This window comes from Dermacentor albipictus, chromosome 10 (assembly GCF_038994185.2).
Source record: "Dermacentor albipictus isolate Rhodes 1998 colony chromosome 10, USDA_Dalb.pri_finalv2, whole genome shotgun sequence".
NCBI lineage: Eukaryota > Metazoa > Arthropoda > Arachnida > Ixodida > Ixodidae > Dermacentor > Dermacentor albipictus.
This window is the reverse complement of record NC_091830.1, coordinates 92,474,825-92,546,913: the sequence shown is the minus strand read 5'-3', so window position 1 is coordinate 92,546,913 and position 72,089 is coordinate 92,474,825. Positions and strand designations below refer to the sequence as shown.

Genomic DNA, 72,089 nt, shown 5'->3' with positions numbered 1-72,089 from the left:
GCGTAATTATCGCGTGCAGGTCTGATTTCTTGCTTTAGTTTCCTAACAGTTTGTTTAACGCGGTATTTTTGAACGGCTTAACACAGAAGCCTAAATAACACACATTTTAGTCGTTGTCTATTACTCCGTTTTTATTATATCAAAAAGCATGCAGGACCTTGACTGGAGCCACCAAGGTATGCGTAAACATAGCCCAAAATTTCATCTGGGCAGCGATGAAATTTGAAGTTGGCACGCCTCCAAAGATCAGTTAGGCCACCCCTAAAATTCATTTGGCACGCGCCCAAATTTCGAGGTGGCTCTCACTGAAATTTGATTTGGCCCACCACGAAATTCTAACTGGCTCACCCTCGAACTTCAAGGTTGCCTACCTCCAAATTTAAGTAGGCCCAACCCCAAATTTCAAATTCAGCCTCCCCTACTATTCGTTTTGCGGAAACAATGGGCGCAGAAATATACATTAGAGTGACTAGCAAAAAAAATATTTGCACAGTTTAAGTGGTCAAGTAAGGAAGAAAAGAAACGCAAAGCTCTCGTAAACATTTAAAAACCTCTAAGCCACTGTTAACCTATAGTATGGCACTGTAGACTCCCATGAACTTTAGGCCACAGAACAGCAGCCTATAGAACATGCAAAGTACATGATATGAAATACTCGGAAATCTCATTACAGAAGCAATAAACCAGTCTACAAAGAAACATATCAAAAACATAAGATAAATATTTCAATTCGATGTAACAATATCTTGATAGTTAACAGCCTGCGTGTGTCTAAGAGCAGCAACTGTTTCGCATTTGTCTCCCATTTCTCGAGAGGCAAGCACGCTATCTCCATAATGAAATTTGCCAGGTCATCTAAAAGAGCACCTATGAGCAATTTTAACCAGTTTCTTCCACGACGTGTTCTGGAAAGGGGAGTCAGCCAAGTGCTTCTATTTCTAAGTACATATGAAATGTTGGATTATTGTGTTAAGACAAATAATGTAATGTAGCCTTTTTTCCTCTTCCTTAACACTCTTCGTGTATTTCATTAGCTCGCTGATGTAATATATATTGTAGAAGGAAGTATGTCATATTCTTAAAATAGCTCTTTCTTCACGCATCGGGTTTTACATTCGCTATGTGACGAAGTGTCATTTTCTGTAAAATATTCTGAACGTTCCTGAATTTTTTGAAATGTTCCTTCAGGAAACAGTCCGCAACACAAGAGTACAGTATCTAACACCAGGTGCACACAGCGCTTTATAAAGCAATTATTTATATTTGTCCGTTAAAATATGACGAAGCCAAAAAGGCGCACGAAGCTCTCGTTATCAATCATAGTGCTCATGCAAGAACTTTCTCCGTGCTCAAGATTTCTTTGGCCGCATTCACGAAAAATACGCTTCTGATTCAAGTGTAGAATGGTTACGTGGTTTCATGAAACCCGTTATATCTTAAGAAAAGTTTAAATTTAAGCTCACAAAGTAACTTAAACCACAGAATGCCGCACAGAAGAGTACGATAAACAGTACGGCAGACAAATTCATCAGATGTATGGCGAGCTGCTACGAATTTTTGTTGATTTAGTTTCACGGTGAGTTTTTTTTTTCATTGAAGTGAATATTAGTAGAGGTTGGCGCCTTTATGGTGGCACCGGCTACTCCTTGTCACTTGGCAAAGGAAACAAATTTCCGTAAGACGGGAGAATAGCTACACGAAATATGGCACTCAGTAGAACACTGGATGAATAAAAATTATAGAGTCCAACAGTACATCAGTCGTAACGTTCTCTGCATTAGTTCAGTCCACGTACGCATACATAAAGTCAGATATTTTCCACAGCCAAAACACACAACACATGTAATGCACTGCAAGTGCAGAACAGAATTATCCATATTGCGTAAAAATTGCGATCACCACATAAACCAATTATGAACCATGGACAACGCTTGTGTTACTCATTTAGCGTATTCAGACCATCTGATACCTAATATTTTCCCAAAATGCTGGTTTCCTCTAAAAACTTTTTCAGTGCAAGAAGCGCTCTTTTTTGAAGGCCCGCAGTTGACCATGGGTCAAGTATCTTTTTTAAAGTGAATGGTCTTCTGTCTAACATCAACAAATTTGCTTGCAGTACCCTTCTTTGTGGATCGTATTTCTTGCACTAGAGAAGAAGATGATTCACATCTTCGTCTGGATGGCCACAAGAACACTGTAGGCTAGAGAAACATTTTATGCTGTACAAGAAGTGTTTTGTAAATGCAGTACCAAGACGCAGGCGGTATACCCATGTCTCAAATTTTCTGTTGTCTCTTAAATTTTCCGGCATAGGTAACTTTGTACATGGGTCTATAAAGTATACTTCAATAAAACTTTGTGCTGGGCTAGTTGGTGATGCATTCTTTAAAACTGATGGTAGCGCTAAAAAGGAACGGACACACGAAGAAAAGACGACACGACGACGAAGAAACATGATCGCAAAGAAATATGATCGCAAGAACTCACCATTGAATGCTTCAATTCTATCTGAGAGCTGCAGCATGTCTCTGCGTGAAGTCATCCGAGAGATTGTACGAGAGGAGATCCGGCAGCTCGGGATTTCTCCTATAACAACAGCGGTAGCTTCTGTCGCTGATATCGTTCGGGAGGAAGTTCGACAGGCAGGCGGTGCCACGACGATTAACCTACGCGGAAGCTGTCTGTCGTCCACCTCCCGCCACTTCAATGCTGCTGACACCGTCAACCACTACGACTCAGCCATCACCGCCAGCCCCGACGCCCTATTTTCGACAGTCATGGCCGCCGCCAGCTATGCCGTATCGCCGCCAGCCGATAACTGCGCCTCTGTCTTACGGCGAATCCCCTGCCGGCTACCCGCTTCGAAAGACCGATTTGTGGCGCACCGCTGACCTCAGGCTGCTATGCTATAATTGCGGCGATGCAGGACATGTTTACCGCACGTGCTACTACCGCGCAGCTGGGTATCCAAGGTTTCCCAACTGCAATTACCCTGTGTTTGATGCTGCACGTACCTGCGACGAAAATATTACAAACTTTCGGCTGGAAGGTTCAGCAACGCCTCGATCGCCTTCCCCTTTTCCGGCTCGTTACACCCCACTGACCCGTCGCGATTTTCCTGTAGCCTCTAGGGGCAGGTCCCCTAGAGGCATCCCCTAGTTACCTCGCCGGGGTAACTAGAAGCAGCGACTTCCGGGGGTGAGGTTGCAAACCATCTAACTTTGCAAGAGCCCCCATCAGCGACGACCCACGACTCTAAAACTCCGACGACTTCAACCACACCCCCTGTAACCGACGCCATCAGCGCCGATCTTATCGTTTGCATTGACGACCACCAAGTGGCCGCTCTCGTCGATACTGGCTCCCATTTTTCGATAATAGGTCAAAAGCTGGCCGACAGACTGAGAAAAGTGAAGACGCCGTGGACTGGACCCAACATCAAAACTGCAGGCGGCCAGTTGATGACGCCTATTGGAAAATGCACTGCCAGAATAGTTATCGCCGGTGGAAACTTCGTCGCCACCGTCGTCATTCTCTTTGAGTGCTGCAAGGAACTTATATTGGGGATGGATTTCTTGAGGTAGTAGGGTGCAGTGATTAAAGCCCGTGACCTCGTCGTCACATTTGCTACGAGCTCAGACGAAGTCGACCCCGCGGAGCACCAGCGACCCCGCTTACGTATCGCCGACGACGACGTCATGCTTCCGCCGCGAAGCTGTTCCCTCGTAGCTGTTATCTGCTACAACTTGAACACCTGGACTGGCGTCGCCGAAAACATCGACGCACTAGTACTGTGTCAAGGCGTTTCCATCGCCAGCACCGTAATTAACGTACACGACGGACGTGCTGAACTCCTACTGACGAGTTTTACCAAGGAACGTCGACACAGTGTTAAAGGCATGGCTGTTGCTTACTTCGACAAATTTGTCTCAGTACAAGACTGCCTCTCAGTGGAGCACGCGACGTCCTCTGTGGCTTTGCCTGCCCCTGTGGCTGACATCAGTCCCACCTTGTCGCGCGTCGAACGCGACAGCCTTCTTGAACTCATCGATGAGATTAAGAGCTGCTTCTCATCAACGTCACGAGTCAGCCAGACGCCGCTCACTAAGCACCGAATTGTCACCGATATCGACGCCAGACAAATTCGGCAGAATCCTTATCGTCTTAACACCGAAAGAGCGCGAGGCAGTACAAACCCAAGTGAAGACGATGCTTTAGGGCGGGGTTATTCGGCCATCTAAAACTCCTTGGGCATCGCCTGTCGTAGTGGCGAAAAATAAGGACGGTAGCCTGCGCTTCTGCGTCGGCTATCGAAAATTCAACCACATCACAAAGAAAGACGTTTATCCGCTACCGCGTATAGACGATTCACTGGACAGGCTACGAAACTTCGTTACTTTCGTTGACTTGAAAAGCGGCTACTGGCAAACAGAAGTTGATGAGAGAGACCATGAGAAGCCCGCTTTTGTGACGCCCGACGGACTTTATGAATTTCAGGTGCTCCCCTTCGGTTTGTGTTCTGCGCCAACAACGTTTCAACGACTAATGGACACGGTACTCTCAGGCCTCAAATGGCAAACCTGTCTGGTGTATCTCGACGACGTGATTATTTTCCCCGTCACATTCGAGGAACACTTACGGAGACTAATGACGGTCTTTGCAGCAATACGCTCAGCTGGTCTAACTTTAAAACCTGAAAAGTGCCATTTTGGCTTTGAAGAACTTCAATTTCACGGTCACGTCGTTAGTCGTGAAGGTGTCCGACCTGACCCTGATAAAATCTCTGCTGTTACTAATTTCCCAAGGCCATGAGATAAACTGGCCATGCGACGTTTTCTGGGCCTTTGCGCCTACTACCGACGCTTCATTGCGGAATTTTCGCGCATCGCATGACCATTAACACATCTCACCAGAGAAGATGTCGCCTTCGTGTGTTGTGAAGACCAGCAACGGGCATTTCACGACCTACGGCAACGGCTGCAGGCGCCTCCCGTGCTCGCACACTTTGACGACGACGCTCCTACGGTTCTTCATACCGACGCTAGTGATGTCGGCCTTGGCGCAGTGCTTGTACAGCGGCAGGAGGGCACCGAAAGAGTGATTGCTTACGCCAGCGGGACGCTATCAAGGAAGGAGGCTAACTATTCGACTACAGAAAAAGAATGCCTCGCACTGGTGTGGGCCGTCCTGAAATTTCAGCCATATTTGTATGGTCGGTGTTTTATCGTTGTCAGTGATCATCATGCACTTTGCTGGCTGGCTAATTTAAAAGATCCAGCTGGTCGGCTTGCTCGCTGGAGTCTTCGGCTCCAAGAGTTCGACTTCACGGTTTTCTACAAATCAGGGAAACGACACACCGACACCGACTGCCATTCTCGGTCTCCTGTTGAGACTGCAGTGCACGACGATGATGACGCGGCTTTTCTAGGTGTGGTGGATACTGTCGACGTTTCACGCCCCCAACGCGTGGACGCAGAACTGGTTCCTCTTTTCGATTACTTGGAGGGAAAAATAAGCAGCGTGCTGAGGTTATTCGCGAGAGGGCTGCCTTCGTTTTGCTTGCGCCACGACGTTCTCTTTAAAAAGAACTTTTCATCTAGTGGCAGCAGCTACTTACTCGTTATTCCCGCATCTCTTCGCGATGAAGTCCTACATGCCTGCCACAACGAGCCGACCACTGGTCACTTGGGTTACACCCGCAGATTGGCAAAAATTAGGCTAAAGTACTATTGGCCAAGGCTTGCGTCGATCGTGAAACGTTACATACAGACATGTCTGGATGCCAGCGCCGCAAAGCCCTACCCGACAAGCCAGCTGGACTGCTGCATCCTGTCCAGATACCGCAAGCGCCATTCGAACAAATTGGCATGGACCTTTTAGGTCCGTTTCCACTGTCTGCTGCCGGAAATAGATGGATAATCGTCGTCACAGATTACCTTACTCGATACGCCGAAGCAGGTGCTATCCAACGTGGAACAGCAGCCGAAGCAGCGCGATTTTTCATCGAAGCCGTCGTTCTAAGGCATGGCGCTCCCGCAGTGGTCATAACAGACAGAGGATCTGCGTTCACGGCTGTGCTTCTGGACACCGTTTTGCGGCTAAGTGGTACCACTCACCGAAAGGCCATGGCTTGTCATCCCCAAATCAAAGGGCTCTCAGAACGTTTGAATAAGACTCTGCCAGACATGATGAGTATGTACATCGAAGTCGACCACAAGAACTTGACGATATCTTACCATACGTTACATTTGCGTATAATACGGCGCGCCAAGAGACAAGACGCGTGACGCCTTTCAACCTCGCTTACGGCTGGCAAGTGACAACAATGTTGGACGCAATGCTGCCACACGAGTGCGGTGACGACGAGACTAGTGCCGAGGAGTTTACGCAACGCGCAAAGGAAGCCAGGCACCTTGCGTGTTTCCGAATCCAAGAACAACCGCAATACGATGCACGACACTACAACATTCGGTACAGACCCGTCACGTCGGTGACCAGGTGTGGGTCCGGACTCTTCGTTGGTCTGGATACTTCGGCCCGTATACAGTTCTGCGCCGCATCAGCGATGTGAATTATGAAGCTGTCCCCCACAGCAATAACTGTTCCAACGCCGGCGGCATCAGTCCGAGGTTGTGCACCTGCTTCGTATGAAGCCATACTTTTCCTCATGACCTCAACTTTGCACCGTCTGTGCACAGCCCTTGGACGTTGGTGCATCGGGACGATGCCTGCTTTTCAAAAGAGGAGCAAATGCCACCTCCTCTATGGTCGCCGCGGGTATGTGCCAGGCTGTGAAAATGACGCTGAAGTAGGGCGCGAGTAGAAAAATGGAGACGACAACGACGTCCTCGGCACCGGCTTACCCTGCTGTGACATACTAGGCTGTGACAATATAGAACTACAGACCTAGTGTGACAATAAAGTCATGACGACAACGGTATAGCGATTTTCAAATTATGACGATGCAATAACGACATCATCACGATGACGGCTTGAGAACAATAGGAACGCGACGAGTGTATGACATTTCTTGACGACGACGGCATGATGACTGTATGAGATGGATGCAAGACAGTGACTCTATGACAATGACTTAATGACAATGATGGCATTACAACAGGGACGTTATGACGATTGAACGATGACAACATAATTATCGTAGAGTGACATGGTAATGGTAGTAAAAAGGCAGCGTGACAATGACGTCGTGACGGCAATCACATGGCAACGGCTTTGTGATGACGATGATGCAACGATGGTGGCATGAAGTTAGATGAATATTTACGCATTTTATTGGCGCAAGTGGGAGGTATTGCCAAGAGCTTCATGCAAAGGACAATGAATGGACCTTCGATGGTGAAACATGGCAAATGTCGGTGCGGTGAATCGGGATAGCAAATGGCAGACGCAACTTGCCTGTACAGAGGCTTAAATATGAGTAGCTGTAAAGTAAGTCAAATATGCAGGGGTTACACTAATGACGACTAGTGATACGCACTATGAGCATCAACGTTCTAATTCGAAGGGATGATGAATCAAACATGGGAGTAACAGCAGCACTCGTACATCACGAGTGCGCCCTTGAGCACGATGACTGGGAGGCACGTATGTTACAGAAATGCAATGGCAACGACAGCCTGAAATAAGAGGATGTGCTACATGTACTTTGGGCTTATAGCATACAACGTACCAATGTCTAGTAAAATATTTAAAACTAACTTATTGTCAATGAGTGATTCAATGCCGAGAAGCATTAACTGTTGGAGGGAACGTGTTTTCTATGTGCTAGGGCAGAGTACATTTTTTGTTCGAGCCTCTACTTCCCGACACTAACAAAACGTGGACGACTGCTAGTGTTTCGCTAAAGTTATCGCAGACAGGAACATCACCAATGGTCACTAGGTAGGAGTGAGTGTGGCCTATCCTGAGACGTCAGAAAATTCAAGTTTTTCCCGTTTGCGTTATTTGCGGCCGCTTTCCGACACTTCGCTTAATAAGGTAGTATTTATTAAATTCCTCATTGTCCCACATAGTTTGCCAATAGCCCCTCTGTTTCTTTCGAAAAAAAGCACTTTAAATCTATGACAGTACACATATGGAAGAATTAGTTTATTTTATGTTTACTGATGCGGCTATACATTCAGCAAGCATACTACCCTCGATGCCTATGTGGCCAAGTTGGCAGCATATTGGCGATCTTGTTGAGATGCCTACAATGCGCAGGGCATTGAATAAAGTTCTGTAATGACAGAAGTTTTATTCTTTACAAAAATTCAGCTTCTGTCTGTGCTTAATGAACGTATACATATGGTTCCTTTCTGTAATGTTGTTTTCCTTCACATGCCTAACCGCCTACGATTGCGTGTAGGTTTCCGTCATAAAGATGCTCGTTTCCGGTTGCGAGCAGCCGGTTTCCGATAAGGATGCGCCATCGTCAGTATAAGAAACGCCGGCATGCGATCTTGAAGCATGAGTGCAAAATTCTGGGCATGAGTACATTGACTGAAGTTCTAGGAAGTGCATTTTTTCGCGTATTTCTTGAGGGGTTCTTTGTAAATTTTACAGAATTCCCGTCACAATTAACTTAAAATACTCAATTTACTCAAAATAGTCAAAAGCTTTGGGCCACTCTTTTGGTATAGTGAGCCATTGTCGACTACCATTAACTTTAGGCCACATAACAGCAGCCTAGAGAAAACGCAAAGTACATAATAACAAATACTCAGAAACCTCATTACAGAAGCAATAAATGAGTCAACACAGAAACATATCAAAAGCATTACACAAATATTTCAATTCGATGTAGTAATCCCTTCATAGTAAACAGCCTGTGTGCGTCTAAAAGCAGCAAATCTTCTGCTAGTGTCTGCCACTTGTCACGGGATAAGCATTTTATGTCTGTATTCTCATTTTCGAGGTCGTGTAAAAGAGTAGATATGCGCAATTGTAAACTGTTTCAACGACGATGTCTTCTGGAAAGGGGTCAGCAAGTGCTTCTATTTCCGAGTGTATATGAAATGTTGGATGGTTGTGTTTAGACACATAATCTTATGTGGCACTTTTTTCTTGTTCCTTAACAGTCCACATGTATTTTATTAGTACATTCAAATCATATAATGTCCTAAACTAAATATGCCATATTTTGAAAATAGGTCTTATTTGCGCATCGTGTTTTACTTTCGTTATATGAGGCAGCGTCATTTTTTGCAGAATTTTGTGAATGTTCCAAGTTCTTTTGTAATTTTCCTACCTGAAAGTTCTCCATGTAAGATTACAGCATTTAACGATAATTTCAAACAGAGCTTTATAAAACAGTGATTCATTCTTGTTCGTAAAAAAATACCGACGATTACGTTACTTCCTAATGCGAAATTTGAGCGCAGCAAATAAGCTGTTTCACCTTTTCGATAGATTGAGGCAAAGAAATCGAGCAACACATGTATGCGCTATCACAGATTTTTTTTTTTATTTTTCACACGTATTCCTTTAACAAAGACTCCACTAAGAGTTCTTGACAGTCATGAAGGAAGCTTTGTGGTCGGAGAAATAGACTGATATATGTTCGACTTGGTACACCAATGCTTGATTCTCAAAGACGAGATCTATACAAGTGCCTCGCGAGGTTGCCACAGCCGTGGGACGCGTTACGAGCGAGAGGAACGGGATGTTCTCCCGCATAAGTGTTAGGAAATTGCTGTTTGTCTTTATGTCAACATTAAAGTCCCCCACTACTAACATCGGTGTGGATCGATGGACGGTTAATGCGAGTTGCAGGAAGTGCACGACGTCTTTCGTGAGTGCAGTAGCGGACTCACGAAAGCGGTATCAGTCGATCGCTGCTAGCGCTGGGGGGATGAAAGGGGGGCGGAGCTGGTTACGAGGCCGACGACAACGCCGACGACGACGCGAAACCCAGGAACGGACGCCAAAGAGCCATTTGTGTAGCCAGCCCTCCTCCACAGTCTCTCCTCCTCCCTTCCATCATCCTCCCTCGCCCGGAGAGCCGACAGCGCGCATGCGCGGCGGCGGAGCAGATTCGTCGGCGAGCTGGTTACGAGGCCGACGACAACGCCGACGACAACGCCGACGACGACGCGAAACCCAGGAACGGACGCCAAAGAGCTGCGCTCTAAAACACGACGAAGCCAAAAAAGGCACACGACACGCTCGTGATAGATCAAGGTGCTCCTACTTTGTGCGTTATCAAGATTTCTTTGGCCGCATTCACGAGAAATACGTATGCGTTTCAAAAGGAGAACAGTTACATGGTTTCATGGAACCGGTTAAATCTGAAAGAAAGGTTACACTGAAGCTAACAAAGTTCTCGAAAATCACTGGGTGCGGCGCTCAAGAGCACGAAAAACATTACGGCATGGAAATTCATTAGGTCAATGACAAGCTGCTCCGAGATTTCGTTGATTTCGTTTCACAGCGAGCGTAATTTCTTCTGCAAAGTTATTCTGCCTCTACGTCCAATTGCGAGCCCGTGAAGGTTGTGTGCTTCGTGGGTTGGAAAACGTGGACTGTGGCGGAGCAGATTGCACCTGACGGCAACAGCTTCACGACAGCAAAGTACTGACTATGCATTTTTATGCTTCGCGCGGTTGAATCTAAAAATGGCGATTGTCCTCATGTCCAACAGTGGATGTGGTCAACAAGGGCCTGTTTTATGACATATATGAAAGTCAACGGCCTCATATGCGAATAACGAGAGGACAGGTGTCAGGAACGGAGTAGACAGGATGTCATTTGGCGATGTAATAGAAACATGCATGTCTATTTAGCTGTAGCGGCAGTGACCTGAGGCATGCATTACTACACCGTACTGCTGCGAACACGGTGCAAAGTTAGGCTTAAACTCATTTGCTATCAGGTTCGACTGAGTAAACATCAATCCCTTCTACTGAATGAACTACCTATAAGAATTTCATTAGATTACAATGGGGTACCAGTGTGTTTCTTTAGGTCACGCCTATTTGAATGAATAGTGGTACTCCCGAAATGTGTAAGACTTCCGTTGCTTCAGCTACATGTGACGCATATTAGATATTCCGAGGCTTCCGCTGCCCTGGTAACATGTAAAGGACACGGCCAGCGGTATCGGCCCGCTTTGATGTCGCAGTCACTTTGTAAGGTCACACATGAGCATGAATACAATACATTCACTAATATAGAACTACAAACGGAGTGTGACAATAAAGGCATGGCCACAATGGCATAGCGATGTTCAAATTATGACGATGCTATAACAAGATCATGACAATGACGTCTTTAGAACAGTGGGATCGCGACCAGTGTGTGACAATTCACGACGATGACGGCATCATGACTGTATCAGATAGATGGAGGACACGTACTTTATGACAACGACTCAATGACAATGATGGCAAGACAACAGCGGCATAATAAGGCTGGAATGACGACAACATAAGTGTGATAGAGTCATGAAGAAGTAACGTAATCGACGGAATGAAAAACTCGTTATGATGATGAAGGAATTATGATGACTTTAGGCTGACGTTTCTGATATCGTAATGATGGTAAAAAAACAGCGTGACACTGACGCCGTGGCGACAATCACATGGCAAGGGCTATGTGATGACGATGATGTGAGAACGACGGCACGAAGTTAGATGAATATTTACGTATCTTATTGGTGGAAGTGGGAGGTATGGCCCCAGAGTGCCGCGAAAAAGACCATACATGAATTCTCAATGGTAAAACGTGACAATCGTACGCACTGTGAATCCTAATAGATTATGGCACATGCAACTTCGCTGTAGACAGGCTTAAAAATTAGTCACTGTAAAGTACCCAAAATATACAGCTGGTGAAATAATGAGGACTAGTGATATGCACTATGAGCATATTATTTCTACTACGGAGGGATGATGAATCATACGTTTCAATAACAGTAGCACTCGTACCTCACCAGTGGCTCTTGAGCACAAAGAGTGGGACGCACGTGCCTTATAGAAATGCGATGGCAATAACAGCCTCAAATCAGAGGATGTGCTACATATACTTTGGCCTGATAACACGCAATGTACCAATGTCTCGTAAAATCATTGCAACTAACTTATTGTCAAAGGGTGACTCAATGCCGAGAAACATTAGGAGGAGGTGGGGCACGTGTTTTGTATATGCCACGGCACAGTACCATTTTCTTTGAGTTTCTTCTTCCCGACACTCTAACAAAACGTGAAGGACTGTTAGTGCGTCGCCACATTTGCCGCGGACAGGAGGATCGTCACCGGCCACTAGGCAGTAGTGAGTGTCGCAGCTGTGGCCTATCCCAAGACGGCAGAAAATAACCAAGTTTCTCCAATTTTACCGTGATCGCGTTAAGAAACTCGTGTCGCAGAAAAGCTGGTGTCGGCGGCGTTGGCCGTGAGCGAAATATCCCGCAAAGCAATTCATAAATAAATATCACTTGCAAGATAGACCGGGTGGGAATCGAACCAGGGTCTACGGAGTGTGAGACGCAGACACTACCACTCAGCCATGAGTTCGATAGTCCAAAGCGGGACACAAGTGCCTTTAGTGAATGCTGTGTTACCTTAGAAACGCGCCGTAGAAAATTATACCGCGGTGCATATCGGTAATTATGAGCATGTAAATTACAAAAGTCGCAGTTGAACGCGTAGCGAAGTGCGTTTCCGCTACATTTCTTCTGCGCTTACCGCACACGCAGAGCCCTTTTGCTGCAAACACAGAAGACCCTTTCCTCGCAATGTACGGCGCTGCCCCGACAGGTGGCGCGCCACCCGCCCGCTTCTCGCGGCCGTGCGGGGACCGGTGCGGAGGCGCGTCGCGGCCCGGCTGTCCGTGACGATCATGACGTTTGGCTCGCGTAGATCATTTCTCCCTCCGAGACACCGAGTTCTTTGGTTCGTTCCGCTTGCTCAGGCACACGTGTCGTTGTCGCGCCGAACGCTGCGTTGCTCGGCGCTCACCGCGTAATTGCTGGGTGCAAAGTCCGATGCAGGGCGCCTCGTAAGTGATCGCTGCGCCATAGCGCATTGTCTTACTCCCCTTGGCGGGTCAACCGGAACGCTATTGCGTTCCACTCTTAAATCGAAGCTTTAGCGTCCCCCAGTCTTTTCTTATCGGTAACACTTTTCGACGCATGGTCTAATAACGTAGAATCTATCAAATTCCTCCATGTCCCACGCACGTTTCCAATAGTACCTCTGTTTCTTGCGAAGGAAGGGTTTTCAATTCATGACAGAACACTTCCGGAACAATTAGTTTCATTTGCGTTTACTGATGCGGCTATACATTCAGCAAACGTATTACCCGCGATGACTCTGTATCCTGCTATGCAGCTTATTATTATGTTGGTCAGATACCTACAAAGCGCAGAGCATTGACTAAGATTCAGTAACGACGGAATTTTTATTCTTTTTAGAAATTCAGCTTCGGGCTGTGCTTAATAAATGTTTATTTCCTTCATGTGCCTAACCACCGACAAATACGTGTAGGCTACTGGCATCAAAGTGCTCGTTTCCGGATGAGAGCAACCGGATTCCGAGAAGGATAGGTCGTCTGTATAAGAAACGCCGGAATGCGATCTTGAAGTACATTTACTCGTGCCGAGTAAATGTACTCGGCACGAGTACATTTACTGAAACTGTCTATTTACAGAAACTGTCTATTGAAATGTCTATTTCTGGAGCCGTTCGTTGTAAATTTTACGAAAGACGCTGATGGTACCTCACTTGGCTGAAAGTACAGAAAATCACTGCAAGGCAAGAGGAAGACAAAAGGAATAACAAAACAACATATTGTGCCTTTTGTGCACGTTCTCCAACCTATTGCGTGGGTTTTATGGTGTATTTTTAGGAAAACTTGAACCGGTTTTTAATGCTTACATCTGAACTACATTTCCCCTAGCTCATTTATATTTTCATAATTTATTTATGTGGTTAACGCAATTTTTAACGGTTGCTTCTTTAGAACAAATGAAGCAGATCTCACGCGCTGTCGGAATCGAGGCTATCCGAGGAATTTTGCTGCGAGCTTGCAATCCAGCACTGTTTCATCATCATCGTAATCCACTTTCATGTATACTGCAGGATGAAGGCCTCTCCCTACGATCTCCAATTACCCCTGGGCTGCGCCTACTGATTCTAGCTTGCGCCTGCAAATTTGTTAATTTCATATCCCCACCTAGTTTTCTTGTCCTCGACTGGGATTTCCTTCTCTTGGTACCCATTCTGTAGCTATAACGGCCCACCGATTATCTATTGTATGCAATACATGGCCTGCCTAGCTAAATTTTTTCCCTTAATGTAGAATAAAACATCGGCTATCCCGTTTACTCTCCGACCCTAAGCGCTTTCTTGCTGTCGCTTAACGTTACGCCTAACATTATTCGTTCCATCGATCTTTACGCGGCCCTTATCCCAAGTGTTGCTCGACAGGACAATCTCATCAGCAAACCGAAACTTGCTGAGGTATTCACCGTTTATCCTCACTCCTAACCCTTCCCAGCTTAATACCTTGAATACTTCTTCCAAGCAAGCCATGAATAGCATTTGAGAGATTGCTTCTCCTTCCCCGACCCCTTTCTTTATACGGATCTTTCTACTTTACTTGTGGATAATCAGGGTAGCTGTGGAATCTTTGTGGATATTTTCCAAGATATTCGCGTATGCCTACTGTACTCCTTGTTTACGTAATGCCGATATGACTGCTCGTATCTCTGCTGAATCAAATACTCTTTTTAGCAATCCATGAAAGTCATATAGAGAGAATGATTGAATTCTGCATATTTCCCGATTACCTGAATTATGACATAGATGTGATCTATGGTAGATTATCCCTTCGTGAAGTCAGCCTCTTCTCTTAATGGACTCAAGTCAATAGTTGCCTTATTTTTTTGTTTTTGAATTTATCTTCGTGAATATTTTATAGAATACTGAAAGTAAGCAAATGGGCCCATAATTTTTCAATTCTTTAATGTCTACCTTTTTGACGATTAGTATAACGTTGAATTTTTCCTGCTCTCTGGAACCCTTGAAGGCGTGAGATATCTTGTAAAAAGGGCCACAAACTTTTTGAGGCTGATATATTGTCCATTTTTGAATAAGTCTGCTTTTATTCCATCTTCTCCCGTCGCTGTTCCCCGGTTCACGTGTAGCAAGGCCCTTCTAACTTCATTGCTAGTAATAGAAGGAGTCCGTGTGTCCTGTTCATTACTACTTCGAATGGAGGTAGCATTGCTGCTCTGGGTACTGTACATGTCTCTCCAGAATTCGTCCGCTGCTTCTACGATATCTTCAAAATGGCTGATAATATTACACTTCTTATCTTCCCGTGCATACATCTTCACTTGTCCTGTGCCAAGTTTTCTTCTCACTCATTTCATGCTGCGTCCATTGTTCACTGCTCTCTCAGTTTTTTGCTCAAGCGATAATTTTGAATATGTTTTACTTTATCCTTGTTGATCAGTCTTGACAGTTCCTTGAATTCTTCAGTTGGATACTTCCATTCTTTGTCGTTTCTTTATTAGGTCCTTCGTTAATTTGGACAGCTTAGCTACTTGTTGCCTTGATGCCTTATAGTTCTGAGGCCAGCATAGTTACGATTTCATTCCTTACGTTTAAGTTATCATCAACTCTATTATCTAAGGCTGCGTATTTGTTTGCAATTACCACCGGAATTGGTCTATTTTTGCCCTAATGCGTCTAGGTGGGCCTGTTTCTTTTTGACCAACATTACTGTTTCTATCTCGAATTGGGGTAAATACTAGACCTCACTGAGTTATAATCACTGGACTTTACCCTATCTAACACTTCTACACTCTGCGCTATACAGGGATCGGCAGAAAGTAGGAAACCTATTTCATTTCTTGTTTCGCCATCAGGCCTTCTCCAGGACGACTTTCCGTTGCTATGCTTTCTTCATTACTCGAAGATTATTCCTTTCTGTGAATTGTACGAACATCTCTCCTCTACTGTCCCTGGAATTGATGCCGTTGTTGCCAAATGCTTGTTCACCAGCCTGCATTTTTCCAACTTTCCCATTGATTTTGCCCATGGCTACAGCATACTAAGTTTGCACATTTGTCATCGCTTATACAACATCTTCGTGAAACTGTTCGTTTTCTTCATCACCATGACAGAAGGTTGGATCGTTGGCTTGTACTACCTTTATTCTCTACCTCCTATTTCGCATTATTACAAGTACTTCTACCGTCGTATTAATGCTGTAGAATTCGTAGAAATCCTACCTCGTATAGCTTCTTATCTGGAAGTCCTCTATAACGGAGGACGTGGCCGTAAGTCAGCACTGTATATGCCTCACCAGTTCTATCCTCAATAAAGCCGATAATATCCCACACACTGCCTGATAGTTCCTCAACAGTCCTGTCAAGCTAGCTTCTCTCGAGAAAGTTCGTATGTTGAACGTTGCCAGGCCCAGTTTCCAGCATCCTTTGGAATTGCGCAAAATATTACCAGGTCGAACTGCGTGTTTGCGTAAGACGATATGTCAGATGCGAGCGTGTGCTTGACGAGAGCTGCAAGGCGACAGTGACGAGGATCGTGGCAAGCCCACGGAAAGAATACTCCTCCGGCCGTTCGGCACCAGCTTACGGCGCACCGATTCTTCTGTTCTACATAGGTACTCGACGAGGGCGTAGGGGACAGAAACGTGGTTGCGACGTCATGAGCGTCTACGTGTTATAACATAGTATGTACCTATGAGTATGTCATGTGGCGTATGTTAAAACGACTAACGCCTTTGAATTCCACCGATGAAGTGCCAAAGCCTGTTTGACCAGGGCCAATCATGACGGTGGCGCAGAATGGCGACCTTTCTACGTGGCGTAAGCTGCTTTGAGCAAAGCACTCGGCTATTAAGGACGATCGCCGAGGCGGGGGGTACACTCGAACATAGCGAATCAAAGCACGCGCTGTTTCGAGGGAACAGACAGACAGACAAAGAACTTTAATGAGGTCCTGAGAAACGCCGCACTTAGAGCAGCACCGCGGTGCGCTCCCACGTCGGGACGAGGAGGCCTAGCCTCACCGCGGCATTATGGACTCTCTGGATAGCCCGGAGTTGAGGGAGAAGCTCGGAACTCTTGATGGCAAAGCTCCACTTTTCCTCGGTGGCTTGATTGGGTCCCCGCCATGAAGCGAATCACCGGAGGATATGTTCTAAGCTGCTAACCGACCAGCAGTCTGCCGCGTAGGCTCGAAGGTGACCGGGGCGATAGGGCTGAGGAAAGCTAAATTGGGATATCATCAAGTATGCAACATTCTAGTGTGATTGCCTGAGACCTGTAGAGTTAATTTGCGGAGGCTGAAATGCACGCATGCCCATTTGATAGTGCTTGGTGACTTCTTTGAAGGTGGACAAAATGTCTTTAAATTCCCCATGCCCTTTCTGCAGATATGCGTCCTCCCCGGCGCGGGGGGTTAGAGCGCGTGCCCGAGAGTGAGCAGTATCGTTGAGGTTGATGAGGGATTCTAGCTGAGAACCGAGACGTGCGGGAAACCAAGTAATGGTGTGTGGGGATATAATTTCATTGCCGAGAATCTTAGATGCTTCGACAGAGATGGAGCCAGAAGCCAAGGCCCTAGCTACCGATCTAGAGTCTGTATAGATTTGCCATCTACTATCATCCAGGAAGGCGAGAGCTATGGCCACCTGCTAGGCCCTCGAGGGAGTGGAGCCTTTGACAGATGCGGAATTGGAGATCGAACCCTTGTGACCGATGACAATGGCAGCGAACCAGGTGGAGCAGCCATACTGGACGGCATCTACGAAGCAAGTCGACCAAGGTTCGTCCTTAACATGGCTGAGAAGCGCGACAGCCCTGGCCCTGCTCCTTCCGCCGTTGTGCTGTGGATGAACGTTTGCGTGGAAAAGGAGACGCGTGAATGCTTGCTCTTTGGGCGTCATAAATCTAATGGCGCCACTCCACAACGAGCGTGGGGTTGAGACCCAGCACGGCCATCTTCCTCCCTGCCGGCGTAGACGACAGTCGAGTTACCTGGGCAGATTCCTGTGTGTCGACTATCTCTTTCAAGGTGTTGTGAACTCCTAGCTGCATAAATTGCTCGGTGCTCGCTTGAATGGGAATGCCCAGCACCCTCTTTATGCTCTTTTGAATTACTATGCCACAGCTTCTTCTTCTCGTGCCATTGCCTCCAGTGCACGGCCGCCGTGTAGGTGATTTGGCTCATAAGGAAGGCGTGAGAGAGCCTCAGAAGATTGTCCTCTCTGAGACGTGCCTGTCTGTTGGAGACTCCGTTGATTAGCATGATCATGTTCTCCGTATTCGTAGGGATTCTGTAGATCGTTCGGCCGTTACAGCCATTCGACTCTATCAGCATGTCGAGAACTCAATGGACGTCTAACCCGGAGAATGACATTACCAGTACTCGTGCGCAGTTTTATGTTGACCGCCGAGAGCGGCATCCAGCCCTTAGGTTTGGGCGTCCTCCTGACGGGCCTGTATAGGAGGAGCTCCCACTTGCTCGAAGACCACTTAAGGCCCGTGTTGGTCAGAAAACGTTCTGTTTGGTCAATGGCTTCTTGAAACGCAGTTTTGACCTCGCCCTCGCTGCAGACGGCACACAAGATGGTGATGTCGTCGGGATAGAGAGTGTGGTTGATGCCTTTGACTCTGGAGAATGATTTGGATAGCTTGGACATGGCAATATTGAATAAAAGGGGGGATTGTGCCACACCCTGCGGCGTACCTTTCGGGCCCAGATGCACGGGTTCTTTCCTCGAGACATGGTCTCTACGATCCAGGAAAGCGACGTCCAGGAAAGCCGCGTCTCGAGAACATCAGACGTCGGAAACACATCGGCTGCGCCCATGTGTTTCTGCGCACTTGGGGTCTGCCTCCAGGCACTACCGTTTAAACTCGGCATCTCTGGATCACAGCTCGGGCTTGGCCCTACAAACGGGCCCGTAGATGACCCCATTCTCGCTGACGCTGGCGGTAGGCAGCTTCTTCCTAGTAGTACGCGCTACTCGTTGTCTTCCTATAGTTGAGGCGTAATTAGCAGCATCCTCCCGGCATTGCCATTTGCGATTCAACAAAATTAAATTACTTCTAATTAAATCTGTCCATCAGGTAAGTCAATGGATGGCTCATACCCCCCTAACCGCAGCTCCCCTATTACGAGGACATAACTGAAATTCGACGCTGGAATGAGGCGCGGCAACAGAGCCTGCTGGGGAAGAAGACCACGACGATCAAGAGAGGAGTGGCGCGAGCGCGTTCGCACGGTAGTGCCGACGGGCGCCAAGGAGCCAGATGTAGAAAAAGACGACGACGCTCGAGGCACTGCTGATGATGATAGTTTTAGCAAAGTCTGACATTGACAGCTCAGGGTGCGCAAAACATCGCTGTAAAACTGGCAGGTGACGCAGGCACCAAACGTCGTGAAGAGCTGGTTGCATTTGGAACGAAACGAGTGTGCGTGGCCTAATGTCTAGAGCAACGGACTGCTGAGCCTGAAAGCAGAGGTTTGAGTAACGAGTACGGCTAAAGATTAAAAACTGAAGGCGGAGCGCAGCGGGGCTGAAATGCGGTGAGAGCGAAAAGAGCGTGAGGGGTAAAGTGGGAGAGGTAGGTGCAGGGGAAGCATGAGCACGAAAGCGCAGGAAGCCACCTTGAAGCACCTTCAGTTGATACTCATGTACGCGCATGGGCCGCAGCGGCGCTACCGGCCATGCGGAGTAGATAAAAAAAAACAGAAAGCTCGTCTATGTGCACCATTCGACTACGGCAAGGCGAGAAATTTTATTTGACAATCTGCGACGGATTTCAAGCTAATTTAGGCTTACGGCACAAAACCAGGACCAGTGTCGCAGTTAGCGAAAGACAGCTCGCCCGTTCTGGGGCAGTTAACTTGAATTAATGGCTCGTACTGGAAAATGGTTGCAACACTTCCTATGAGCCCCAACATTAGTGTAACTTGTTTCGGTAGTTTTTGGTCACGCTTCCCACACGCGGCTTTGTGACGCAGTTAGCAAAAGGAAGCTCGACCGTGATGACGGTTTCGCGTGTACTGAATCTTATTGGGACAAATTTGTGACGCTTTCCCTGACCGCCACATTATTGTATCTCGCTACTCCTTGGGATACCTCTGAGCTACGCGCGCGGCGCCTGGCGTTGTGCCGCAGTTAGCGAATAGCAGCTCGGCTGTGTGCCGCAGTTTCGCGTGTATGGAATCTGAAATCAGACTCGAAACTCTCAGTAATATCTATGGAATCCTTAGTCTCGTCGTTCAACTCGTACTTCTGTATGATTGGTCACGCAATATCTAATAGTGTACCTCTTCTTTCGTCCATTACTTATCCAGAAAAGACGACAAACTCATTTCGTTTTGTGGACATTACAGCGGAGGAGACAGTGTCCGTAGTTAACGGCATGCCATTCAGACATTCTACTGGTCACGATGGAATATCCGCAGTGGCCTTAAAGCATTGTAGTGATATACTGTGCGCGCCCTTAGAAAAAAATATTCAATCTCTCTTTCTATACGGCTACCTATCCAGACTTACTAAATATCGGTAAGGTTATTCCAATTTGCGAGAATGGGGACCATAACTTATTAGAAAACAACCGTCCTATATCTGTCTTAGTTTGCATGAACATCGTCTTTGAAAAACTTCGCCCAGCGAATCACTTCATTTCTTGAACGTGAATCCATTTTGTCTTACTGCCAGCATGCTTTTCGAGCTAAAAGATCGACAAGCACAGCAGTGTTAGCTTTGTGTGACTACACAAATTCCAACTTGAACAACCACAAAATTGTCCATGGCATATTTCTAGATGTGAGAAAAGCGTTTGACACGGTGGATCATGACATACTGCTAAATAAGTTGGAATGCTATGGTTTTCGAGGTCTAATTCTACAATTTTTTCCGCAGCTATCTCAATAACAGAAAACAACTAGTTTCCATTGCAGATACCAAATCAGACTTTCCGACGTTGTTACAGGGGTACCACAAGGCTCAGTAATGGGGCCAATATGTTTTTCTTTATGTATAAACGATCTTCCTGATGTCTTAGAAAACTTCTCTGCTGTTATGTATGCAGACGACACTGTTCTACTTTGTGCGCTAGACTCCTTGGACAAAACATTTCAAGTGGCTAATAATTAACTTCGAAGTGTTAACCAGTGGTTCCCGTCAAATAAACAAACTCTGAATATCAAGAAAACTAAATATATTCTCTTTACTTCTTCGTGGAAAGCACCATTAAGAGATTGTCGTTCGCTTTCTCTGAACCATAATATACTTGAGCGGGTGAATTCAATTCTGTACTTGGGCGTTACACTAGACGAGCATCTTCATTGGAAGCCTCACATTGCATTGTTGTGTAAAAAGTTGAGCAAGGCTTATTTTAGGCTGTACAAATGCCGTTAATACTTGGACACTGCCATTCTGAGAACAAGTTACTTTAGCATATTCCATAGCCATCTCTCTTACTGTATTGCATCTTGGGGTAACACGTACGCTTAATATGGAGAACCTATGGTACTTCTTCAGAAAAGGGACTTGCGATTTATTACTTTTTCGGAATACAATGTTAAAACAATGCCGCTGTTTCAAAGTTTAAATATACTGCAAATACTATGTATGCTGCAAATATACTTAATTTATTACTGAATCTTAAAACTATATTGCATACTCGTAATAGCATAATCACTAACTGTCCTTTGAGTGTATCATTTTTTTTTTTTGCAATCCAGAAGCAATACACGCAGCGCACTTAAGGGAAATTTTCTCTTGCCAAAAATGCATAATGTAGATGGAAGGCGAAGGTTAAACAACAATGGAGCACTCCTATGGAACAGCTTACCATCAGAAGTAAAAGAAGCAAAATGTTTTTCAATATCAGTGAAATCCCATTATCACTCACTACTATTATCTGCATAGAGTTTTCATCTCGATGGTGTACATATGTTTACCTTTTACACTTGCAGTGTATAAATTACGAAATACGAATTCCTTTCTGTGGGTTTCTCGTAGCTATTACACGTACCCTGCCTTGTGTTTGTGAATGAATGTTTATCTATATAAGATTTATTGACACTTTTTCGTATTGCTGTTAAGATTGTAAATTTTAACTTGTATTGATCCCAACTAGCCTTGAGCTAGGGATTCAGATGTCCTGTTCAACGTTTCCTGTGTACGTTCATATTTTGAATACACATTTTTGACTGGGACAAGGTCGTGACGCATTCCCTGGCCTCCAACCTTATTGTAATTCGTAACTTTTGGGATATTTTTGAGGCATGCTCGCCGCGGCTGTGGTTAATCAGTTGGCAAAAAAGCAGGCCGGCCGCGTTGCCAGTTAGTTTGGCGTGTAGAGAATTTTAGAAGCGAGTTTGTTGTGTCGCTTTTTTTATGGCCCAGCAACAACAAATACCTTCTTTCGGTACTCACGCTTGTTGAAAACGGGACGAGCGATATCCAAGAGTGATAACACGGGAGTGTCTTGCTTGCGCAGGCAGGACGGGCAAGAGATAACGCCAAGGAGCTCAAAAACACAGAACTTCAAAATTCTGTCTTCTGAGCGACTGAAAACAGGCTTGGCACCCACAGATTTGTCTTGAGTGCGAGAGGAAGGTACTCTGCCAGCGTGTAACATGGCTGGGAGCCTCTGATGTAGCCACCTCTGTGTACTTGGGCCTATAATCGCATTGACTGATGCCAAGTTGTTTTAGAAACGCACAGTCATACGTGTATTTGTGAGCTTAAAATACAGGAAATAGCGCCAGGGAGGGGAGGAATGCATGAAAATGAGATGTTTTCTTCATACTTTATTGCATTGTTTGGGAGGAATCTATTTGCTTCGAAATTTATATAAAAGTCAATTTATTTTTAACTATGCCCATTCACAACATAAGCACCTTTCTCCTCTAGACGTGTTATTCTTCTTAGGTCTATATACCAAAATGATACATTTTTGTAATTTGCTTTTTTTAGCTGATGGTGTCCAATGGAGCTTCGTACAGCAACTACTCTCACTTGCCTGGTGCCACAGCTTTGAATTAATGCACGAAAATCCCAGAACAAGCATTTATATAGAGCAAAATAAGCATTTCATCATTTCAGAAGACGTCTTCCGTTTACTTTATGAAATTGCATGTGGCATAGATTCGGTTGTGGCTTGCAAAGATCTTTCGCAATAATTTTTAATAAATAATAACACCATTCCGCGCCAAGGCCGCACGTGGTTCAGCAGTTGATATGAAAAAAAAAATGCCGCGGCGATTAGCGGAGCTGGCGTGGCATGTACCACCTCGCGTTCAAAACGCTCGTGCCCAAAACCCAAACCCGAAGGTGTGAAACCCATCCGCTTGGTGCGCTACAGTAATTTCGGCCGCTGGGCTCTGTGGGAGTGTCCGCTCTTGTTGAAATTACTTTCTCTATGCATTCGAGCCACTACAAAAGCACCGCAGGCGAAAGCGTTCTTCTGTGCACCTCTGTCTGATTGTTGCACTTGTGCCTATCGCCAACAAAACAACAAAGCGAAATTTCACCTATGCGGACACAAACGCGATTTCACAGCCCATGTTGACCGACTTCACGCTGGCTAGGCTTGATAGAGTACGGGGAGCCGTAAAATGCACTGATTGAAGTACGTTCCAGCACTTTTATTCCGTCCTGCAAGCGGGAAAGGTCGGAGTCTCCGAGTGCTCAACGTTTCGCTGACGCACGCGTCACGTGATGCGCTATCGCCTGCACAAATCCCTGCTCCTTCCCGTCATGTGAATCCGCTTTTAAAGAGCCCCTCTCCAGTTCTGGCAATCTGGACAGACAAGCGCCGTGCTTAGAATCCGCGCTAACAATCGTGTCAGCTAAGCATCACTTCGCTACACGCAACTGGAAGAGCAAAAATTTCAAACCAAACGCCGTTTGCGCTTCTCCTCGAAGGCGCCGCGCTCATAGCCGAAGAGGTGACGTATATGCGCAAGTGCGTCCACGTATACGTCAGTGCTGTGACGTCGCTTGTAGCGACACGTCACTTCAAGAATTATTCAAGGCAACATGAGTTGCTTAATTCTGTTGCTCCAAGAGACGTATGAAAGTTCAGAGAAATAATAACAGATACAAACTGAATGTCTGTGTGTATTTGCTTTACTTTATACCGTAGCAAGAGAGAAGCGCTTCCGTTTCGTCTGCTTGGCCCCACACCCGCCGTGGTTGCTGTGTTGCGCTGTGTTGCGCTGCGAACTGGTGTTGCGCTGCTAAGCGTGAGGTCGCGGGATCGAGTCCCGGCCATGGTGGCCGAATTTCGATTAGGGCGAAAACACCAGTGTACTTAGGTTTAGGTGCACTTAAAAGAACCCCAGATGGCTCAAATTTTCTGGTTACGCTGCCCACACCTAGGAACATGTTCAATAAAGGCGCATTCACGCCGGCAGCTGACAGCGGTCGCGTTACCAAGAGGCCGCGAACCGGTTAGTCGCAAAGGGCCGCACACACTCGCTTTCCTCAAAAAGTTACTGTTCTGGGTCAGTCTCTCGCTGACTGATTTTTCAAATTCTTCAGTCGCGTGACCCTGGTCGAAACACTGCTGAAGCAATCAGCGGCACGCCAAAAGTTATGTTAGGAAGTGTTTTATTCGGCGTCCTACCGCGTCGCACCAAATACAAACTCCGCGCCACCATGGCAGTTTACAGGAATGCAATTGGTGTCTTTCCTCGTAGTGCTGGGGCGTAGCATTTCGAGCAACGTTTCAAGTGTACGCGATAGCCCTCGAAGGAAACTGAGCAGCAGCAAAGGAAAGCTCAAATATTATGCTTTGACTCCCACGCAATGGGAACTAGAAATTACTGCTTATTTTAGATATTACTCCTGAGGACATCGCGCGCGCGAAGTTCGGGCAGGAGGCTGCATGCATGGTCGGCCACCCATAGCGAACGGAGGCGCGGGCGCGCACACACTGGTGTCGCTTTCGCGTCGGAGACTTCCGCGCTGCCAGCACGCACGGCAGAGCACATCAGCACGGTGACGAAGTCTTATTCCTCGCTCGAATGAATATCTGTGGCTGTTGCCTGAACGCGAAAGCAGCGAACTGCGTAGAGCCCTAGAGTTTTCGCTTAGAACGATAAGCTGCGGGATTGCAACTTGCAGGTCGCGCTCGTCCATGCTTGCCGGTGGGAGCATTCGTCGACATTCCTTTCTCTATGATTGGTCGCCTTCAGTCGCTTTTCGCAAACGGTCGCAAATCGTTGCGCGACCTCTTGAAGTCACCTGTGTGACTCAGCCTTTACGAACTCGTCCATCTTGTGCAAGGCTAGAAGGGGCAGGTGACGTGTGTCTGTAATGGCGCCGAAACTCGGCTCCCGAAATCATGGGTTCGCGGCAACGAAATATCTGTATCTCAATATTATTTACCAATCTGAGCAATTCTTGCGGTAGAACACTCCCTAAAGGGCATCTAACTTATTCCTGCCTAAAATTGAAATTTCCTATGTGGCGTGCTGAGGAAACCTTTGAGGGGTGTTCACATCGGCTAGAAATCCCGCCTTTCGCACGGCAGCTGCGCGTTACGTTACATCGACGTCACAGTTTTAGGATATGGCGGGCCGCCGCTGCGTATCCCCGGGGAGAGGAGAACTCCTGTCCGGACGGAACGAACGATCCGCGCTTGGCGGGGGAGGAAGCGGAATTTTGTGCTGTTGTCACAAGACAGTGACTAATGTGGCTGCACAATAGGGTGGAAACGGTATCACAAATTCTTCCTTAATGAGGTCGTTGGTCCCCTCACAATTGCAAAGGTTCCACGTGTGTCAGGAGGACAATTAAGGTAAGTGACGACGCCCTTCATATATTCTTTCTTGGGGGGGGGGGGGGGGAGGGCGGCTGGTTAAACATTTTCCGTCCCTTGGGGACACTGCATATGAAGCGTGCAACAAAGTTTACATGAAGAAAGGAAGAGTGCTGTCGAGAGAAGAAGCCGCCATAGTAGTCTGCCAACACTGATCTGTCTGCTCGGTAGACTCGCCCGTGTGAGCGGGGCACGTCTGCGGGGAATTCGTCGCGCCGGCTGACGTCACTCGATTCCACCCACATCACGCTCAAAATTGTCCCTCTTGTGTATACTCCTTTGTAGACTCTGTTCCGTTTTGGTGTGATGAAGGGAATTCCTCCGTCACGTAGGTGCTTTTACTTTTGCAGAATGGCAGAAGAAAAAGTTAAGAACAAGTCATGCCGACGGCTGTAATCTGCTTTAAGACAAATGTTCTCACACAGACTACGGCAAAATCAATGTTTTTATTCGAGCCAAATCCCCAGCTTGCCTTCTTGAATACAAACGAGCACTTGCGAAGTTCTGAAATCAAATTATCATTTGACGACGTAGACGTAGCGCCGCTTAGTTGCTTGGTTACTGGACGTATGCGAGGGCAATTTCCTTTAGGTTGTTCCATATGCCAAGATGGAAGAACATACAGATAGTGCGAAGATAGTTCTGCCCCAAGAGCCAGACTCCTTCTTGTCCTACAGCGAAGCCACTGTAGCACACAGTGCCAACCTGCGAGAACCATGTAAAGTTGTAAGGCAGACACATCGATTAGTGCTCTCGTGTTATGTGTTACATGTACTATAGATGATTCTTGGAACTTTCTCTACCCCTGCTCTTCAATATGTACTATAGCAAACTCTGACTGGTCGCAAATTGACACAGAATTATGCGAAGCCATCATATAGGAAACATAATGGGAAGTGTTTTTCAACGAGCACGGAGCGTTCTTCCTTTTTCTTTTTCTCACGCTTTTTTGTCAGTAAAAGTAGTGTGACTACCAAAGTAAGAGGAATACGCTCTATGCCACTGTGCTTTTAGGTCTGTTTGTTCCTTCCGTCTTTGTATTTTAGCCAAATGTAACGTGTTGATCTGCACCAACTTCAGTTGATTTAATTACTTTCAGTGCTGCTCAGGCGTTTCAAAAAGGTGCGGATGACATCAATAATTGATCAAGTCAGAGGGGAAGAAGGCATCCTGTTATTCAATCTGGGTGGATACAAATGAATGGACAAACTGCGCAGAAGTGTGCCGCCCTTATCTACAGTCCGCCAAGGTTGTCTACAGAAAAAATCATATATAACATTTACAAAAGTTGTCGGCAACGTTCTTGTCATTGAACACTCGCACCTCTCCTTTTAATTATCAGTACGATCAACGAGAAGAAATGAAACCGAGGGCTCAATTTTCGCATTACTCATATCACAATTAGCCAACAACTAAAGACACCAGGGACAGCATCTGGGAAATTACACGTACTTAGTATTTGAATTAAAGAAATTATTAACGAATGGAAATGAGAAAGCAACTGGCCGCTGATGGGGCATAAACCCATGTGCTCGTCATACGCGTGCGATGCTCTTACAAACTGAGCAACCGCGGAGCCGTTTTCCCAATACGATGCACTCGCAAAACAATAGCATGTCATTCAATGCATTACTGGATCCGATAAAAGAAACTTGCATGACGGTGCATTTGGCCATGCCACGATTCATTGTACATGCTGAGATCTCATGGTGTAGTTAACCCCCTTACCCAGATGCGTCGCACGTTCCAAATCAGGTACGCCGTGACAAAATAAAGTGGACACCATAGACATTTAACGAAAGGCAACGGCGCAATGTGCTGGGTGTACTCGCTTCCTTAACAAGAACACGTCTATATATCCATGCACGACGCTTGTGGAGCTTGTATTTCTAGAGGGACACTTTGTGTCCGCATAATATGTGTACACTTTTCATTAAAATAATTTCTTTTTTTATCATGCGTTTAGATTGCCAAATGAAAATGGTGTGTAAAGATCTCTAAACTGGGAGTTGCACAGAGCGTACTAATCACGCTCGTTTCTTTCTTTATGGGTGTAAAATAAAATGAAACAGCTCGACTTGCAACGGGGTGGGGGGCGCATATTCACCAGTTCTAGTTTATGGGTGTTTCAAGAAATAAACAGACAACAAAAGTTACAGTTACAACAACAATCCCTAAGCCAACGAATTAACTATTTATTACCTTAACGATGTAGTCCTCGGGACGCAGGAGCATTCCAGCACCGGCAGCAAGTACGATAATAGGCAGCTCTGGAACTCTTTCGCAGTCTACTGTGTACTGTAATGAAAAACAAGAAAAATTAAAAAGAAGTCGAACAACATTGTCGCAGCGCTGCAAACAGCAAGCTAACATCGTTTGTTGTTCATCTTAATCCATACCGCGGTTCGTGAAGGCGATTAGATCCCATTATTAATAAACTCCCTAGAATATCTGCATTCTTCTGAGTAGCGAAATCTACCTCCTCTCCCGACCCCCTCTCACTCGCAGCCGGCGTAGTGCGCCATGTCCTTCCCGACCTCCTGAAGCGGAGTCTACGCCGCTTCTAGGGACACGCTGCAGTCGCGGCCCGAGTGGCACACGCGCATTATAGGAACATGAGAGGAAGCTCTAGCTCGGGTCCAACTCCGACGCTGCCTATTAAAAAAAATGAAAAACGCAAAGACGTTTTTCTGAGATAACCCCTGGAACGATTTTAATGATGTTTGCTCTATTTGAGAGAGAAGGTTAAATTCTAGTGACTGTTGGAAGCGGAATTTCAATTTGGGGGCCTGACTTTGTTAAAAATATTTTCAAGTATTCGGAAGTTTGAAAAAAATAGAAACACGAAGTTTATAAATTAATAGCTCTGCATCAAGCACAGATATTGCGGTTCTGTAAACATTATCCATTAGATCATTGAAAGCGGACAAATTCGATTTGTCACCTGATATATTACGTGAAGTTCTTACGTTGTGTATAAGAGTTCTGCAAAAACTTTATCTTTATATTAATAAATTTTCTTATCTTCCTGTGTGAGATATCAATTTTGACCCCGTTAGATGTGCTATTAGAATGAATTCACAGAATTGTGATATCTTTTTACTTGCTGAAAAACAGGGTTGTAAACATGATAGTTTCGTTTCCTGAAATTTTCTGATTTTTGCCAAATTTTGTTAAAATTGGCGTCATAATATTAAATTCAAAACAAGCCGTCACTAGATTTTAAGCTTTTTTTTTTAAATGCAACACACTTCGTCAAATTCGGTGCAGTGGTTGCCGACATGAATTCTCCTTTTACATGTATTTACATAGAAGCACCCGAGCTAAAGCTTTTTCTTAAGAAGCTATGTGCTGAATGGGGAAACTACGCTTCACGTCAATAAAACGTGCTAAAAGGCGGCTGCGGGAGATGTACGCAGTCAGGGGCGCTATAAGTTAAAGCTATTCCAAACTTTTCTGTTCCATTTCTGCAATCATCGCTCCACCATTGGCCAATAACTTTTTTTGACAATTCCCTCTTCGCCTGTCTATCACGCGACGTCACGAAAACCACGGTAACACCGCGGTTTTTTTTTCCATCTTATACGATGTGAACCCACTGATTATGCATGACTGCAGAGAACAAAAGGCAAATTGTTATTTCGGATTCGAGGCCTTTTTGCCATTCGACCTCGGCTATTGTTCAAAAGTTTTCGGGCTGCACCGACTTTACCTGCCTGTTACGCTACGTCAAAAAACCGCGAAAACTCATCGCGTCAAAGTGACGTGTACGCGTTAAAGATGCATTAATATGCCGAACAAAACTCAATTTTTCTCTGAATAGCCGTAGGCTGTCCTGTTCCGTGAGGAATAAAAGATGGCTGCCGCCGATCGCTCAGGCAGTGACTATCGGACCTGCCAGAGAGCATGGCTTTATTTGCGTACAATAGTACTTTTTTGCCTGGTTGCGTAACGTTGTCGAGCAGTTTAGGCATTTTTACGACCTCACTCAGTCAACTTTTCTTTGATGATGATCCTTTTTAGCGGCATTCTTAACCTTCCGTTGCATGCCGCCGTGATTTTCGACCAGCCACCGCAACCTAAATAGGGAAAGCGGACCAATCGCAGACGCCGCACCACACTCTTCATCCGGTTATAAATTTTCAGTGCACTGGCTCGGCCCCTTCGAAACCCTCTCCACTTGAGCCGTGCTCTTCGCCACTTATCAGCCAATTAGATAAGACAAGCCGCTAAGTGTAGGCAATGTTATTCGTTTTTAGAGCAAACAAAAGTGACCTCGTATAAGCGAGGAAATCATTTGATTGGTCCCTTTAAACAACCCTGCGTGTCACCGCCCGATGGTTGCGTCAGCGGTTACGCAACTTTGACGTCAGGAGATTGTAATAAAAACATATTGGAATAGTTTTTTGTTATAGGGGCCAGGAGTCCTAAATGTGTAAGAACTGAGACGCTTAATAGGAAGTGCATGTGGCCTGAAACGCCAAACGCTGTCCCACGTCTGCCCACGTTCCACGTGCGACGCGGGGTTTTCGAGAATGGTCGTGCCAACCGCAGAATATCTTTCGGCAACGGAAAAACACTGCAAGATAAACGTGCACAGAAAGACTGCTCACTATAAATGCTCACTAATGGCGAACTACAGGGCTGGCTCTCCAGCCAGCCCTGTAGTTCGCTCTCAGCAGCTTTAGCAAGTGACTGCGGGGAGGGGAACTGCGTTACGAAGAACATGGCTGTCGGAAATGAACGTCGCCCAATAAGCTTTGTCGGCGGCGCTTCAGAGCTTGTCGCTACAGTAAGAAAGCAAAAATATCTAGGGACTATAATTTTAGGCGGAGATCATGACCTCCTTCATGTGGTTTCATAGACGGGAAGCCGTGCTAGCTAATTACCTGATTTAGTCAATAAGAACCGCTGAAGGCTTAAAATCGACAATGGTCTAGCCATCGTTAACGACTCAACGAGCAATGCACGTTTCTTTAGAGTTCTTTTTATACCTGTCTGCCAGATTGTTTTCCTGATGGCTGTGTTTCCTTCTGACTTTTTGGCGCGGCAATGAACGCGATCTTATGTGTGTGGCCAGCCCAATATTTGTTGCCCAGTAAGGTGAGAGGCAATGGTTATTTAGCTAAGAGAATCGAGAGACAGAAATTTAAGCCCTCACAGCTAAACACTGAGGAGCGACAAAATGTACATTGCGTAGTTTAGTTCCTTTTCCTAGCTTCCGTTACTGTTCCAGGCTTTTCTATGCAGCCATGACAGAGCGTGGTACTACGGTTCACTACCGATTCGCATACCTTCGTCAAGCATGCAAATATGCTTTCGCAACAGATCTTTTCAGAGTTTCATACCGCAGAAAAACAAGCTTGTGTCATTAACCAAATAGAATAAACATACCTTGCTGTAGCACGTAAGACAAATAAGTAAAGCACATTCGTAGAAATTATCAGGTATCATGCGCCCAATCAACGTGTCCGCGTGGATACGTAATCATTCCTTTATTTACATATTTGTTTTTAGTGTAGTGTTTCCTATATATATATTACTTGATTGTTGTCTCGAGTCATTCAGGCTGAAATATATGTATTACGAATTTATACTTGGATGATATCTTTCCTTCTCGATCCGCTCGCAGCTCGCGTTATTTTAAGGTTGGACTATGCACTGTTATCTCATTATTGTGTTTTCTTCTTTGTATAGTTATCTGCATCTATTAGCCCCTCCCTTCTGTAATGCTTCATGTAAGCCTTGAGGGTACTTTAAATAAAAAAACAAGTAGGACTTTGGAAGGATCGGTATTTTCTCTCCATTATAATAGATGCAATTACGTATATTCTTCGGCGCTATCAAATACGATATTCTGCATGTTTCATTCCACTTCGTGTTTTCAGCTGGTTGAATTTTGATGCAGTGATTATTTACGATATACTACGCTGCTTGTTCATAGTCAAGTCAAGCAAATGCCTTTAGGTATATTTAATGCACTGGCAGTGACACGAAACCTAATACTAATTGCTTATTTACTGCCAGTTTTACGGTGAAGCTAATAAGTACATTGCATGAGATACGCACCTCGCCTTGACCGCTTCGTGTTGCTCCAAGTGCCTGGTGGATTTTGTTAATGTACCTCTCTGGCCCGTAGATGAATGGCAGTGCGGAAGCAGGCTTGGCAGTGAATCGCTCCCAGAAAGTCTCATTTCCGATTGTTATGCTGAGTATGAGATGCAAGACAAACGTGATTCAGAAAGTGATTCCTTAGGTGATACCTGAGGGATATCCATGATTAAAGCACTGGACTTCACCTTTAATGATAATGATTAAGATCAGTGATATCTATTGCGCATCCTAGACGCCTAATACCTTTACCTCCCTTTATTTATACACAGTCTATTTGCTTAAGGTGGGATGCTGTTCATCTACTACGATCTCATGCAGAACCTTAAGTGCAATAACTTAATATATTTCGCGCAGGCATTCTTTGGCTCAAGCACGAAGGAAATTGCTAGTAATTGGTATAGCAATACATGTCTCTGGTAGGGCAATTTTGGAAATGACATACCTTACATAGAGTACGATACCATGCGAGTACTTACTAGGACATGGTAAAGGACCAGTCTTGTCCAGGAAGACGCAGGAAACGTCTATGTCCTTGATAATGATCTCTGTCATAGTCCCCAAACTGAATCTCTCCATCTGTGCCGTCAAGTGTTTTATGAAGGTAAAAGGAGAATACAGTAATGTACAGCAGGCGTTGCTGCTTCATCGTATCGAATACGGACCAGTGCTCAGGAAGCTCCGGCTCGGTTCCAAGCCCTACGACACCATCGAAGGGTAGACCGTTGTAAATCTGTAATATGGATTTAGAAGAGCAATAAAAAATTTGCAGCCTTCCGCCTATTGTGCGTCTGCGAACTCTAGTACTGCGATGCCGGATACTGCCCCGACTCCCGCCAGTGCTCACGAGTGTTTTTATAAATAACGCATTTAAAACCACAGAAACTCCTCAACTTTTATCACACAAAGTTAGAAGGCGCCCTAGATGACGACGGGCAGTACGCACATGAGCACACGGCTGATGACAGCTGCAATACAATGAGAACGCAACGTAGGAAATCACAGCGAAACGCCCATATACCGAAACAAAATCTGTCGCGAGCTCGTAACTGCTTCTTCTATTATTGTCGTTTGTTATTTCACGAGAACTTGAGAAAACAGACAACGGCCGCATATGCCGAATATCTAAGATAAACCCACGGACTTATAAATATAAATTTAAAGAAGGCAGATGTCGCTGCAAATCGTTTATTGAAGTATCCGTTACTTTCACTACGCACGGAATCTTTGTAGATATTTCCGAATATATTGATGTATGTCTTTTGTACTCCTTCATTACGCAATGCCTCTATGACTGCTGATATCTCTACAAAATAATATCACTTTCCGTAATCTATGAAAGTAATATAGAAAAGTTTATTGTACTGCACAGACTCCTCGTTTACCTGATTGGTGGCATGGATGCGATCTATTGTAGAATATCCCTTCCGTAATCTGAGGCCAGTCCGTTGTCTTGGTGGATTGAATTCAAGTGTTGCCTTTATGATATTGGGGATTACATTGGTGAATATGTTACACACAACTGAGAATAAGAGAGTGGGCGTATAATTCTACAACTGTCTGACCTCTCCATTCTCATGGTTTCGTTTCATGTGGGCATTCTTCCAGCTCGCTAGTACAGTTGAAATCGAGAGGCATTGCGCATAAGGGTCGCAAGCTTTTCAGGCAATACATCTCATCCACCTTCGATTAAATAGGCTGTTATTGAACTTTCTGCTGCCACTTTTCCTCTAGTCATGTCTTGCAAGCCGCTTACACCTTCATCGCTAGTTATAGAAATACTCTCAGTATCCTGTTCATCACTCCTTTGATTGAAGGTAGCAGGGCTACTCTACAGGTGTACAGGGACTGGTCAGTACTGAATTCTTCTGTTGCTTTTATTATATCATTGAAAATGCTGATGACATCATCCTGCTTATTGTTCGGGGCTTACATTTTGCTTTGTCCTATGCCAAGTTTTCTTCTCACTGATTTCACGCTGCTGCCACTTTTGACTGCTTCCTCAAATGTTCCCACGTTATAAGTTTGAATATTCCGTACTTTCTTCTCGTTGACCAGTTTTGACAGTTTATCGAACTCTAACGAATCCCATGAGGTGGTCAATGTTATGCTTTGTCATTGCATTATTACGTCCTTCGTTACTTGGTAGAGTATACCTACTGGTCGCCTTGGTGTCTTTCCTTCCACCTCAATTGCTCTTTATGAAATCAGTCACTATATGGTTTCATTCATTACCTCTATATTGTCTTCATCACCCTATTCTAAAGCTGCACATTTGTTACGAAAACTAGCCTGAAGTCATCTCCTTTTGCCCTTACTGCGTTTAGGTAGGTCCTCTCGACTAAATTTGCTGTTTATCTCTTCATACTGAGAGACATCCAAGTCCCGACTAACCTATGGTAACTGCTTTTTTCCCCATTAGGGCTTGCCCAGGTCCAATTAGTTTAATGCGCTTTCTGAAGAAGGCATTCATTATTCACAGCCTATTACTTTCTCGGAATTCTACCAACCTCTCACACTAGTGTACGTAGAATATATGACGTATTTGCCAGTGCTTGTTTCCCAGCTTGGTTTTTCATCACTTTTTCACTGAAGTCGCCCATCACTACAGTATACTAATCTTCTACGTTTTTTCCATGCTAATTCAAGGTCTTCATAAAACTTCCAGTTCTTCATCATGACTGTGCAGCGTACGCTCCTTGCAATACCTTTACTCTGTCCCTGCTACTCAGCTTTATAACTATGGCTGCTACGCTGTATTTATTGCTGTATAATTATTCAATATTGCCCGGTATGTTCTTATGGATTATAATCCCTAACAAATAATCTCTCTTAACTGGAAAATTTCTGTTGCAGAGGACGTGGCTGTTAGTCACTACTGTATAAGCCTCACCAGCTCTAACTTCACTAAGGCCGATAATATCCCAAGCACTGCCTGATAATTCTTCAACGAGCCCTGCTAAGTCAGCCTCACGTGAGGGGGTTTACATGGTAAACGTTCCCATGATTTCCAGTGGCGGTCTGTCTAGATACAGAGATTCGTAGCACCCCCTACCGCACCGCAGGTCTGACCACCTCCTTGGTCAGGTGCTCAGCAGCTGCTAGGGACTGACGGCCGTGGGTTAATTGGTTGAGTCATGAGGGAGGCAGTGGCAGAATACTGCACCAGGGCGGCCAATTCTTGTTCGGGAAAGGGAGTTCCTATGTTGAACATAAACTGAAGCTAATTTGGTTGCGCCTGGTCTAGTATAGCTCCACTGGCTCTCGATAATTTTCTTGCCGGTGTCAGGCACTTCTCCAAGCTTGAAAATATGATGGACTGGAGGAAAATTCAAACTTATGACCTTCAGATTAGAAGCACGTTGTTCTACGTGTCTTCCCCGCTACCGCTTATACCATGCATGTCAAAATTTTACCAAAAGGAGGGTTCCGCTTCTAGGACCTTGTGATAATGCTTGAAAAGCATCACACCTGCAGACGATATAACACCAGGTCAAAGAAAAGACTGCTGCGATTCTCGTCGGCTCTCTCGAAGGTCGTTAAGTGAGGCATACAAATTGCAGCCCTAAATAATGCCTTAGTGCCTCCACGCCTGCATCATATACAACGCCAGTTTGATTCAAGCACGATTTGCAGAGGCTTTCCTTGGCAACCTAGCAGAAGTGTAGAGGCGCACATTGACAGACGAAAAGAAGCCCGCTGTTTGGATTCCGTGTGCGCACAACGTGTCCTTCAAGCTTAAAAGGACGGCGTGCCGCGCAGGGGTGCATGCGGTCTATTCCACACCGCACAAAAAAAAATTGCACAGAAAAGTAAATTCGGATGCCTCAAAAGCCCCATTATGCATCGAAAAATATGCCGTAACGTGTGCGCCGCCTGCTGTACAGGAGTCGTCTACGACATCCCTTTATCGTGTGGCCAGTTACACATTGCACAACATCGGGTGATGCACCGAGAGGCTGCGGCAGCATAAAAATTCTTTAATATCGTGGACCAGTGGCAACCGCTCCAATCATTGGTAAAAAATGTGGATGCCTTCCTGGTTTGAGTACGCATTGCAACACTGCAAAAGTACACATTTAAACGGACAAAGTAAATCTGTGAAGCCTGCAGGATCGCAGCAAAAGGCGCAGACTGTGTAAGCACCAACTCAATTAGGTTGTTAGATAAAGAGATTGAACTCATTGATGGCTGCCTACTTGTGAAGGCGAACCCAGGCAAACCGCAGGATGTATCTTGCAATGCGTCGTAACACTCTCCTCCTGCTAGGGCATAACTTCTTAAGACACGTGGTGGGCGAATTGGTTAGAATCCATGATAGAGTGTATAAGCGCGACTGAACGAGGACGTAGCAAGGAACAGATACACAGAGACAGCGCTTCTTTGAAACATGAAGTCCCCATAGGCAATTTCGTAAGGTGTTTCGACTTGGGATTGCACTTTTTCCCAAAAACGACCTGCTGGAGTTATCAGCCGAGAGGCAATAAGACAGTCCAACCATTTCATTCTGTTCATTCAGCACTCGTAAAACGCGCAGTGGTAACATCGTGCTTCAATAATTATATGACAATATCATGTGACCACAAAGTGGAAGCCAGTTTTAGAGATCAGGCCAAGCTCCTGGCAGGTTCCGGTTACCCGATGCGTATGCTCACCTCTGTCACGGAAGGCTTCAGCTGGAAATGTAAAAACGCATCGAGTGGAAGGCGTGCCACTGCTAGGACAAAGAAAGCTGCTGTGGAAGCATACATTCATTGCATTTCCCATAATCTCTGAAGAATAGCGTCAAAATCTGAAGTGGACGTGGTTTTCTCTGCCCCTGAACGTCTACAGAAGCTGTGCAAACAGGTTAATACAGAAATTAACAAAAGGCACGCATGTTCTACTCAGCATCGAAAACATTTTGTAACCTGCACTCATAACGTTTTCTATGGCATTCCATTTTCGTGCCGAAGAACGTATGTTGGCCAAACCGGCATATGCATCAATGAGAGATTAAAAGAGCATCGATATAACGTCACTAGGGCAATCTTCGTACGTTTGTGTATTGATTGCTGAGATTGTTCCTGCAAACCCATGTTTGAAATTACATCCATTCTGTATAGGGCTCAAAGAAGGATGACAAGGGAGATAGTGGAAGCCTACGAAATAGCAAAATTACAGAAAAAGTGCGTGAACAAGCCTTCAGTGTCGCTATCTGAAAATGAGATACGGTTCCTCAGTTTATCTTTGTAACCAGTGCAGTATATGTTTTCACCATGCCTTGCACACGGGTACGGTTTGCCGATACGCACCAGTGAATGTTGCTTATTTTTTTCCCTGTCACGCTTGTTTCCCCTCGTACGGTATATATACATCGATGCATGAGAAAATAAAATCTATAGTTGAAAGTCAAGCGCTGTCTCTGTGCATCTGTTTCTTGCTACGTCCTCGTTCAGTCACGCTTATAGACTCCATCATGGACAACTTATTAGCGCGAATGAAGCTATAACTATTGGCGGAAGTGATCACTGTAAAGTTTTTGCTTCTCGTTTTTCCCTTTGCACTGTTTGAGACTACTACAACATTTCAGGTACTCTGAGCAACAATCTTAGTTCTACTTGACTCTAGCCACTTAGTTTCTGTAGCCACTAAATAGGCAGTTTTACGCACCTTCGCGTGGAAAAGGGGTTACCTTAAAATAAGTCTTGAGCTCAGGAAACAATTTCGCTAGGTCAGTGCTAAAGTAAGATGACCCTCCGTGGAATGGAATGATGTAATGTTGGCCCCAAATACTTGGCAGCATATACATGTAAAAACTCCAGATGCTAAAAAATCAATCTGGAGTTCCGCACTATGGGGTGCCTGATAGTCATATCATCTGTTTGGCACGTAAACCTATAAAAAATGAAGTGAATCATTATTCCTACACATTGCCTCAAATATTTTTCAATCGTTTTCTGCCGTGAGAGGTGATTAATATCTATTTCTGCCCAGACTGCCGAAGTGGCTGACCCAGAAAGAAATAGTTCATTCCAAAAGAATAGCAAACCTTAGGATCGATGACGGTTGCTTCAACAAAAAGCTGGTCCGTGAGCTTGATACCACCTATGTCAATGGTCTCACGTGCCGCAGTTCCTTTGATGCCGTTCCCAGCAAAGGACGGGACGTCGACCCATATACCGTAGTGAGAGTACGAAGAGGACTTGCGGTTGTCGTACAGCTTGCGATCGCCTAAATTTGGGGATAAGGTAAGCTCAGTTGAAAACTTGTATGAAGGGGTGTTTATAAAAAAATGTTATGAACACATTTTAATACTGCTGCATCACAACATCTTCTAACGTGAACGTCAAAATGCAGTATCAAAACTGTTAATGACGAAACAAACTTTTCTTACGGAAACTTGTGCTCACAAAAGCAGGGGACACTCAAAGCACCACGACAGCGGCGACCGTCAGAATCAGATCAACGGGTGAAACCCGACGGCTTTTAACGCGACAGCGTTAAGGAGCTCGTGTCGCAGAAAAGCCGGTGTCGTCGGCGTCGGGTGTCGGCGTCGGCGGCGTTGACCGTGAGCGATAAATCACGGCAGGCTCTTCATAAATAAAAAGCAACTTCCAAGATTGGCCCGGTGGGAATCGAACCCGGGTCTCCGGAGTGTGAGACAGAGACGCTACCACTCAGCCACGAGTTCGATGCTTCCAAGCGGTGCAAACGCGCCTCTAGTGAATGCGGTGTTGCCTTCGAAACCAGCCGTGGAAAGTTATACTGCGGTGTATATCGGTAATTATGAACATGTAACGTACAGAAGTCACAATTACACGAGTTGCGAAGTGCGTTTCCGCTGCATTTCTTTTGCGCTTTCCGCACACGCAGAGCCATCTTGCGGCAAACACAGAAGACCCCCTCCTCTCAATGTACGGCGCTGCCCCGACAGGAGGCGCGCCGCGCGCGCATTGGGACCGCTGCCAGGCGCGTCGCGGGACTCCCTCTCCCCTGACGACGCTTCGCCGTGCTTCCGGTTTAGATTACTATCTATCTCTCTGCCCGTGCCGATCACGACGTTTGGCTGGCGTAGATCGTTTTCCCTCCGAGACACCGAGTTCTTTGGTTCGTTTCGTTCGCTCAGGCGCACGTTTCGTTGTCGCGCCGAACGCTGCGTTGCTCGACGTTCACCGCGCGATAGGTGGGCGCTAAGTCCGATGCGGGGCGCATCGTAAGTGATTGCTGTGCCGTAGCGCATTGTCTTATACCCCTTGGCGGGTCGACGGGAACGCTGTCGCGTCCCACTCTTGAAGGCGAAGCTTAAGCGTCCTCCAATTTTTATACATCACTCATCGAATGTTCGGGAGTAATCACTGCTGCCCGCATGTCTTCCAAAATGTCTACACAATTCGCGTCACACATACATGCAATTGGATTACACAAGGTCGGCAACGACAGAAAGCCGTAGAACCACTGATAACATTCGTGAAATTCGTATGCATGTACGCGCGTACTGCGCTGAGCGATAAAATTTGTTAAACGGTGAACCGTGGTCACCCGATGAAGAAGTACACGTGTCAGTACCCCTTCTTATGGAACATCGGACCGGTGCTACAAAGAAACACAAATGTGAAAACAAAACCGCCCATAACAAAAAGGACAGATTATGACAAAATAACAAAGAAATTAAGTCCCTACGTTCTTCAGCGGGCGTATAAAGGCTTAAAAACATTACGTGCATGACTTCAGGTCATGCGCAGCACCGCTGCGTTTGCGAAATGCCGTCTCGCACGACCTCATTTTCCATTGTGTCAATGCGTCGGATGATCTGGTAGGGTATGAAATAGAGGCGTAACAGTTTCTCGCTAAGTCCTCCTCGGCGTTTAGGTGTCCAGACCCAAGCACGGTCGCTGGGCAGATGCTCGATGCAGTGGCGTCGAAGATTCCAGTGTCGGATGTTGGTCCTGTGCTGGTTTTTTATGCCCAGGCGGGCAACCTGTCAGGCTCCTTTGGCGCGCTTTTGATAGGCGGTAACATCGAGATTCTCTTTGCGGTGACGTGCGGCAGCAGAACTTAGGGAGCCGTCGTCGGGTTCCGGCCGTAAACAAGCTTGAACGGAGTGACATGCGTTCATTTCACTGCCGTGTTGTAAGCGAACGTTGCCATCTTGAAGGAAGATTTGAACCGTCCATTGCGCCACGCCAACCCGGAAATGTCCAAGGAACAGGAAGCTCGCCTTCTCAGGCGTGGGGTCAGGCAAGAACTTTCTGCCAGAATGTAATGAAAGGCACTGAAGACCGTCAAAGAGTTTCTTCGCGAGGCCGCAAGTATCAAGGAAGCTTTTGAAACCTGGAAACAAGAATTCAAGGGCCGCATGATCTCACCAAAATTGTATCGCAGCGCCGACGACTTGCTTGAGGCCATGAGAGCTGTCGTGAGGAAAAAGCTTAACAAGTTGTTCCCTTCACAGCCTCAAGTGCATTCGACTGCCGAAACCTTCGGCGAGGAGACTGAGCAGTCAATAGGGATCCCTCAATCAGCGCAGCGTCACCTGGAATTGCTGACGTACGCCGCCGTAGCCCGAAGTCGCGTTCGCCCTTCACGCCCGCAGCAGGTCCGGCTAAGGCCTCAGTTTCGTCTTGAACCGCCACCGCCGCCAGCACTCCAACCCGTTGTCCTCCTCAGCATTCAAAGGAAAACTGGCGTTTAGCACGCCCCCGACCATCATCCGCTTTCTTATCACTGCAGAGAAGCGGGCGATGTCTACCACTGATGCCCATACGGGTAGATGGGTCTACGAGGGTTCCCTATCAACGCGCCATGACCAAAGACCGTGGCATCGCCGACTACCTCGCCGCCACAATGTGGAGACCTCGACGACCGTCCATTCGCCGTCACCTGGCCGCCACCTGTCGCGGCAACGCTGAGCATACATGTATCAGCCTAGGGCCCGTCTGCAAGCCAATATCCGGAAAACTAAAACCAGCAACCGGTGGAGGTACGGTTGGCTTCGTCGGGATGGCGGCGCCTTCGTCGGCGACGGAGGATGTAAAGCAGAGCAAGAAACAAAGAATGCAGCGACAATGGAAGACCTAACGAGGCGACTGTCTAGCCACAGGTCAACACGACACAGCCATGACCGGACGCCAGGCACGTACCCAGGATATTTTTTCTGAGGGGGGGGGGCACCACCTCCATCATCAACATCATAATCATAATCATCATCATCATCATCATCATCATCAGCAGCAGCAGCAGCAGCAGCAGCAGCAGCAGCAGCAGCCTGTTTTATGTCCATTGCAGGACGAAGGCCTCTCCCTGCAATGCGATCTCCAATTACCCCTGTCCTGCGCCAACCGATTCCAACTAGCGTCCGCGAATTTCCTAATTTCATCGCTCCGTCTAGTCCTTCGTCGTCCTCGATTGCCTTTTCCTTCTCTTTGTAACCATTCTGTAACCCTAATGGTCCAACGGTTATGTATCCGGTGCATTACATGACCCGCCCAGCTACATTTCTTCCTCTTGATGTCAATTAGAATATCGTCTATACCCGTTCGCTCTCTGATCCAAACCGCTCTTTCTCTCTCTTAACGTTATGCCTAGCAATCTTCGTTCGATCGCTCTTTGCGCGGTCCTTAACTTGCTCTGAAGCCTCTGTCCCATATGTCACCACAGGCAAAATGCGCCGATTGCACACCTTACTTTTCAATAATAATGGTAAGCTTCTAAGCAGGAGCTGGCAATATCTGCCGTATGCGATCCAACCTATTTTTATTCTTATGCGAATTTTCTTCTCATGATCAGGGTTGCCTGTGATTAATTGGCCTAGGTAAACGTGCTCCTTCACAGTCTCTAGTGGCCGACTGGCGATCCTCATGGCTTCTTCCTTTGTTGTTTTTGTTGTTGTTGTTGTTGTTGTTTTTGCCTGTGGCACGCGTGGCTCCTACCTACGATGGGGGATTGGCCAAGAAATGGGTGCATTATCCCAAAATAATATAGAGCATAAATTTCCTAATAGCTATGCGAATAGCACTGAATAGGTTTGAATTGCCGGCTAAAATAAAATCAGGAAGGTGCTGTTGAAGGAGGAATAATTAATTTAAAAGTAATAAAAAAATAGAATTTAGCAGGGCATTCATTTAGATTCTGTAAGGAATGTTTGGACAGCGAAGGATGCATTCCTGTGGCTGAATTCCAAAGTGGACGCCCCGAAGAAAAGAATTGCAGGTTCTATCAAGTCCAGGCCAATTCTTCGAAAAGGTATCTCCAACATTCTTTTTCTTAACGCAGCAGAGCGGCGGCAAGAAAGAAGAAGGTGCTGTATCGTCTCCTCTTTTTCACAAAAAGAACTAAGGGGAGAGGGAACCATGCCCGACCTGTATAAATTGAAATTTTGGGAGGGAATGCGGCAACGTTATTTCGTGAGGCAGACCGCAAGCATCTTTGTGTAACAAGATTCGCTATGCCAGGGAAATGCCAGCTGTTTATATTCTGGAGAAGCTGTCAAATGTGGGTTTCTGGGTTTCTGTGGGTTTCAAATGTGGTTTCTGTCAAATAGCAGTTTCTGTATCCTGTTCATTACTGTTTCTGAGTGAGGTATCGTGACTCCTCTTGGTACTGTATACAGGTCAGCTTAGAATTTTTCCGCTGCTTTCACTGTATCTTCGAGATTGCTGATGATATTCCCCTGTATATCGTTTAGTGCATACACCATGGTTTGTCCTATGCCAGGTTTCGTTTTTACTGATTTCAGGCTGCGTTCATTTTTTCTGGCTTCTTCAATGTTTCTCATGTTATAGTTTTGAATAACAGATATTTTCGCCTTGTTGATCAGTTTTGACAGTTCCGCGAATTACGTAACGCTGTGCGGCCGCCAGTCCCATACAACCGCGTAGAGCGCAGGACTCTGCGATTCTAGACGTACCGCGAAAGGTTAGAAAAACACCCACATAAGCACAGCAGAGAAGTGGCTATGTGATGCGGTTCGACCGATAACTGTAGAAACGTCATTCAAAACAAGTAATTGTTCTCAACTTCCGGCGGCGTTTTCTCTACTTCCTTTTTCAATAAAAAGATGTTGGTCCATAAATAGTCTCATAAACAACGCTTAAGTTTTTTATTATTTGCTTCTGCTTGCAGTTTGGTTGTTGCCTTGGCTCTGTCCCTTTGTATATCGCTTAACTTCTCAACTCCTTGCGATTTTTCTTTCCAGTTGCCAATTTTGCACGAAAAGTGCTATACAGTTAGGGAAAATCAGACGAGGTAATGGGCGACAGTCATCTTGCTTATGGGTTTGAGGCTTATTGCAGGGTTTCATGATGGACGCTCTTTCACATTATTTTATTTCCCACCTTATCTAACCCATACCACGTGTATATGGTTCCGGGCATCTGCCAGCGTCGCGGCGAGCCGTAACTCAAGGAAATAATGAGGGAAAGGGAAAAGTTAAACGCAATTGGCGTTTTCTCCGGCCGCAACCGTTCCATGAGAGAACAGACCAGCTGAGTAACAGCCGCATCCCTCTCCTGGTCCCAGGATCAGCCTAAACAAAGAAGGTTGAACTAACAAAAGCAACAGCTATGCGCGCGATGATTGAATAGATGGTGACAACTGAACGCATCGCGCGTTAATCGCGCGGGTGCGGAATCTATGAAAATCCTGGCCTTCACATTACAAAAGGTGCCGATAACTACCGCCGTCTAAAAAGAGTGAAAAAGGCAACATAATGCTGACCGATGAACAGCTGTCAAGTCTCATTATTGATCTGGTGGCGCTATGCGAATGTGTGAGGAGTGGTGGCGTGGGTGGGGAGGGGAGGGGTATGCCACTTGATTTTGGGGGGGGGGGGCGGGCCCCCCTGGGCCCCCCTTGGGTACGTGCCTGCCCGACGCCAAGACCAAACTGACACGCCAGACAAAGAACCACGCGACAATAGGCATATTTATTTACGATGCATACTTTGCAGTTCATTTGCGTCTACGGTTTCATAGAGAGGAGCACGGAGAAATGTTGCGTGGGCAGCTTGTCGAGCCCATATGCCTCTACATCATGGCCTGGCATGTCGACATGTTTTCGTCATGTGGTAAAATGTCTAAGGGCACGAAATACTAATACATGAAGAAGTCGTCTCTAATAAACTGAAGTCCCTTGTAAGGCAATTAAAATATAAACATATTTCAATGATTCCTACGCGCTTTAAGTATGCGCGTTTAGGAAAGCATCTAAAGAAAAAATATTCCTATCAAATGCACGTGCTGGAAGCTACCTGAGCCAAAGCTTATGTAAAAAATGTACTAAATGTGGTAAAACAAAACAGGCGATACAAAACTCTTTATATCAAGGTAGAAGAAACTAGGAATAGGCAAGAATCAGATGTATACGTTAAGAGACAAAGCCGGAAATATGATTACTAATATAGATGAGATAGTTCAAGTGGCTGAGGAGTTCTATACAGATTTATACAGTACCAGTGGCACGCACGAAGATAATGTGAGAGAAAATCATATAGAGGAACTTATAATCCCAGAAGTAACGCCGGAAGAAGTAAAGAACTCCTTGGGAGGTATGCCAAGGGGGAAGGCAGCTGGGGAGGATCAGGTAACAGCAGATATTTTGAAGGATGGTGGGCACATTGTTCTGGAAAAACTGGCCTCCCTGTATACACAGTGCCTCATTACCTCTAGCGTACCGGAATCTTGGAAGAACGCTGACATAATCCTGATCCATAAGAAAGGGGACGCCAAAGACTTGAAAAATTATAGACCGATCAGCTTACTGTCCGTTGCCTACAAAGTATTTACTAAGGTAATTGCAAATCGAATCAGGAAAACCTTAGATTTCCGTCAACTAAAGGACCAGGCAGGATTCCATAAAGGCTACTCAACAATAGACCACATTCACACTATCAGTCAGGTGATAGAGAAATGTGCGGAATATAAGCAACCCTTATATATAGCTTTCATTTATTACGAAAAAGCGTTTGATTCAGTCGAATCCTCATCAGACATGGAGGCATTACGTAATTAGGGTGTAGACGAGCCATAGGTAAATATACTGAAAGATATCTATAGCGGCTCGACAGCCACCGTAGTCCTCCATAAAGAAAGCAACAAAATTCCAATAACGAAAAGCGACAGGCAGGGAGATATGATCTCTATAATACTATTGACAGCGTCTTTACAGGAGGTATTCAGAGACCTAGAGTGGATAGAATTGGGGATAAGAGTTAATGGAGAATACAATAGTAACTCGCGATTCGCTGATGATATTGCCTTGCTTAGTAACTCAGGGGACCAATTACAATGCATGCACACTGGCCTGGAGAGGCAAAGCAGACACGGGTGGGTCTAAAAATTCATCTGCAGGAAACTAAAGTAATGTTTAACAGTCTCGGAAGAGAACGGCAGTTTACGATAGGTAGTGAGGCACTGGAAATGGTAAGGGAATACGTCTAATTAGGGCAGGTTGTGACCACTGATCCGTATCATGAGACGGAAATAATCCGACGAATAAGAATGGCCTGCGGTGCGTTTGGCAGGCATTCTCAGGTCATGAACAGCAGGTTGCCATTATCCCTCAAGAGAAAAGTGTGTAACGGCTGTATCTTACCAGTACTCACGTACGGGGCAGAAACCTGGAGGCTTGCGAAAAGGGTTCTACTTAAATTGAGGACGATGCAACCAGCTATGGCAAGAAGAATGATGGGTGTAACGTTAAGGGATAAGAAAAGAGCGAATTGGGTGAGGGAACAAACGCGATTTAATGACATCTTAGTTGAAATCAAGAAAAAGAAATGGGCACGGGCAGGACATGTAATGAGGAGGGAATGGGACGTCGATGGAGCTATGCTATGAGGGTGAAGGCGATGTTTAGTGTCATGTAGAAACACAAATTGTGAAGACATCTATATGGATTAGAGAAGTTTGAAGCGAAATATACACGAATTACCGCTTTTATACCCATTGTGTCAAATTGGCACATGTCTAGCGGTGCAAGAATAGGGTAAGTAAGATGTACCAGATATAACGACCTCTGACAGATATATGCAGAGAGCACACACGGGGGTGGTCACACTTCTGGGAATTCGTCGAGGTCTGTTTTTTCACTACTCGAAGTCTGCCCGACTTTGGCAATCCCCGTTAAGTACATCTGGTGCAATTCGCCCAAGCATTTTCATGCCATGTATATCCGTGATTTCTACAGACCTGTAAAAAAGCGATGCTTTCCTTGCTTTTTACCCCTACTTTACAGGTGCTGGCTCCTGGCTGGGGTTTCGCACGAATGGCCCGTACACGATGTAGCGCAAGCGAGCACCGTATATAGTGGAAACCGAGTTGGCTCGGCCCGCTGTGTGATGCACATATCCACGGACGTGAGCTCCAGCACAAACGACCTCTATCTTCGTTATTTCATCGTCACTTCGTCGCAATATAAGCGCCTTTCTTCCAGCGTATTATGTCATTGTCTTCGCTGTCGAAAACACGCCATCGTAGTCATGCCGTCATGCTCCTCCCGTCATGGCCATATAATCTTCACCATGCGTTCATTGTCATACTGTCGTCGTTAGGCGGTCGTGTTAATTCCATCATTCTCATTTTGTCGTCAGCAACCCAGCTTCTTCATGTCAATGTCCTCATGACGTGGGCATCATACCAGCGATGCCATCTCACTGCCGTCACGCCGACATTGTCACTGCATCATCTCCATGTCACTGTCGTTCTTCCAGCATTGTAACCTCATTGTCATCACGCAGTCGTCGTCAAGCCATCACACCCATCGAGTCCTGGCCATATAGATTATCGTTTCAAGCTTTTACTATGGGATGACTGCAGAAGATAACGCTGGGAGTGCGGTGTTACTTTAGACCATTAGTGACGTGTGACAATACACTGCACGCGCCGCTGGCCGAAGCAGACGGCGCGCTCCTTGCATAATCGTATGCCATCATCGTGATTCCTGCAGCAGGATGGCAAGAACTTGGTTTATTGAACGAAACTTCTCGCTACGGCGGTTGGTTAATGAATTAAGGACAAAAGGTAAAGTGATAACCAGACGACGACGAACTGAGACACAAACGAAATGCGCGGGCGCCAACTTCGAACAGTTTTTTTCATAAGAAACTACGCAATTTTACACATAAAATATAAGGGCAAACAAATTACACTAAAAATATCAAGAACAATTGTGGTAAGACCTAACACCCGGTCTCGAGCCAGTGATCATCAGAGTGGATAACAATGGCACTGAAGGGACGTGAATTGAACTATCAAGGCAAGCACGTAGGAATACGCGTGAATTTCCGGTGCAGACCAAATAGCAAACCAAATAGGGCAGCAGCATGTTCTAAAATTCGCGACTATTACCGGTTATCTTTTATGAATGACATTGCTTTGTCCCTTATTGCTAGTGATGGCGTGCTAACGCACTTAGTGTCTGCTCTTTTGATACGCAGCACCTCGATCATATCCCTGGCACTGCTGCCTCTTGCTTTCATTAGACAGATAGTTTCGTGCAGGAGTGGCGCAAAACACCAGCGCTTGATATGGTCTCTCAAGTGACCGCCCATACTGCGTAATAAGTGTGATAATAATAGGCTTGTAGCTTTCTTCACGAGTAAGACAGATTAGTCAGAGGGCCCGCTTAGAGTGATTGTATCCGAGAAAGGTGCTTTACTTGGCAAGAAGACGTTCGAAGTTTCCTGCAACGCATCCTTACCGTTCTGGTCGTACAGGAAACTTTGTTGGTGCGTAGCCCGATAGATCTACTTCAAGATCGAGAAGAAGGCAAGCTAGCAATCACCAGTGGTTTTTTGATTGACGTGCACCAATTTCTTTTATTCCGTACCTCAGCTTGGCTTGTTTAACGCAGTTGTGAACCTATAGAAGCGACGGTCGCAGTTTGCTTCCAGGACAATACGGCAATCAATTCTGATCAGTTTTTAGAGATTTGACTAGTCTACGCACTGCCCACCATTACGTGTTTTACCCGCTGCTATAATCGATTTATTTAATTAACTATTTATTCTTTACACTTTTCACCATAACCATAACGCCATAACCATAACCATAACGCGTTGCGTTTGGGGGCGGGGGGGGGTGCATGGATCACAACATAACACAAATAGCCAATAATTGTTGTTCAAGGCTTGTGATAAAACCAGAGTATAGCACGCCATTTATGCGAAATCATACAGAATATACAAACATTACCACAAACATACATACTAAACAATAGAAACACTTCGGGAGAATACTTCTGTTCGTGTAGACATTATCGATGCCGATGTTATCATATGGAACGGAGAAAGAGTTCATTATTGGTTTTGCTAACGATATCGTCCCGGAGGCGGTTCCATACTTGCATTCTTTTTACAAAGAATGCACTACCAGAATTGTGTATTTTGAACGGGTAGTCTAATATTTTCGGAAATTATCTCGACGAAGCGAGACGTACGTCTGTTCTGGGAGGTATTGGTGGAGAATAATGTATTTATTATTATAATAGTTACTATGAAGACATTTAAACCGCAGTTGCTTTCTTCTTATTGGTAATGGCACCCATTCCAACGTACTTTTTATTTCGGAAATACTTGTAAATATTTATACCTATTACTTACAGATCTAGCTGCTTGATTTTGCACTTTTTTTCGTTCTTTCAATTAGGTACTCCTTATGAGAGTCCCAAAAAACACGATCATATTCTAGAATGAATCGTACATACAAACAGTAAGGGCTTGTTTTACGGTTGATGAAGCCTGCTTAATGTTCCTTCGTACAGAATACACCATCTTACTTGCCCTTGTCATTAAAACTTCTTTGTGGTTATTTCACTTATGGCTGTCAGAGTCATTTTTAGTTTGTTTCTAATCTATGTTTCTAATCAAATAGTTTGTTTCTAATCTATGGATACGTTTGGTGAATGCTACGCGGCAACATTTGCGGACGATCTGGCTCATTTTCCGTTGCGATGTTGGGCGCAAGTCTCTCTGCAACGTTTCAGCATCTCTCCGTGATTTAATGGCAGAGGTCACATCTTCAACGATGCTATTAACAAAATTTAAGAACAGCAGCGGTCCTAATAGGCTCTCTTGTGGCACACCAGACGTCATGGTTACCGCAGATGATTTTGAGGCGTTAATAACTACACTTTGTTGGCAACCGTGTAAGTAATTTTTTTTATCGAAATAATAACTTTAAGGCTTGCTTTTGCAGAAAGCATCGCAAATTCTAATAGGCTATGTGGTACGGTGTCGAAAGCTCTACGGAAACCATGAAACATTGCATCCACATGAGGATTAATGTCTTAAGAATGTAAAATGTAATGCTCAAATTCGACTAGCTACGTAATGCATGAGCGTCCATACCTAAAACCAAGCTGAGATACTGCGAAGAAGCTAATCGAATCAAGGTATTAGATCATTTCACTGTAAATGATGGGCGAAATAGCCTAGAGCAAATTGCTTTCAGCGAGATGGGCCTGTCATTTTCGACGTTTTTTTTGTCACCTCATTTGTATACCGGCATGACGTTTTCAACTTTCCAATCATGTGGAACAATTCCAGTATTAGGCCTTATTTCACACATAATGCTCGAATAATCTTCAATAATACTATGATATTTTTGGAGAACAACCAGCGATAATCCATCAGGACCAGCTGCCTTTTATGTATCTACCTGTCGTAGCAAGCAGTCAACATCATTACCATCAATCTGAAAGTTTGTCATCGAAGGCTGGGCAAATGGGAGTGCTGTCATCTCGTCAAGTGCATTTTCAGCAAAAACTGACTTTAACTATTCGTTCTAAACATCCGCTTTTTCTTGATCAGCGCTTATAATTTTATCCTGCATACTCAAAGCAGGAACGCTCATATCGTCTTTCCTATTGTGCTTGAAGTATTTCGAGAATGCTTTCGGAAAAGCGGGTATATGCATCGCCTCTTCGTAGTTCTGGTTTCGCGCGCTATTTATTTTTCATTCGTTCACAAATGCATTTACACCAAAATCACCCATTGTAATGCAGTTAGGATTTATAAATATGTGGTGGAATATCTTGGGCTAATAAATCTAACTGACACAAGCCTTGACGTTGCCTGGGAAAAATCAACAAACACCTTCTTGGCAGAATCCGGCAGACTAGGTTTCAGCTAGCAATTGCAACAGGATAACTCAATTCAATTCCTTCAATTCACTTCAAGCCTCACAAAGGTACACGTGTGCTTGATGTATAACTCAAGGACAACGAAAAGCCTTCTACCAGTATAGATCGCACATTATTAACTGGTCAAGAAGGGAGTATCTAAGATATGCCCCAATTCCACATTAATGAAGTCATGCGAGCACAATCTCGTTACAGGTTTTAGGAATCAAATTAGCTTCTTGAGGAAAACTCGATTTCCGAAACAGATGATATTGCGGGTTGCGCAAAAGCCTACTGCAGAAGATAACACACACACAGAAAAGTGCGGGAGCCAAAGAAACAGATGAATACGCTCGTAATACCGTAGGTACATCAGCTGACACACAATGTGAAGAAGGTCGCCGTCAGATACAATGTGCGCACTGTGTTTTTCACTCCGTGGAAAGTGGCCAAGGTTTGCCCTTTGATGGCGAATAAGCTGCCGGTTACATGCTTGAAGAAGCCCACCACACTGATTGTGTTAGCGATGTGGTTTACAATATTTCCGTAGGCTGGGGCAGGGAGTATAGTGGGTAAGCCAAACGGTGCTTCTACGATCGTACGAGAGAACACCGGTTTGCGGTTAACAGCAACATGGGGGGGGGGGGGGGGGAGGCACTTGGCAGACTACTGCAAGCGCTATGGTTGTCTGCCAGTTCTGGACCAACCAATCTTTCTAAGGAAAGCAAGAAACCACACTAAAATCGAGGTAATCGATGCGTTCTTAACAAAAACGGAAGGCACTACGTTTGTTAGCATGCCATCACAAGAAGTATCGAACAATGACATGTAATTTATAAAAGGTAGCCTGTAATCACCGGAAAGATTAGAACGTGCAGCTGCACCATTTGGTTTTCTACTCGGTTTACGCCTGTAATGCGCATGCGCCTGCCTTGGTAATTAAGTTCAGGTCACTGCAGTTACGTTGTTATCCACTCTGGTGATCGCAGGCTAAAGATTGGATTTTAGCTCCTACCACCCTTATTAGCTGATTTTTACTATGATTAATTTGCACCTTGTGTCATGTATGAAATGGCATGGTTTATGGCGAATAAACATTTGGAAGTTGGTACCCGTATACCTTGTGTTTCTCGCATTGCATCTTCGTCTGCTTAGCGCCTCACCTGTTGTCCTTATGTCAGGGGTGTACTGACAGGCACAGGGTCCCTAATGGACACGTATGCGAAATGCATTATCGCGACAATAATCGCCTGCGGCGTCAGATAGCGTCACAATGCAGTTTGGCATGAACACCCAGATAGTCGACGAGTAGTGGCAGGCTTTGATCTCACGGCCGAGCTGCGTGATTGGAAGGTAACTTCAGCGCTCGCCGTGGTTCCGACCAACAGCACATGACAGACGAAACGCGCCTCTCGCATCGTTCTCTGTTCTAAAGAGGCGCGCACATTTCTTCCCAGACATTATAGAGGGAAGCTTGGGAGTGCATCCCGGTCAATACACGCATTATGCTCGGTGCGTTATGGTGGTTGCAATAGAGCGTATCGTTATATTGTCTCAACGCCAACTGCAGTGACGTCGACATTCATCGGGAGATGGGTTCCGCCAGTTTTTTTGCTTATCAAGGCGAAACAATTTGCGAGTGCGCACAATATTGTGCACAAACAATTTATTCGCATCTGCTAGCCACCGAGAGTTGCTTTATTAAAAAATAGATATCCGCGGCAACGACAACTGCGCCAGGGTAACTGTTAGAGAAGCAGCATTGCTCATTGTATGATCTCGAGCTCGGGAAAGAAGCTAGCTCTTTCATTCGACAAGTTATTTTGTTGAAGAAGTTATTTGTTTAAGAAGAAGCGTACTTTTACAGTTCAGCTACAACGGGTCTTATGTGAAAGAAAGAGGCCATTATAAAAAAAGCTCCGTCAAAATATTTGTTTAAGCGTATTGTTTTAACGCTGCAGGAAAATATACTTACCACATTGTGCCTTGCTGCAACCAACTGAAGGCAGCCATGTAACATTAGAATTTGTGTCGAAGACAACATTGAAAGTTTGCGGTGGTGTTCCGATACTGATGACCCCGTAGTATTGATTCTGTAAAGTGTGGCAAAGCAACATTTCAATTATATAGGTGAACCAATATTAAAGTCTAAATGGCTATACATTGCCTTCGCATTAGTCCCCTTCAACATATATTACATGTTTGAAGGTATTGATAAAATTCAACGTTTTTGATGATTCTGTGCCTAAAACTACTGGGAAAACATCGACGATATTGCAAAATACCTTATAAAAAATAACTATGACTTCGTGTGCAAGTTCGTGTTTGTACCAGTTGCCAATAATGGAACGCTCCACACGACGCGCTACCTCCGGATGTCTGCGTGGACGTTGCACTGGCCGTACTTCAGACCAGGTCGCTATTGACCCCTATGGACGGCTTCCTTCCACCGCTCCTCAGAGCAGGAGATTCTCCGTTAGCCTCAGCCAGCTCACGCGCCACGCTGAGAGTGTAGCTCTAATCGCATCAACCGCAAGAGAAGTTGCTTTCTTCATGCTATGCAACTTAGTTTTTCGGCAGGATGTTCCCCCTAAACTTTTGAGCTACACAGAATCTGCGTTCTTGTACTATGATATTGAAGCATTGAACGTATACCGTATGCAAGCACTGTACGTCTACCACATATTTCATGGCACGTCGACCCTACACCCGTCAACAAGCTAGTTATTTACCGGAACGCTTCAATCCTCACACTAGACAATGTGCACTGCATATGACCAGACGAACTGACAAACCGTCCTCCCTTTCGTTGCATACGTGTACAACCCCCATACGCAAGCGACCAGCCGCTCCTTGCTTTTTTCGCATTGTATGAAGGCGAGCAATCGTGCCTGCTGAACACTTTGCTTTCGTACAGGCCTGACTCCACATCATATGCACACCTGTTGCTGTGTCTCCAAGTAAGCGGAGTTCTGTGCACATCTCAGCCGTTGATTAACGACACACAACAATGGTCGACAAGAACTGTGACACGACGGTGACCGGCTTCATCCTGCTTTCTCTACCTGTGCCCTCGGTTAGCTTCAAGTTTAACCGAACAGTGGTGCGCTTTCTAGTAAACTGCTTGGCCGATATTGAAGCCTTACCGCATAGTCACCCTCTCCTCGTCCATGAAATGGGATGTCCAGCCTATGACACCAAGCCCTGATCTATTTCTTCGAAGAATAAAGATTGCCTATGTCAGTCGCATTAAGCCAGACTACGACCTAGCTATACTAACTACGCGTTGATCAGGATGGTTCTCCTTTTCCCCGTGTGCCAGTGTAGAGAAGAAAGCGGCGGAACCCAGTTTGCGGGCGCTACGCGCAAGGATGAAGCTCGTGCTCGCTTGGGTTCAGACTGGCTTGTGAGGCCCTTTCACCAATTTGCCTTTGTGCATGTAAACCGTGTAACACAAGAAACAAAGTAAATCTGAGTAGCGCTTTTGTGAAGAGCACTTTATGTATACTCACATTGCTCCTTTTCAGAGGTATAGTCACGACGGCACCAGGTTCCCATTGGTTCGCGCTGTAGTTATGTCCTCTGATTATTACTTCGTTGCTCTGTCGAGGCCTGGGGACGAAGGCAAATACTATAGAAATGCTGTTATGTAAAATACAGAGTTTATCGGATGCGATCTCAAGCAGAACTGTAGAATAACAAGGGTTCATTATTTATATCTTATTTTATTATTTAGATACTTCTTTCGTTTGCCTGCGATTGTAACTTATGAGAAATGACAGCTTGTGGTTAAACATGTGGAAAGCAGAAAATTGGCACCATGACCACAAAGGAGAGATGAAGCATCCTGAAGAACATCTTGTAGCACCCCACATAATCACATATACGTATCAGGAGGTTCGGATCGGATGGCGCTCTAACTCACGAGAAACTGATAGATATAAAAGTGTGTGTGCGTGTGTGTGTGTGTGTGTGTGTGTGTGTGTGTGTGTGTGTGTGTGTGTGTGTGTGTGTGTGTGTGTGTGTGTGTGTGTGTGTGTGTGTGTGTGTGTGTGCGTTTGTGTGTGTGTGTGTTACGGGAGATGTGGCTGGGCGAATAGATAAGAACGAAGAAGCTGTCAGGCGGTTGCTGGGAACGATCGGCACCCATGTCGTGAATCAAATCGGCATAATTGGTTCCGCAAACATTTCAGTGTAGCAAAATGGTGGCTGAGGTGGAATTACGCATGGTACGTAGTGTGAAGGGAGCGAAATTTTAAATCTGAGTAGAGGCATACTCGAAATCTGGAGGCGTCAGCATTACAAGCTGCTAAAGTTTCTTCGGACTTCTTATGTTGTGCCCGCCCGACCTTTCATATACCTGACAGCGACAATGTCGTCACACAAGACGAAGCAATAAAAACATTGATGGGATGTCTCGCATTACGACCAGTAAAACAGCCCTAAACAACAGGACGAGGAGAGGGACAAAGACACCAGCGATGACTAACAACCAAGTGCCTTTATTCTTTAGGTCAGCATATAAATACTTCATCGCTATCGCGAAGCACAGAATCAACAGAATTCAGCATGCACAGGGGATAAAAATACAATTAATGCGAGAGGAAGGCAATCTCTTTCGGAAAGAGCGATAGAGGGAAGGCTTACACCCGCTTCTCCGCTAACATGAATGTGGAACGCTTCGTAAATAAGACGTGTGCGCTTATCGCCGTATATTGGCAGGTAGGTCACATTCGCTATATTAAACTTAAATTATGAAGCGTTACGTGCCGAAACCAATTTCTGATCGTGAGGCACGCCGTGGTGCAGGACTCTGGAAATTCCGGCCACCTGGGGCTCTTTAACGTGCACCTAATTCTTAATACCACGGATATTTTCGCATTTCGCCCCCAAACAATCGCTGTATGACGTACTGTCATATTGTGTAGAATCTTCTGAATGTTGCTGCATTTTTTGAAATGTTCCTACATGAAACAGTTATTATTTACAGTTATTATTTAATAGGACGTGCAAGCAGAGCTTTGTGAAGAAATAATTTAATCTTGCCTGTCAGAACACGACGAAGCCAATAAAGGCCACCACACGTTCGTGATAGATCAATGAGCTCATGCAAGAACCTTCAGCGTGCTTAACGTTTGTTTGGCCGCAATCGCGAGAAATTCGTACGTGATTCAAAAGCAGAACTGTTCTGTGGTTTCACGAAACCCAGTAAAATATAAAAGACAGCTTCAATTGAAAGTTAGGCAACTTACCTCGTATCACCAGATGCCGCGCTGAAGAGCGCGAGGAAAGTTACGGCATAGAAATTCATTGCGTCAATCAAAAGCTGCTCCAAGATCTGGTTGATTTCGTTTCACGGAGAGTATACTTGCTTGTGCGAAGTTGTTGAGCCTCTGTGTGGAAGTATGAGCGCGCTAAGGTGGCGCCCTATTGGGCAGACGCTGACTGGGCACTTAGGTCAGCGGAGATAGCACTGCCTTCGTTCGCTGCTTGGAAAAAGTGGACGGCAGGGCGGCACGGAAGATTGCACGTAACGGCAACAGCTCCACAACAGCAAGGTGTTGACTACGCGCTTTTATGCTTCTCGCGGCCCAATGTGTAAATGACGATTGACGTCACTTCCTAGAGTGGAGGGGTCAACAAGGCGCTGTTTTTAGACATATACAAAAGTCAACGGCCTAGTATGCGGATAACGACATGACAGGTGTCAGGAACGGAGTAGACAGGATTACATTTGGCGATGTAATAAAAACGGCACGTCTATTCACCTGTAGCGCCTGTGACATGAGGCATGAATTATTTCACGATACTTCGGTGAAAACGATAAAAAAACTTTTACGTAAAATCCATTGCCACCAGGCTCGAGTAAGAAGAGTAGATAGCAATCTGTAAAACTGGATAAAGTTTTGATAAGAACATACTTAGAATATACTGGGTAGCAATGTGTTCTTTAAGTCACGATTCTTAGATTGACCAGTGTTCCTAACGAGAATTCCGTAGCTTCACCTACATGTGACGTACAGTGAATATTCCGAGGCTTCCTTGCCCTTGCTACCTGGAACGCACGCGATCGGCGCTATCCATCCCCTCTGATGAAGCAGTCGCTTGCTAAGGTCGCCTTTGAGCGTAAATACAACGCAGTGACTAATATAGAACGACAGACGCAGTGCTACAAAGAAGGCATGAGGTTAATGACATAACAATTCTTGAAATTATGTATTTGTGTGTTTGCTGGGTTGACCAGTTATTTGCGTAGCAGACTCATGTGCAATTTTTTCTATGCCGTCTATTACCTTATTCGTCTTATCCTGAGCAGTGACGGGGAGCTTGGTGCCGATCCAAGGCGACCGGCGTCGAAAACTGGCAAGCCTGACGACTCCCAAGGAAGCGTATTTAACGCCCTTGAGCTGGCAATGTCTAGTTGTGACAACCCTTCTCTTGTGAAGGTTCTTTGCAATTGAGTTGCTTGTAAGAAAAATATGCCACAAGACATATCTGAAATAAAAAATGCTGTGAATACACGTTTCGATGCCTTGGAATCACTTGTGGCTGTTTTCAACACCTCATGTTCGAAGGCACTGTCAGATCAAGACTGATCGGCTTCGTTCTCAGGCAGTTTGCCTAAAGCGCACGGTTGCCGAACTAACTGCTAAATATGACGATCTCAAAACCATTCACGACGAAATCGCATAATCCTTCATGGCATACAGAGGATACCAACGAGAATCGTAACACACTGCTCTCCAAGGTTGCGAACGTTTTCAGTAGGCTTTCCCTTGACCGTCGGCGCATTGAACGCTTCCGTAGGTTAGGCAGAATGCGGCCTGCGCTTTCTCCCCTATCATTTTGGGAACGTTTTACATCAGCGATAAGCGAGTGATGCTGAAAAACGCTTATAAGCTGAAAAATTCCGGCCTGAAACTTTCCGAAGATTTTAATCCAGATTCCGCGCAGTACGTAAAAAGCTGTGGGTCGCTTTGGTTGAACAGCGGAACGACGGCTCATATAATAAAATGAGTTTCAATCATTTATTTAGAGGTAACGTTCACCACAATTGTTACAGTGCCTCAAATAGTTTATTAATAGCTCCTGCCTTTGATTCTAGCGCAATATTTCCAAAACTATCAGCTTCACTAGGTTGACAATCTGATCACTCTGCCAAAGATCTTCCGGTTCTGCAAGAAGCATAACTAAAAATTTCCGCAGTTTCTCTCGCTAGTTTCATCATGTTCGTCTCAAGTTATATGCATCCCGGAAATATGGCCTCATGAAGATATTCACGACTCATAATTCACGCCTCCTAGTTACATTGCCGTCCGGTATGACTGTTAGAATAAGAAAGGCGGTGGTGTTGTTTTGCTTTTACGTTCAGATTTTATCTCTACATATCCACCAAGCCATCCCAATGTAGAATCTATTTGGTGCAAGTTACTAATGCATAAGCAGAATTCAGCAATTGGTTATCTTTATAGCTCCCCCATCCCCTGATAGCCCTAGTGCCTTATCCGATAATATTCCGTATTTTATAGATGGCCATAGCCTTGACAGTTCTAAATTATTTGTTCTTGATGATATTACCGTTCCCGCATTCACTGACCTTCCGTTGCATATTCCGTCACTATTGCCTCTATTTTAGAGATTTAATAACGTTTTCTTAGTCCCATAACCTGATGCAATTAGTTTATAAGAATACGCAGCACAACTCCATACATCACTTAGTGTTTATCATTGACAGCCTTGTTCACTTACGTTTAAATATTATATCCTGGAATGAATCTCAGATCATAACGCAGTTCTCATACACATTAACTGTCCTATCCCACATGAACTCTTTAGCTAATCCACATGTAAAAATTTTAACAAGGCTGACGATATGTCTATTACTGATACTTTGACAAATAACTTAACATTTTTTGTTACACAGCACCGGATGTCATGTTGACAGTCTTGTTGATTGTTTGGAGACATTAGTGAAATCGTGCACTAGCAATTACGTTCCTTTAAAAAAAGATAACTGATAAAATTTGTGGGAATATCCGGGATATCTTGCACATGTCACGCCGTAGGTAGACTATGTAAATCAAAACATTCTAATCCTGCGCTTTGTGTTCCGTTTGAAAAAGCCAACGAGGAATGTTTTGCTCGTACTAAAAATGCTAAGGATTTCTATTTTTCAGTGCAACTACCTACACTCTTAAATCAAATCCTCGCAGATTCCGGCATCAATTTTACCTAGTCCAACGTGCAGTACCTTTTTGAAGACTAATGACGCTATTACTAACGACCCCACCACAGTTTCAAATGCTTCTAACTAGTATTTCCCATCTGTTTTCACCCTCGATAGCCATGTAGTTCAAAAGCTTAGTTATCATGCAGAAGTTAATAAATTAGGCAATATGGTAATAAGTTTTGATCGTGTCCTAAATATAATCTTGAATCTGCATACTAAGGAGTGCATGGGTTCAGGTGGTATCCCAAATTATTTCTTTGCAAGGTACTCCCTAATCTAATGTATATTTTTTCCACTCCTTCTATAGCCCTATATTGGGCTGCAGTATATGTAAATAAATAAATAAAGACCTGTGCAGGTGGCTTTACATCTTTGTAAAGTGATAAATTGAGGCAGAAATGAAATACATTCAGGCAAAGGCTTCAACAGCACATATACATAGCAGAAACTTGTTCAGCAATATTATCACGCGCAAGATCAAAGCAGAATATATGGTTCCGCCATCATATCGTTTCCAGCGCACGTCGCCACCCCCACCGATGAGGGCCTCATTAACTTGAACGAGGTAGCACACCGCTCTGCGCGAGAACTGACCCGCCGCGCAGAATCGGAGACCGCCTCGTCGAGTTCAGAGCTGCTGGCTCAAAACACGTGAGAACGCCTGGTCAGGTACAATGACATCACCAAGCACTACCAGCTAGGCAGGCGGTTGTTGCCCCCACCTCACCCCATGCTGAAACGTCGCCAAGCAGTCATCTGGCGACAATTGCAAACACAAACCTTCCCCAGTCCGGTGCGATTGCAGCACATTTTCCCCGCGCAATACCCGACTGCTCTTTGCAAATTATGTCAGGAGACTAGAGCGACGCTGTCACACATGTTGTGGGAGTGTCGGGTTACATCAGCTACAATGACAGTAGCTCCGGAGGCTCTTGCGTCGAAGTGGGCCGCCGGTCTGCGCAGCTCCAACCTCAAGACACAAGAGTGGGCTGTCCAGCAAGCCCGAGAGGCGGCGACGAGGCAAGGCCTCGAAGTCCCCTCATGGGAGACCTGAGCCCGGGTCGTCAAATTTGCCGGATTCAGAATAAAGTTGTTTCCATCCATCCATAGCAGAATATCAATTTCAATACAAAATTTACAAGCACCTAATCTGGCTCAACACGCACACACAAAATAAAAGCACTAATTAGTGAATATGCACCTCAAACAATAACAATGAATTCTGCGTTACTACACTATCACCAAAGTTGTTCCAGTCGGTTATTGTTCTAGGAAAATTGTAATATTTGTAACAGTTAGTTCTTGCTAATAATGATTTTAGCGACACAGAACGTCGCATGCGTCTACCGTAACCACTGGTATAACTAATTATTTGCGAAGTGTCCATATTGTAGTGCCTATTCACCTACAAGAAGAAGATTTTCAAGCGACAAATACCGTTCTTCTGTGTAACTAACGGTAAACGGCATCTTGTTAGAAGGACTGTGATGGACGTATGTTCATAGGAATTATGGATGAATCTCACTGTTTCTTTTAACCTGTTACAATTTGTAAATGATAGTTTTAGTGAAGGGCTCCAAGATTATTACAATGTATTCTAAGAGTGGTCGCGCAACAGCTTGATAAGCAAGTAGGGAAGTTTCAGCAGTAGGACGCCCTATTGGCCGCCTTAGAAAGAACAATTTACTAAGAGCATTAGCGGAGGGGTTATCCATACGTTTACTCCAAGAAATGTAATCAGAAACTCAGTGGCGCAGATGCTTGTAGCATGCGACTCCGGAAAGTGGATGATCAGTAATACCATGCTGGTAACGGCTGATGACGATGGTATAGTGACATCATGACGATCATGGGTTCAGAACTATGGGATGACAATAAGTGTATGACGACTATTCATGACGACGACGACATGATGAAAGCCAGATGATGAAGCTGGAATGATGGCCATGGCAAGACAACGACGGCATAACAACTGTATGCACGACAGCGGCTGCATGCTGACGACTCGATGCCGGCGATGCCATAACATCAGTGGCATAATCACGAATGAACGACGACGACCTAATTATGATAGAGCCACGAAGAAGCAACGTCGTCGATGGAACCACAAATGCGGTATGACGATGATGGCATGATTACAATTCGGTACCATTTCTGAAATGATAACGGTGGTAAAACGACAGCGTGACGATGACGTCATCACCACAATGACGTGACGAACGCGGCCCGTATATAGATGAAAATTTATGAATTTTATTGGCGCAAGGGCCAGGTATGGCCAAAGAGCGCCATTGAACCGACAATGACTTAATTCTCAATGGTTAAACGTGACAAATGTTTTAGTTCTCAATATGAATAGTCAATCGCGGATGTAACTTGACTGTAGAGGGGCTTAAAATTTAGTTGCTGAAAGTGCGTAAAATATACAGGTGTTATAATACTCACAACGACTAATTATGCATCGTATGAGCATAAAACTTCTATTACAAAGCAATGATGATCAAACGTTTCAGTAAAGGTAGCCCTACTACCTCCCCAGTGAGCCCTTGAACGCAGGTGCTGAGAGGCAGGTTCTTTAGAGAAATGCGATCGCAAAAGCAGCCTCAAATGAGAGGATGCGCTACGCATACCTTGGGCTGATAACATGCAATGTGCCACTATCTCGTAAAAACGTTAAAACTAGAATATTGCCAAAGAGTGGAGAAATATTGACGGGTGGAAGGGAATGTATTTTTACATGCCAGGGCAAAGGGCTTTTTTTTTGAGCTTCTATTTCCCGACACTCTAAGAAAACGTGAACGACCCTTAGCGCCTCGCCACATTTATATCAGACAGCAGTATCATTACCGGTCACAAGGTAGGAGTGGGTCTGGTAGGTGTGGCTTACCCTAAGACGGCAGAAAAAAACCTTAGTTTATCGTATTTGCAATATTACTCGCCAGTTTACGACGCTTGGCCTATTGACCTACAGTTTAAGGATTCATTATTGTCCCAAGTACGTTGCTGATGGTCCCTCACTTTCTTACTAAAGTAGAGATGTAAAGCCATGAAAGCGACAGTTATAGAAGAATTTAGGCAATTGTTTTATTAACTGATGTGGCTATACATTCGGCAAGTTATTACCGTTGATGCTTTGTGGCCAGGTACGCAGCATATTATATGTTGCTGAGATAGGTACAAAGCGCAGAGACACAGAATAAAGTTCAGTAACGACAGAATTTTTATTCTTTAGAAAAATTTAGTTTTTGACGATGCCTAATGAGCCTGCACATATATTATTCTCTTTTATGGTTTAATTCCTTTGGCGTGTCTAACAGCCGACAATAGCGTGTAGGCTTCCGCCATGAAAATGCTTGTTTTCGGATGCAAGCAATCGAAATTTGAGAAGAATGGGTCGACTGCAGCATGTATAAGCAACGCCGATATGCGACCTTGAAGTATCAGTGTAATAAAATTCTGGGCACAAGTACATTGACTGAAGTTCTAGGAAGTGCGTTTTTATTGGTATTTCTAGGGCGTTCTTTGTAACTTTAACAAACGGCGTGTCACAATCTATGAGCTGCCACAGCCCCGTTGGTACCGGCATGGCTCGAGCCATAAGAGGGCTTTCAATAAATGGAACAGTTATTGCACTGCTGAGGCTTCTCACACGCAGTAAAGAGAGTCCTCTGACTGCTGGACGACAGTGAAAAATTGTGGCACAGGTCATATCATTTACCATTTTGTTACAAGGATGTTCACTGTTAAAGTGTGCCTTCAGGAAAAAAATAGCACTGGACAACGCGCTTTGCAGCTGGAGTGACAACTCATTGAATTCTATATTGAGACTTTGTACCAGGCCAGTCCGGAAAGCTCTTTTTGCGAGGCGTATCGCTAAATGATGAAGAAGATCAAGCGTTTTAGGACACTCATTGTAGTAGACTGATACACCACAGTACAGTAATCTAAAAGCGATTTTTCCAAAGTTTTCTAGAGATTCATTGAGCATCTCCTCTCAATACCCCAATTTGTGTGTGAGACAATGACGTCCAAGAATTTGAGTTCTCTGTTCACAGGTATGTGCTGTCCTGGCAGTGCGGTAGTGAGATTAGTGAGCAGTCGTATTCCATGTGGATTGACCTTGAACCCGATTCAGGGGCTCAAGTTCCGAAACATCTTTGCACTTCTCTACTTGACAGCACGTTTTCCCAATTATTCTGCACAGCAAATATAAGTGACTATCCATCTTAGCCACATGTAAACTTTCTAGCGATGGATCCCATTAACCTCGAACCAGCAGGTATCCGAGCCAGAATTTCCAAGATTAAGCGGTCATCGTCGTGTGGCATTGCTGGTATTAATTCCAAGTTCCTCCAGAGCCCTGCACAATACAGCTCCATCATACTTATCCTTATTTTTACTAGATCACATAAAGAGAGTGCCCTACACATTGACTGGAAAACCGGTAAAATGATACCGCATTTTGAATAGGGGAACCCACATAACCCGCTCTGTTACAGACCTGTTTTCTAAACTCGGTAACTTGCAATATCTTTGAACATATAATCTTCACTCACTTTGCAAATTTGCTTGAATTTAATATTCTTTAGCTGCTGTCAACGCGGGTTCAGGAAATCACATTCTTGTGAAGCACAACTATTAACATTTACTAATGACTTGCATGGGTTTTTGGATTCGGGTTTTGCGAGGGGCTATCTTTTTAGACTTTCTTGAGCTTTTGATAAAGTTAATCACCAGCTACTTGTCTATAAGCTAAGCCTTCTAAATATTCACGTTTTAATATTCAAATGTATTTGTAGCTTTCTTTCTAGTCGTTCTCAATATGTAACTATTTATGACAATGACTCACCGGAGGTGCAAGCGCAATCGGGTGTACCTCAAGGCTCTGTGTTGGCGCCTCTACATTTCCTCATTTATATTAATGACCTGCCTTATCAAATCACCTGTTCTGTTTGTTTATTTGCCGATGACTGCGTAACTTACAGGAAGGTAACTAATGATTCTGACATGGTTACACTACAAGGATATTTACAGAACGTAACAACCTGGGGCTCTCGCTGGCACATGAATCTTGTGGGGCTGTCGCTGGCAAATGAATATTAACGCCTCAAAGTGCAAGTTCATGAGAATATCACATAACCAAGTAACTTTCCTTAAATACTACGTTAACAACATCTCTTTCAAATCACTATCATGTTATAATTACCTTTGAGTGCACATTACAAATCACCTTTCATGGATGCGACTTATTGAACATATTACATCCAAAGCTAATCGCTTTCTGGGCTACCTGAAGCGCAATTTCCCGTTGGCACCTCTTTTTCGAAAGCAGCAGCTATATGTTACCCACATTCCACCGAATCTAGAATACGCATTATCAATATGGGACCCTAATCAAGTAACACTAATTAACACCTTAAAAGCTGTACAGAATCGTTCCGTTCGTTTTATTCTAGCATGCGTAACTAGCATTAAACGTGCCCTAAATATATATGCCCTCACTAAACGCAGAAAAATCACTCCCCTTTGTTTGTTCCATAAAATATACCACTCCATTCCCTCGCTCAGAACACTCGATATCCAACCAGCCTCTTTTACTTCTGCACGCTTGAACCATAGGCATAAAGTGAAAATCCCATTCCACAGAGCGTCCACCTATGGTGACTCGTTTCATCGAAAAACATGTCAGGAATGGAATCACTTACCGGATACACTAGTCTGTATTACAAACACTGACGACTTCCGTAAACCACTTATTAATGTTATCTAGTATAGCTGCACTTTAATATATTTTCACGTGTAGAGTAGCTCTGTTTTCTTCTTCCCAGTAGTGTTTATAAATTATTTCCATTGTAGTACCTACCTAATCTACTAACAGTACGCCTTTTATAATGATTTATCTATATCGGTATGTGCTTATCGTCTCACTGTAACTTTAATTATATGTACCACGCATTTATATTTAGTCTGTGTTATACGTCTGTATATAGTGCATGTATATTTATGGTATGCTTATCTGTCACTCTAGCGTTATTTTCACTTTGTACTACGCACTATTACCTGATTATTGTTTTCTTTTTTCTGTGTTGTTATCTGTATCTATTAGCCCCTCTCATCTTTCATGCTTTATGTAAGGCCTGAGGGTACTATAAATAAATAAATAAATAAATAAATAAACCCATTTTCGTCTGCCCATCTGGATATTTTCTTCAGCGCGAGCGTAACTTGCCTCTCGCAGATTGCAAGGCTTCAGGCTTTAAAACCTATATGCACGTTGTCTATGCAAATTGAATAGAAAACGGCTGGAGATAGCGAATAAAACATTGTTCCACTTCAATATAAGAAGCGTACAGCTCAGGACGCCTCCATGAGATACCCCAGTTTCTTGCTTGAATGGAAACGAGATTGTGTTGCTTATTTTTACGCGCGAAGTACATTCACAGAGGTAGCTCGCAATAACATTTAGTAAGTTCCCCCCTCATGCCCGTTAGTAACAGCTCTCGGAGGAGTATACAGCACCACGTGGTGTCTCAAGCCTTTTCCATGTCAAACAATATTAATAAAAAGAACTGTTTAAGAACAAAGGCATCATAAGTAGCCTCGACATAGCCTCAGCAGGCACGAGGTGTTTGGTTGTTGAGCGACCTCCTCTTAGTCGGCATTGGCACAGATCAAGCATTTTGTTTGATTCAAAATGATTCAAAGGCAATGATTTACCACTTGTTTTTGAGCAACTTGCAGAGACAACTTGTTAGCGCCATCGGGTGATCGATTGTTACTGAGCCGGGATCGTAACCCTATTTCAACACACGCATCCCAATAGCTTCTTTCAAAGAGGGTGGAAGATGTCCAGCTATCCGGAGAGCATGAAAGAGTGCGAGTAGGGTGATTTCTCTGTCTCGGTAAACGTGTTTAATCATCCCGTGCATAACTCTGTCGGGCCGTGCAGGAGAGTTATGACATGTGTTTTGGCAGCGCAGGAAGGATAGTTAAAAGGTTCGTTCGGGCTACATTTACGGTCGAGTGAGTTTCGTTCCTGTGTTTCTTTGAATTTAAAAAGACTAGTAATAGAGCATACAGCTAGAAATCCACACAAAGTGGCCACAAAGAGCGTCGGCCTGGTCCTTCAGACTGTTTTTTTTGTTCGTTTACCAAGGAAAGCGGATGGATTTGCTGCCCCTTCAGCGTACGTAGCGCATGCCAGACATTCACTAACTGTGTGTAAGAATTACTACCGCACATAAACCTCACACACCTCGCGCTCTTTGCTTGCCTTCGCTTCCTCCTTGCTGCGATTTATTCCGTTTAAAAACAGTAAGGTTCTCCGCACTAGGATATCGGCGGAGAATGCCCCGCGCTTTCTGTTTTTTACGCGTTTGTCCATAGCCGTCAATCCAGCAAGGAACTAATCTTTCGCATAAGTGGCTACTTCTCTATGGAATGCCTTTTCATGCTGCGTCTACTATCAACGCGGTAAAATACGCTTAGGCGTCGTCTATGCTATGTGTACTCAAAAAATCTTGTGATCAATAACTTACTTTTTTTAAATAATCCGAGTCAGCCGATGAAAATTTCCAGCAAGGATGATTTGGAAGGCATTCGTGTTGCTGTATCAGCTTTAGCTGTATAAGGAAGTCATCGCTTCCAAAGGGATTTTTTTTTTCAGAGGAATTTTTCTTTATACTCCGTTCTAAGTATAGAAAGATGGTCGCAGAGCTTATTGCTAAATCTATTGAGGCTTAACAATTTTCTTGTATTTCATAACACGCAGGGTCTTTTTTTGCTAGAGACACGTACCAGAGGATGCAAGAATCTTTTCTATGAGGCGGTCTCTGGTGTCGTACTGGAAGTCTCCCCATATTGTGTGATGAGCATTAACGGTGCCGGTGATAACGCATTGTTCTGGGAGCTGGTGAATGAGACTGTAAAATTGAGTTTTGCGAGTTCATAATTGGGTGGCATAGGAATGGAGCAAGTTGTTATGACCTTTGTAAATAATACTGCTCGCAGGTACACGGCCTCAAGAGACGTTTGAAAAGCTATATGTTAGCAAGCGACAGACCTGTCGACAATAATTGCTCCCCCCCCCCCCTCAGAAGACGCAACAGCGTTGTTGTAGACTTTGTAAAATATTGCGTACTGCCAGGGAAAATTCACTTGTCTCGAATTTCAATGTCTCTCCAGGAAATATAACACTTTTGGCTCATATCAAGATAATAATTCAGTTGTGTCGTCTGGATTACGGATAAGCGTCCTGGTATTTCATTCTGCATGCCCATTGTAGTGTTGTGAAATATGTATTCTGTGAGTTAAGGAGAAGTGCGAATTTGTATTCATGTGTCCTTATCTGTGCGCATGGTCTTTCGTTTTTATTTTTGGCGCTGTCCAGAAAACCACGCTGCTATTTCGCCACCTGCGGCACCGATGTAGTATTGATTGCCTCCCGGGAGGGCTAGATACCCACCCATTGCAGTTTCCTAGTTCGTATTTCACGCCTCGACTGGCTCATCAGTGGCCGAGCTAGTTTGCTGGGTCGATGGAGTAATGCTGGGGGAAGCACTAGAAGCTGCTAAGCTAGTGCTTGAGTGGCCTCTTGCCCCTTTAATTTAGAGAAACAAAGACATTGAAAAATAAATTTTGGTGACTAGCCAAAGAAGTATTTACACATTTTACATGGTCAAGTAAAAAAAGAATAGAAAGACGAAGTACATGTAACATACACAAAAACCTGTAAACTACTGTTCTGCTATAGTAAACCCGTATAGACTACAATGAAATTTAGCCCACAGAACAGCAGCCTTGGGAAAACGCAAATCACATTATATAAAATGCTCAGAAACCTCATTACAGAAGCAATAAACGTGTCTAAACAAATCTAAAAAAAAATATAAAGATTTCCATTCGATGTAATATTCTTTCCACATTAAGCAGCCTTTGTGTGTCTAAGAGCAGCAGCTGTTTTGCAACCGTGTCCCATTTTCTGGAGGATAAGTATTTTATGGCAGCATTCTTATTTTCGAGGTAAGCTAGTAGTGTAGCTATACGCAATTTTAACCTTTCTTCGGCAAGCTATTCTGGAAACGGGAGTCAGTCAAGTACATCTGTTTCTGAGTGTATGAAACGTCGGATGATTTTGCTGCGACACATAATGTAATCAAGATTTTTTTCCAGTTCCTAATGCTGTTGATGTATTTTATTACTACATTTAAGTCATATAATATGTTCAAGGAATGATGCCCTGTTTTAAAAATGTGTTTTTTGTATGTGCATCGTGTTTTACATTCGCTAAATGACGTAGTGTTATTCTCTGTAGAAACGTCTGAATGTTCCTACATTTCTTGGAATGTTTCTAATGGAACACCTCCCGATTTAAGAGTACATTACTTATTGGGAGGTGCAAGCGGAGCTTTATAAAGAAATAATTGAATCCTGCCCGTTAGAACATGACGAAGCTAATAAAGCACACCACACGATCGTGATAAATCTAGTTGCTCATACAAGAACCTTCGGCGTGCTCGACGTTCGTTTGGCCGTATAGACGAGAAATACGTGTGTGAAGCAAAAGCACAAAAGTTGTGTGGTTTCATAAAATGCATTAAATTATAAAAAAGCTTACATTGAAGGTTAGCAAGTTATCTTATACCACCGGATACCCCGCTAAAGAGCGCGAAAAACAGTACGGCTTAGAAATTCATTAGGTCAATGACAAGCTGCTCCGAGATCAGGTTGATTTCGTTTCACGGAGAGTGTACTTGCTTGTGCAGAGAGATTCTGCCTCTGCGGGCAAGTATGAGCGCGCGATGGTGGCGCGCTATTGGGCAGACGCTGACCAGGCGCTTAGGTTTGCGTAGATACCACTTGGTTCGTCCGCAGTTTGAAAAAAGCGGGAAGGAAGGCTGCGCAGATTACACCTAACGGCAACAGCTGCTCCACGACAGCAGAGCACTGACGTCGCACTTTTATGCTTCTCGCGCTCCAATGTATAAATGGCGATAGACCTCATTTCCTGCAGTGGAGGTGGTCAGCAAGGGGCTGTTTTTAGACATATAGGAATGTCAACGGCCTAATATGCGGATAACAACATGACAGGTGTCAGGAACGGACTAAACAGGATGACATTTTGCGTTGCAATAAAACACTGCATGTCTGTTTACCTGTAGCGGCAGTGACCTGAGCCAGGCATTACTTCACCACACTTCTGCGCACACGATAAAATTTAGACTTGAACGCATTTGCTACCAGGTTCGACTAAATTGAGTAGATATCATTCCGTAGAACGGGATCACTACTGATAAGAATATCGCTACGAGTCTAAAGACACAGACGAAAAAGGCTAATTACAGGCTATATATACTGGAGCCAGGCAGCCAGGCCGACACTCACTCGCGCCAAGGGCACCGACCAACTTCATCGTCGGTCTCGCGGCGGCACATCTCTTGAGCTTCGCTCGATCATATCGTAATACTACTCCCCCCCCCCCCCCGATGGCAAAAGCGCCGTCACGGTGTTGTTAAATATCCAAGGAGCGTGGAGAGTTATAGGGCTTGAGTCGGGCGACGTGGACAATGTCTGTGGTTGTCACTGTGGAGGACGTAGCGGGCGTGGCTAGAACGATTTCGTAGGTGACATCGGTCACTTTGCGCACTTTGCGGAGCACGCGATATGGGCCTGTGCAACAGGAATACAGTTTTTCACAAAGGCTAACGTTATGCGATGGTGGCCAAAGCAACGCGAGGGTGCTGGGCATGAAATGGACATCACGGTGACAGAGGTCATAGCATTGCTTCTGTTTGTCTTGAGACACTTGTAGACGAGCGCGCGCAAGTTGGCGAGCATGGTCAGCATGGGCGATTGCATTGCGGGCATAAGCGCTAGTTGAAGCTGTGGCGGACGGAAGCAGTGTCCAGTGGTAGCGTCGGTTCGCGGCCATACAAGAGGTAAAACGGCGAAAAGCCAGAAGTTTCGAGACGGGAGGAGTTGTATGCAAAGGTAATGTAAAGTAGAGCCAAGTCCCAGTCACGGTGGTCGTCTGGTCGTCTGTATTGGGATAGCATGTCTGTAGAGGTGTGGTTCAAACGCTCAGTGAGGCCGTTCATTTGGAGGTGGTAGCGGGGGGTAAATTTAGGCTGTATTGAGCAGGCATGCATGATGTCATCGATGACTTTGGCCCGAAACGTACGGTCATGGTCTGTTAGCAATTGACGCGAAGCACCATGAATCAAAATGATATCATGCAGGAGGAAGTCCGCAACATCAGATGCGCAACTGGTCGGAAGAGCACGGGTTAGGGCGTAGCCTCGCGTAGTAGCCGCAACTGCAACCCACTTGTTTCGTGATGTAGATTCCGGAAATGAGCCGAGAAGGTCTAAGCCGACACGAAGGAAGGGCTCGGCAGGGATGTCGAGCGGCTGTAGGTAACCAGCAGCAAGCTGGGAAGGCTTCTTGCGTCGTTGGCAAAGTTCACAAGCGGTGACGTAACATCGTATGGAAGGGGTAAGGCCCGGCCAGATAAAACGGCAACGTACACGATCATAGGTTCGAGACACGCCGAGATGACCTGCCGTTGGTGCGTCGTGAAGCTCTTCTAGAACGGTGGAGAGGAGTTGTTTAGCTATTACAAGCAGGAACTCAGAGCTGTCCGGAGGAATGTTACGACGGTACAGAGTACCGTCGCGCAGGACGAAGAGGCGTAGGGTAGCATCGGCCGGAGAGTGTTCAAAATGGTCGATGAGTGCTCTGATGTAGGTGTAATGGCGTTGCTCGTCAGCGAAACGAAGCAGCTGTGATACAGAGAATACGCAAGAAGCACTGGCAATATTGGAGGAGTCAGAGTCGTCAGCAGCGTAATGCGACCAGCTGTCATCGTCTTGGTGCAGGCGGCGAGACTTGCACACCACGGAATATGAAAATTCTTGCAGCCTCAAAGCCCATTGACCAAGCCGGCCTGTAGGATCTTTTAGCGATGAGAGCCAGCAGAGAGCATGATGGTGTGTGACTGCGGAAAAAGGGCGACCATAAGGGTAAGGACGGAACTGCGCAACCGCCCAGACAACAGCAAGGCATTCTCCTTCCGTAATGGAATAGTTGTGCTCCGATGGTGCTAGGAGGCGGCTCGCGTAAGCAATAATGCGAACCTGGCCGCGCTGAAGCTGAGCTATGACATGGCTGACCAACGCCATGACTGCTGTAACCTGTACGAAATTCTGTAGGGGCATCAGGGTCGAAGTGGGCGAGAATGGATGGTGAGGTTAGAAGAGTGACCAGACGAGAGAAGGCGGTGGCTTCTGCAGCACCCCACGAGAATTGTACGCTTTTCTTAAAAATATTAGTGAGGGGCCTAGCAATTGCCGCAAAATCTGGAACAAAACGACTAAACTACGAGCATAGCCTTACAACACTTCGAAGGTCTGCGGCTGTCTTCGGAACTGGAAACTCTCGAACAGCGCAATTTTTTGTCAGGATCAGGCTGTAATCCGGAAGCGTCAACGAGATAGCCCAAAAGAGTAATTTGTGGGTGGCCAAAACGACATTTGGACGAGTTAAGTTGCAGCTTCGCCTTTCGAAATACCTCAAGTATACTTGTTAGACGCTGAAGGTGAGTGTCGAACGTTGGCGAGAAGGCGATTACGTCGTCGAGGTAGCAGAGGCAGGTGAACCATTTGAAACCTTGCAGCAAAGAGTCCATGATACGCTCAAAGGTGGCAGGGGCGTTGCATAATCCAAACGGCATTACTTTAAATTGGTGTAGGCCATCAGGTGTGATGAACGTGGTTTTTTCTCCGTCCATATCGTCAACAGCAATCTGCCAGTATACCGAACGAGGATCAATAGAAGAGAAATAGCTGGAACTGTGGAGGCAGTGAAGGGCGTCGTCTATACGTGGGCGCGTGTAGACGTCTTTCTTAATAATGTTGTTCAGATGACGGTAGTCTACTCAGAAGCGCCACGTGCCATCCTTCTTCTTAACAAACACCACCGGTGACGCCAAAGGACTCTAAGATGGCTCAATGATCTTCCTATGTAGCATTTTTTCACTTTATTTTGAATTACTCGGTGTTCCGATGCAGAAACTCGGTACGGTCGTCGGTGATAGGCGTAGCATCGCCAGTAAGAGTCCGATGCTTGACCGCGAGCGTCTGACCTAAAGAGCGCTCGTCGAAGTCGAAAACATCTCGGTAGCACGATAATACTTGGCAAAGGTCTTCATCCTGTAGAGAGGGCAGGTCTGTCACAACCATTTTCTTTGTTTTGTGATCGGCGCCCGAGGCTGGCGCGAGGGGCATGCTAAGCTCGCGAGAACCATCAGTCGATAACGCTACCACGCATTGGTCCCCGAGACAATCAACGGTGGCAAGGCAAATACCTTGCGGTAGAATCCAAAGTTACAGACAGGCATGCGAGTGCGGTTCACAGTAACAGTAAATATACTGTGAGGCACGGTAACGTCACACTGCATTGGAATGTCGGGCAGAGGAGTGACGAGGTACTCGCCATCAGAAACTGGTGGGAAAGACAAGTTCAACGTAGGCTATTGACTTTGGCGGCAGGCGACGAAAGCCGGTGCCGCGGAAGCGGCAGCGGAGTGCGTCAGAAGGTTCTGTGAGCCTCGGCAACTCAAAGCGAAGGTTACTGGAAGAGCAGTCAATAAGAGCAGAATGCGCGGAGACAAAATCGAGGCCGAGAATTAGGTCGTGGCGGCTGGCGATGCTGACATGCCGTTCACATGCCGACGATAGGCACAGTATCACCATCGGCAACGCAGACGACGCGTGCCGACGCTGGGGTGAGGAGCTTTTGGAGTCGTCGTCGGAAGGCAGCACTCATAAT

At 45.2% G+C, this 72,089-nt stretch overlaps 1 protein-coding gene across 1 annotated transcript; it reads right to left on the bottom strand.

Annotated features, from left to right (window-relative positions):
* Nucleotides 1-26,249: 26,249 nt before the first annotated feature.
* Nucleotides 26,250-55,565, bottom strand: LOC135918135 (cathepsin D-like). Its single transcript, XM_065451792.1, has 8 exons — nucleotides 55,285-55,565; nucleotides 53,545-53,644; nucleotides 52,008-52,125; nucleotides 37,965-38,146; nucleotides 32,413-32,666; nucleotides 31,892-32,030; nucleotides 28,025-28,120; nucleotides 26,250-26,527 (listed from the first exon to the last, which is right to left on the bottom strand). The coding sequence occupies exons 1-8, from the start codon at nucleotides 55,341-55,343 to the stop codon at nucleotides 26,381-26,383; spliced, it is 1,095 nt and encodes a 364-aa protein (XP_065307864.1). The 5' UTR covers nucleotides 55,344-55,565; the 3' UTR covers nucleotides 26,250-26,380.
* Between the last annotated feature and the right edge of the window lie 16,524 nt (nucleotides 55,566-72,089).

What these genes read in the sequence shown, in the direction of transcription:
- LOC135918135 (XM_065451792.1), bottom strand. Translation starts at nt 55,343, where the DNA reads ATGAATTTCTATGCCGTAACTTTCCTCGCGCTCTTCAGCGCGGCATCT. An exon ending in CAACCGTCATCGATCCTAAG is followed by an intron (nt 32,667 to 37,964) that starts GTTTGCTATTCT and finishes TCCATATTACAG; the next exon opens with ATTTACAACGGTCTACCCTT. An exon ending in CACGAAGCGGTCAAGGCGAG is followed by an intron (nt 28,121 to 31,891) that starts GTGCGTATCTCA and finishes TTTTCATTACAG; the next exon opens with TACACAGTAGACTGCGAAAG.